Below are 61,923 nucleotides of genomic sequence, written 5' to 3'. Positions count from 1 at the left end.
GCTAGACTGGGGGCAGGGGGGGGGTTACTGGTAGTTGCTCTCCCTAATGGTCTTGAGCTAGAAGGAGCAAGTTTTGACAAATGGCCCGAACCATGGGTTTTTAGCTATTCATCAGAACTTGTTCCTTAGAATGAGGTGTGTGTGTGTGTGTGTGTGTGTGTGTGTGTGTGTGTGTGTGTGTGTTTCTGCTTTACTTGCTCTCACCAACCTGCCTCTCTCAGGTTCTCCCTCCCTCATCATTCCTTTTCTCTTGCTCTGCCTCTCGTACTGTTATTTGGTTACGGAAATCCCCATACTGCTTTGCTGGCTGCCTAATCAGTCCTACTGCTTGAACCAAAATGGTTACAGAAGGAAGTTGACAGTAATACAAGGAGAAAGATGGGCTAAAAGAAGCCAATGTGAGTTGGTCACCTCCTAGTGCAGTGTTTCTCAACCTTGGCAACTTGAAGATGTCCGGACTTCAACTTCCAGAATTCCCCAGCCAGTGAATGCTGGCTGGGGAATTCTGGGAGTTGAAGTCCGGACATCTTCAAGTTGCCAAGGTTGAGAAACACTGTCCTAGTGGGTCTAGACAACTTTCCCTGGTCAATTTGCCCTGGCCAACCTGCCTGGGACAACCTGCTGTGCCCAATTCACCACAGGACAACCTGCTGTGCCCAATTCACCACAGGACAACTCGCCGTGGGACAATTGAAGTGGGACAACTCAAAAGAGGGACAAGTGAATTACAGTGTGGGTCTTGTCTTGCTTTAGGTTTGAACCTTCTCAAGCTAGAAGATCTCAAGGCTGGGATGAGCTGCAATTCGACTTGTCCGTCTCTTGACTTATTCCACATTGAATTGTCCCGTGGCGAGTTGGCTGTGGCAAATTGTCCTGTGGTGAGTTAGTCATGGCAGGTGGGCTGTGCTGAGTTATCCCATTCCACCTCCCAGCCCTTGTTGTGTTAATACCACATTCTCTACTAAAGCATCACTAGTCACTTAGCTCATTTCCTCACTTCTAGCGCCTTCATAACATCACCTAGCTTGAAAGGATATGAAACCTGCCCTCATTAAGTTGGATGCCCTCATCCAATAGTTGGATGACTCTAAAAGGTGTTACACATTACTATGTGCAGGTAGTCCTCACATAGCAACCACAATTGGGACCAGTAACTCAGTTGCTAAGCAACATGGTCACTAGGCGGAAAATCATGTCACTCTGATTGGACTTACAGTGCATTCAGAAAGTATTCAGGCCCCTTTGTCAATTTTGTTATGCTGCAGGCTGATTCTACAGTTGTTGACATTCATTTTTTTTCCCCTCATTAATCCGCACCCCATAATGGCAAAGTGAAAATAGAATTTTAGAAATTTAGGTTGAATTCAACAACTGTAGAATCAGGCTGCAGCACAACAAAATTGACAAAAGTGAAGGTCGGTCTGGATACTTTCTGAATGCACCGTATAATCTTACTTCCCCTTTGGTTATTAAGTGAAGACATAGGGTCACTAAGCAAAAAAAATTGTGTGGGCATGACTTATAATTTTCCTTCCTCCTTCCATATTGTACAGTATTAATTCTGCTTGACTCAAGCGAAAAATACATGTCCGTTGCGAAAGTAAGCAAACGGCAATCATGTGACTGCAAGATGCTGCGAGGATTGTAAATGTGAGGATGGGTTGCAAAGTTATTTTTTCCGAAGCATCGTAACTTTGAACAGTTGCGGCAGTCAGTAAGCAGGGGTGGGTTTCAACCGGTTCGTGGCAGTCCCTGCGAACCGGTTGGTCGGCGAACCCGGAAGTAAGTAACTTCCGGGAACGGCAAAGGGCCCACCCACGCGCCCGCGCTCCTTACCCGGTTTTGACGAGTTCTGCGCTTCCACGCATGCGCAGGACGCATACAGCACCTGCACGATCCTCCAGGAGCAGCTGGAGCATCGCACAGATGCTAGTACGCATGCATGCGCTGTGCGCGTGCACGAGGATGCCGCCAGCCCCGTTCCAACCGAACCGGTTGGAACGGGGCGAGAAACCCACCCCTGACTTCTAGGCTAAACTGGCTCTCATCTTTCTCTCTGCTAAAGGTCAAAGTTTGTTCTAAAAGGCAGGGACAAGAATGAATAATGGATTGGAGAATTGTAGGGCTGTTAAAAAGAAAGGCCAGATCTACATTACCTGACACGCGTGCACGAGGACGCCGCCAGCCCCGTTCCAACCAAACCGGTTGGAACGGGGTGAGAAACCCACCCCTGTCAGTAAGTGAGGACTAACTGTACTGAAATGAATCTTATCACACTGTGTTGGGAAAAGTACAAGGCACCAGCTTAATGTGGTATCAGATAACTGACCCTGACTACGAATTGAAGATGCATAGAAGTATAGAAGGGTCCTTCAAGAATGATGCATTTTTGGCCGTTGTTAAGGGGGCTTACATGTAATTGCTTTGCCTGTGGCTCAGTGTGGTGGCTTAACGATTGGCTATATTGCGCACGTCTAAGCAATCGGGTTAATTCAGTAACATGGTTCAGTTAACCATGAATTCACATTTGGTATGAAGATAGTTGTTTGCTAGAGCAGATGGAGAAGAAATACATCTGTTCTACATCTTTATTTATACTGAAGTGCAGGAAATTCCTTTATAGACTATTATTATGTTTTCCTTTTAGGCGCAAATAGGTAACTACAAACCAGATGTGGGTTCCTACCAGTTCGCACCAGTTCGGTAGAACCAGTTCGTCAAATCTACCGAACCGGTTAGAAGAGGTTCCACCAGTGGACCCAGAAAGCAGACCACACCTACAGAAGGGGTTCCAAAATTTTTTGAAACCCACTACTGACACACACACACACACACACACACACACACTCACACAGAGGGGGAAAGAGAAAGAAAGGAAGAAATAAATAAAGGAAAAAGAAAAAAAGAAAGAAAAGAGAGATGAAAGAAAAAAAGGAAAAAGGGACAGAGAGACAAAAGGAAAGAGAGAGAGAGAGAGAGAGAGAGAGAGAGAGAGAGAGAAAGAAAGAGAAAGAGAAAGAGAAAGAGAAAGAGAAAGAAAGAAAACACATGGCCAACAAGCAACTCCCACAAAGGAGGCCACACCCATAGAGTAGGTTCGAAAATGTTTTGAAACCCACCACTGCAACAGACACATGTATCTAAAGACCAGTCCTTCTGCAATTATAGACTGTGGTACTCAGCAGCAAATCAGTATCTTACTATTCTAGACATAGAGAAACTTTCTCAATGTTTGGCCCTGAACCCGTCACCTTTCCCCTCTCAGATGTGCAGAGGTGTCCCATCATATGGCCCAGCAAGGAAGGCCTCTATGAAAGAGGTTGGGCTGCATTTATGACCCACAACTGAGTTGTTGCCTTTAGTAAGGCAGAGGAAAACTAATGAGAGAAACAGAGATGAGTGCTGCCCTCAAGAGTTTGATCCCAGCGGCACTTGAGTTTTCCTCTTCGTCTTTGCCTAGTCTTAACGCAAACAGGAGAATGCATAGAGATGTAATTGTATCATTCTCCTGGTAAATTTCATTTTTTTCTGGAGCCCAGTCAAAGGTTGAGGGGGAAAAAAAATTAAAAAATGCTTGCCCAACCCCATGTGTGTGGATGGTTCACTAGCCAACTTCATTCTTTCTCTACTTGGCCTGAGGCCTAGATGCTTTTCAGAGCCTTTCTGACGCTGCCATCGCTTAAACCAGCAACAAACTCTATTAGCTGCTACTGCAAATTGGATTTGTTCACCGCGATTGGATTTTGCTTTCGGCGTGTGTGGCTTAGGTGGCGGGGGCGGGGGGAGGGGGGGAGAGAGGAAGGGAGTGAGAATAATCACAAATAATAGTGAATGTTGCATTTCTCTCCAGAGTCCAAGCAGAACTGTCATCTGTTCCTACAGGGTGGCAGGAAACTAAAGATTTAAGGGAGCAGCAGGAGACAACACACGCCACTTTTTCACTGCAGACTTGTTAGATGGTGGGTCATCCACAACCCCCCCCCCTTTCTTGCTTTTAGAGCTAAGACAACAGCTATAGGAAATGTGACCTATCTTGGGAAAGAGGGCCATCAGTTGTAATAACTGTAAAATGGGAGTACAAAACACGCTTGCACTCTAATGTTACAGTTGTGTAGCTGATTATTTGCACTATATTTACATATACAGTTGAATCCCAGTCCTGCAAGACTGCCAGGTGGAAGACATGTCTTTTTCTATGGCAGTTTTAAAAAAAATGCTTATACAGCTATGGCAATTTCTTTATTCACTGGTCCTTCTTGTATATGTGGGTGCATTTGTGCACCTGTGTGCACATTGTTGACTCTGGGCAACTGATGAATTAGTCACTGCAGCTTTCCTGGCAAAATTTTGAAAATGGTTTGTCATTGTATGCTTCCCAGGATGGTGAGAAGTGAGTGGCCTAAGATCCCCCAGCTTTTTTTTTTTTTAATGTGGGACTAGAACTCATTGTCTCCCGGTCTCAACTTCTAGGCTAAACTGGCTCTCATCTTCCTCTCTGCTAAGGGTCAAAGTTTGTTCTAAAAGGCAGGGACAAGAATGAATAATGGATTGGAGAATTGTAGGGCTGTTAAAAAGAAAGGCCAGATCTACATTACCTGGCAGACGTCAGCATGAAAATAGCACACCAGGGCACTTGGCACATTACAGATGTGCAGAATGAAGAGATTATGGGAAGTTGTAATAAACTAAGTATATGGCTTAGACATCAGCCATGGCTTATTGTACTAACCGTGGTCAAACAAAACGCAGCTGTGCCTCAGGTCTGGATTCAGACCACTGCTTAGGTTGATTTGGGATGTCAGTCCTGAGCAGTGGTGAAATTCAATTATTTTTTTTACTACCGGTTCTGTGGGCGTGGCTTGGTGGGTATGGCAGGGGAAAGGATACTACAAAATCTCAATTCCCTCCCCACTCCTGAGGGAAGGATATTGCAAAATCTCCATTCCCACCCCACTCTGGGGCCTGCCAGAGGTGTTTTTTGCCAGTTCTCCGAACTACTCAAATTTTCCGCTACTGGTTCTCCAGAGCCTGTCAGAACCTGCTGAATTTCACACCTGGTCCTGAGTCTCAGTAGATTTAAATAATTTATTCTGTGTAGGAGCAGAGGTATCATTTCTTTTTCTCTGCGAGGAAATTATCTTGGTGTGAGGTACGACAGAAGGCATGTAAAGCTTAGGTGAAGCAGAGGATAAAACCAACTGCAGTTTTACCTTGCTGTACTGTAATTCCTAATCACTTCATGTCCTGTAATAGTATAAAATTAAGGGAAATCTGTGAAAGAGTTGAACTGAGGGCTGACAGGGTAGGAGAAAGCTAAAGACTCCTTCAGTGGAGCTCAGTTCATAGCATCTTCACAGATTTTCTTGGCCAGTATCATCTTTTAAGATATTTTGTCTTCTTAGAAAGATTTCCTGCTGGTCTCCTATCCAAGTACAAATCCAGTTTAACCCTGCTTAACTTTGGGAAAAGCAAAGTGCCACCAAATAACTGCAGGATGCCTGAATGCATCTTGATTACGGCCTAAAGTCAGTGAAAGAGATGATAGCTACCACGGGCTCCACAGACAGGGAGGCTTCCAGCCAGCCCTTCAGTCTTTAAAAAGCATGCCACAGAGGAACATAAGATATTGTCCTAGTGAGTTCCAACATATAGAAGCAGAGCCACAGGTGAAGAAGGCTATGGATAAGTGGGGCAACCTTTCCCTGCAACTGTCAGATGGGTGGTATTATCCATGCCACCTTCTTCTTCTTTCTTTCAGATTAAAAAGACCGCAGTCATCAGTAAGAGTGAGACAGAATACTCTTTGCTGCTGATTTTTGTAAGCCAGATCTGACAGCTTTCCTACTGATGCAACATGCTGGCATTATTGTGCCCCCAAACAGTGCCTGCTGGTTCTTTCATTGCTGTTGCTGTTTCCCCAAATTGCAGGTTAAATCCTCAAGCCCCAATGTAGATACTGCTGGTGCTTTAATTGAAGGTTAAAGTTGAAATTTTGGAGTGTATCTGAAAGATTTGTTTTGGGGCCACCGAGCTATGCTTATGATCCTAGACCTCAAAGTGGAGGAAGCTAAAGAATCCAGAGAGCTTAGAACCCTAAGTAAAATAGTATAGAAAGTTAGGGATGGAGTTCCTTGCTGCTAATTATTTGTTTTTATTTTAAAAGAGCCTCAACAAGGACGACATCCTCTAAAAGAATTTAACTGGCATTATTAATTCCAATATCTAGGTCAATGATGGCGAACCTATGACACAATGTCAAGAGTGACACACCACATTTTGGGTGACACACTGACATTCACCAACATCCGACAATATTCTTGAAAGCACACCCTGTTCTTGCACAAGTTTTGGAGGCTGTGTGAGAATGGGGTGTGTCCTCATGTGGCCTCCGGACCCTCCAGAAGTCATGTGAGAGGGCTGCCAACTTCTGAAGCCTCCAGAACCTCTGAAAACCATACAAGAATGGGACATGCTTTTGTGGTTTTCGGAGGCTGCAGAGGCCGTGGAAGAGCCTTCTCCCAAGCCGCTTCAAGAATGAAGGCCTCGGGTGACCCAGAACTGCCGCAGGGCCTGTCAACAGAAAGAGAACACTACCTGAGGGTAAGTGTGCAGCAGATTCTGGGAATCACACAAGATTGGACTGTATATATATATATTTTAAAAACAAAATGAATATGTAAAGAATTGTTTCTCTTTTGCTTGAAGGGGAGGGTGGTGAGTCAAATTAAGCATTTTTCAAATTTTGGACACACCAAGCCGAAAAGGTTCTCCATCACTGATCTAGGTGCTGGGACTGTCCTGTCTCTGTGGGAATGGTAAAACTGAGCGTGGGAGGCAGGAAATGCCACACATCAAGGTCAAGGATTTTTGTAGGAAGGGAAGGAAAATACTGAACCAAGAAGTTTGCACAAATGGGACCAAAAAGAACGTGCTTTGTGTCACTTTGTCTCTCCCTCTCTTCCCCCCATCCTCCTGATTTTTTTTTTAAATAAACAAGTTGTTTGTCAGCTCAATATTTAGGGGCATTTCCCAGTGGTAGAATGGGTCACTGCGCACTTTTGATTCTGTTGGATGGGCTGTAGATGTTGATTGGTGATCTTTGCGGTCGCCACCAGCAAACTGCAGAGGCAGAGGAGAACAGCTGCAAAGTTATCTTGGCTGAGGCAGAAGCTTCGTCGAGAACTCTCGAAAGGCTGACATGTTCTGCCTGGCAAGGGGGCAGAAGATGTGTCTATGCCAATGACAAGTCCAGCAACTTTCCTTCAACATGGCAGGAGTAGGGAACTGACACAGTGTGGCACTTTCAGCAGTCTGGACGATCCTTCTCCAGGTCTTTGGAGTCCACAGACATGGCAAATAACTAGGGAAGAAGGCATTATTGATGAACGCTTCCTTTTCTGAACCTTGATCAGATGAATGTGGTATGAGGCAATGAGTCCCCCTCCCCTTAAAATACACTCCCTAAATCAGTGTTTACACTCCTTAAATCAGTGTTCATCAACATCGGCAACTTGAAGTTCGCACAAATTCAAGTTGCAGGCTTGAAAAAAATACAGCCTTAAATCCTCACACTCACAGGTCTTCCTTTCTATATACCTGCCAAGGTTTTTCCAGGATTAATTGTTGGACTATTGTTGGGGTGCTCACTGGTAGTCCCGCACCTACCTTGTACTGGTCACTGGGACCCAGATTATTCCACGATTCTTGGTTTTTCTCCCAGCTGGAAAACAAACAAAATGAAATTATACATAATGAGTGTGTCATCTGGAATTTGCAATTGAGCTGCTTCTTGCTCTGTTGCTCGTAATGTGCACTAGGATAGCTTTTATCCCCAGCCTGTTTTGGGGAATTCTCTTGCAATGAAGATATCTTGATCAGAAAGACCATTAGGGGACCTGGACTCACCAACCCACCCACGTGTTATTGCTTGAATTCATGTTGGTACTTTAAGCATTAATAAAAAGGGACACTAGTGTGGACAAAATGGGTGTCATATAGCTACAAGCGGTGGACTGGGACCAAGGAGACAATTATAGTGCTCACTCAGTCACCATTTCTTACTGCAATCTACATCATAGTCTTGCGAGGATAAAACATTACTCTTTGTTTTGTGAGCTGCCCAAGGAGGGGGGGGAGTATAAATGTATTAATACATTATAAAAAAGGCTCATCACCATGATCTTCCACTCTTCCACTCTTAAAGGGAAATAATAGTTTAGATAAAACCCACAAATATTCTTCTGCCACTTTAAAATGAGCAAATTTGAAGTAGTCTAAATTTTACGGACAATGGTCTGCTTTATTAGTTTCATGGATTATTATCCTGAGATAAGAGATATACTATACTGCCCGTTCTTACAGAGACTGGGACATAAATTGGATTTTAGGGGGAAATAATGTTGTTTTTATTGTAAGGTTTTAAAAGCTTCCTGCTATTTTAATTCTGTTGGGTTGGGTTTTTTTTTCCAGGTTTTGAACTAATTGTTTTATAAAAAACAGTTTATATAAGCCATCCCAGAATGATAGACAACAGGGAATAATGAAATAAGTACATTTTTAAAACCTTGTACAATAATTAAGCCAAAACAATTATGAAAGTTACATCCGCTGCTGGCACTGTTCATTTTTATGCAAAATGGGTTGTCTAGTAACTCCAAGATTATTCCCTTTGTTTCTAAAGCTAGTAGTGGGCAAATATAAGAGGTAAGATAACAGCCATCAATGGAAAGATAAAATAGCCTTTTTTCTTTGACCCATCCTGGCTGAGCATCATGGGAGTAGAATCCAATGAATCAGGATGTTTGATAGGCTCCAAGAATAAACCTTAGGCCTACACAATTTTGCACACCTTAATTATTTTTTCCCTCCAGAATAGCCCTGAGAAACGGGATATAATAACTTAAACTGATAAACATTCTTTTTATCTCTGAACCTATACGAAGTTCACTTAACTACGCCTTATTCTAGCCACCCAATTTCAAATCATGGATTCTGAATCTAGCTGGCTGGCTTGAATAAAATGCAATTAAGATTAACTAGTGCCTCTAGGCAAGATGATAAACGGCGGTTAATTGAAAACAGACAGGGGAAGTTACGAGTCTCTCTGAATTGGTTTGTGGTAAAAAATATGACCTTGTTTCTGCAGAACATGGCTCTGTGTGTGTGTGTCTGTGTGTGAATGGAGAGTGTACACTGCATTATGTTGTATATGTACAGTATTTGCAGCCTTCTTCTCTAGTCAACTTGCCACATTAAGCACATGATCATAAAAAGTTGAGTTTGGACACATCCATGTAGTTTTCTCGGCAAGAATATATGAAATTGGTTTGTTGTTATCTCTTTGTAGGATGTTTGTAAGACTTTCCAGTCTAGATTACAGTCCTGGGATTGTGTGGTCATTTTCCATCAAGGACTCACCAGATCCAAGCCTACTTAGCTCTTTAAGATGGGCTAACGGTATTTAATTCAGCTATTTTGAGATAAAAAGGCATGAATTTGTCTGCATCCTCATTTGGCCTCATGAAAAACCTCTCAACGCCAGATTACAAAATGGCTACTGTCAAGGCGAGTTGCGCATATAAATGCTGCTTGTTGGACTCTGGGCTTGCCTACTACTCTGCTTGGTATAAGGCCACATTTAATTTAGGGTCCTGAGTAGATTTTGAGTCAGTTACTTCATTTCTAAGACCAAAAGGGCAGAACCTCAGTTCTACCTGAAATCCAGCTGTTTCCTGGAAGATCTTCCTTCCAGGGCAATCATGTTTCCAGATAGTCAGCAGTGAGGCAAAGGCACTTTGGTGGGATTCAAATAATTTAACAACCGGTTCTCTGCCCTAATGATTTCTTCCAACAACCAGTTCACCAAACTGCTCAGAAAGTTAACAACTAGTTCTCCCGAAGTGGAGAACTGGCTGAATCCCACCACTGCTTTATACCCATTAAGCAGTGTGATTTTCTCCTGGCAAACCTCACGATTGTATTCACATACCTCAGCATCTGTTTTTTTTTTTACATTTAGCTGCAGGTCAGACCATCTCCCAAGGGTCATTGTAGATGGCATAAGATCATCTCTGGGTTGGGCCCAAGCCCTGTTATCAGGGCCGGATTTTCCTATAGGCTAACTAGGCTTCAGCCTAGGGCCTCAAGATCAAGAGGGGCCTACATTCAAATTGTTAGCAAAATTAAAATTACACTATTCTAAAAACAGTGAACACTAAAACACTGAACCGAAAATAAAGAGAAATTCTACGCATATGACTAATAAACAAACATAAAAATGTATTGGTTAAGATCGTTCCAGCGCCACGGCAGTTGGGGAGTCCGCCCACGTTCCCGGCACCGGCGGTCGGGCGAGAGGCGCGGTCGCTCCCAGTAGCCGCCCTGTCGACGCAGAGCCCACCAGCGGCCAGGCAGGTGAGGGCGAGGGGGCCGAGCCGGGCAGCTGAGCGCAGCAGGGGAGGCGGCTGCCCTCGCTGCCTTTGCCACAGAACAGAGCTGCCCTCCATCGGGAGGCCAGCTATATAGCAATAGCAATAGCAGTAGACTTATATACCGCTTCATAGGCCTTTCAGGCCTCTCTAAGCGGTTTACAGAGAGTCAGCATATTGCCCCCAACAATCTGGGTCCTCATTTTACCCACCTCGGAAGGATGGAAGGCTGAGTCAACCCTGAGCCGGTGAGATTTGAACCGCTGACCTGCTGATCTAGCAGTAGCCTGCAGTGCTGCATTTAACCACTGCGCCACCTTGGCTCTATTGATATATATTGATATATATCACAGTAATGATGTATTTTATTGTCTCATGTAATTTACAAACTTAAAAATGGGAGGTGAAAGGACCTCATAAGTGGAATAGCCTAGGGCCTCTTTTCATCTAAATCTGGCCCTGCCTGTTACCCTCCAGTAGCAAACCTTCCTTCCTTTGCACCTCCTTTCTTGACAAGCACAGAAACATGAAGCACTTGCACTGGCTTCCTCCATGCCTTTCAGTGGATGACAAAGGATACACTGGGGACTTTGGTCGGGAGGCTTATAGTCACATTCTTCATCCCAGTTTGAAAGCACGATGCATAATAAGTCACTATAGATGATTGCAATGCTGGTCTGTGAGAGCCAAAAATCAGGAGCAGCGTGGTAGCACCTTCTCAGACTAGCAAATGTGATTAAAATGCATGAAGCTTGTACATTTTAATAAAGTTTGTTCGCCTGAAAAGGTCCTGCATAGGTTATAGCTGTGCAATAAGGTTGCCGTAGATTAGAGTGGCTTGCACATGAAATTGTGGGAATATTTTATTCCTCACCAAATTTGTTTCTGAGCTGGGATCAAGGAAACAGGCAATTGCATGAATTAAGTTCCTTATTTTTCACCCAAGAATGACAACAACAAGCTGTTAGATGGGCGGCTGCAAAGACCTTCTCCAGCCAGCACAGATATTACAATCTTCCACTCCTATAGCATACCACCCCTTACACACTCACTCATTTCCCTCTTCACATCATTCCATATAAGGAGCTTCCTTCCTTGCCCAGGCTTCTAGAGTTTCTAAGAACAATTATCTAAAGAGAATCCTTAAATTGTATACCTTAGAACAGTGGTTCCCAAACTTGGCAACTTTAAGACTTGTGGACTTCAACTCCCAGAATTCTCCAGCCAGCTCTGCTCTGCTGGCTGGAGAATTCTGGGAGTTGAAGTCCACAAGTCTTAAAGTTGCCAAGTTCGGGAACCACTGCCTTAGAACAGTGATGGTGAACCTTTTTGGCAACGAGAGCCAAAAATGGAGCGTGTGCATGCATGTGCGTGTGTCTGGGCCGAAACCCAGAAGAGGAGCTGCCCAGGGGGCATGTGCGTGCCGGAAAATGAACTTCTGGTTTTGGGTGCACACATGTGCACTGGCCAGCTAGTCTTCCAGTTATTGGTGCACATGCATGTTCAATGATCGGCCGGCCAGCATGCAGGGTCACGGAGGAAAATTCGAAGACCAGCTCTTCCAGTTTATGGCATTGCCGCACACACAAAGGCCAGCTGATTGTCATATATGCATACATGCCAGAAACCTGGAAGAGGAACGGGTGACGCCGCACATGCCAGGCCACATGGCTTTGTGTGCCACTTTGGGCATGCGTGCCATAGATTTGCCTTAGAATGTATACCTACTCTCATTTCTCTGAGTAAATGCCTTTCAAGATTTGTGAACAACGAAGTGCAAGACAATCTATAAATTTTAAAGCAAAAAGAAATGAGCCTTGGTAAAAGTATAGGCGCTCAAATAAATTATACAGATAGTCCTCGACTTACAACAGTTCCTTTAGCACTGAAAAAAGTGACTTATGACTATTTCCCACACTTGTGACTATTGCAGCATCCCCAGGGTCATGTGATCAAAATTCAGACAGTTGGCAACTGACTCACATTTATGACATTTGCATTGTCCTGGGGTCATGTGATCCTCTTTTGCAACCTTCTGACGAGCAAAGTCAATGGGGAAGCCAGATTCAATTTACAATCGTGTTATTTATCAACTGCAGTGATTTGCTTAACAAAGGAGGCAAGAATCATTGTAAAATGGGGCAAAACTCACTTAACGACAGAAATTTGGGGCTCAATTGTGGTCATAAGTCCAGGACTATCTGTATAATAAAAATGCAGTAATAGAAGAAGAAAAATAGAACAAAGCGAGGCCAGAACCAAGTTTACACTAGTGTACATCCTTTAACCTCTTCCCACAATTTGTTTTTCTTTTAACCAAGATGCATTGTTTCAAACAAAACACACAGGAGTAACTGAAAGGCACCCAAGGCTGTCTGTTCCCTGGGCCTATCTTGCTGTTTCTTTTAGACAATGGGTTTTGGTGAAGCTGTCCTGCCTCCCCTTCCCACTAGCAATCTCAGAGATGTCAGTGTGTGTTGCTGCTTTGCTGCTGACACAGGTTCCCTAGTAAGTAATGCAATGAGCTAACAAGATTATGGTTGTAAGCCACAAGCTGCCAAGTCTTGTTACAATCCTTTTCCGTCAACTATACTAACCGTATGAGCAGTGTAAGAGAGAGAGATTTTATTTTTTTATTTTATTTTTTTTGCCCCAAATTGCCTTTTGAAGTGTAAAAGTATTACAAGTGAACAAGAAAACAATTGGAAAATCCTTGTCTCAAGTCACAGAAAAAAAAAACCAAGTTGTTTTTGCACAGAAGTATTTGTAAAATGGTTCAAAAGACCCTGGCAATTAACGTAACTGAGTCCTACCGGATGTTTACTTAAATTGAGCTTACTGCATAGTAAGCATAAAGGGCAACTTTGCCAAAATATCCTTTTTTAAAATGCAAAATCAACTTGGATGCTCTTTATTGAACTCTAATTTTTTAAAACCATTTTTAGTAAATCCTGAGCTAGTAAGATCAACCAACCTGCTTCATTTTTTTGAAATAACATTTTAAAGCCTAACAGCATTCTTAACTGCAAATTTTATTTTTGAGTAATAGCCGTATTTAAATGTTGCAAGCAAAGATTGTGAAATAGATACTTGAAAAGGAAAATTTAGTTAAATAATATTTTTAATGTCTATATTTAAATTCTTAAGACTTGCCTTACAATGTTATGGGTACAATCCCTGTTACTTCTAAAATTCTCTTAAAGCAGAGATAATGAAAGTATTCTGCTTGATAGAGGGAATATTTCATTCAAATTTAAAATGGTTAAAACTTCAGAATTGAATGTAATTAATAGTCTTCTCATTTCTGCAAGGAACTCTTTGGTGAGAAAAAAAATGGGATATTGAATTTAATTTTATGTTTTGGATTGTCATAGGTTACATAGTATAAGGATGCTAGGCAAGAAAGCATTTGGGTGTGTGCTTTCCATATAGTAGTCTGGAAAGTAGGATTTGGAAAGAAACCTTTCTCCGTAAGCCTTTATAGGCCTTCTGTAAACTGTATTATTTGACAGTTCAGGTAGCCCTTGTTTAGCTACTAGTACCTCGGACAGTGACCTTTTGCAGTTACAACAGTAATGAAAAAGTAACTTTCCAATCAATGCTTTTATTTACCACCTTTGCCAGTCTGTAAAACAAAGGAAAGCCGAAGGAAGATCATAAGCCCAGCTGCAGTTTTACGTAGCAGCTGCTTCACTTAATGACTTAGTTGCTTTCCCAATTACGGTTGCTAAACAACGACTGTCAGTACTGCATTGAATCAGGTGAGGCAATGGATTATCTCGTCTTGAAGGCAGCTTTACATGATAGATCTCCCCAAGGGAAGCTCGGCATCTTAACTACTACATCACTGGCACCTTTATGGATTGTCTCTGTCCTAGGATGTAATCATATGCTACTGAGCTTTGTGATAAGATTCTGAAAAGATAAGGTTTTAGAACCCCCGAAAGAAACAGCCAATTGTGAGAGAGCAAGAGTGGGAGAGATTGTAGAGAAATGATTTGGTATTTGGTAAAATGATAGCAGAAATTCTGGGGAAACTAGATTGGTTGAGCCCATTGAGAATACTCTGTTGAAGAATGAATAACTGAGACAGGGAAAGTTAAGTGGAGCCCAGAAGGAGATTTCTACTATACTTGTGTGAAATTACCTACCGCACTGAAGAAACTAATGAAAAGCAAGAAACAGATTTATTTCTTGCCTGATACTGAAAGATGTAGCTTAGTTTCTGTTGGTAGTATAAGGTCACTCTTCTTTCCAATAAATTTCTACTCCTCTCTTGTGTGATCTCATTAACCTTGTGGGGGATCTGTGAATAATCTACCTAAGTGAATATCTTCCTAGATGCAGTAATTGTATATTAAGAATTTACGGAGATCAAACTGGATCCCAGTATGCAACTTATGAAATGGGTCCCAAATGTATGCATTAGGAAAAAATATTTGAAGTCACAAGAGAAGAGAGAATCTCACCTGAGTATTTACTATTTTAAAAAAATTGTATTACTGGCCTTGGTATATTATGGCAACTATTAAATGGGTTAGTAAGGTTTTCCTTTGAAATAAGGATAGGGGGGACATTGCTTTGAGATCTAAACAACAAATGCCTTCTTTGATCCTTTACAATTTAAATGTTTTTGCTCTTATTAACTTTGCTGTACATGAGATATCATAAAATTCAACTCTCCAAGCCTCTCTTTTCATCCTATGGCAGTGCTGGCGAACCTTTTCAGCACTGAGTGCCAAAATGGGAGCACATGTGCGCATGCTGTCAACCGAAAGAGCAGCCGCCCTCTATATACACATGCACTGGGAAAATGATATTTTGGTTTCTGGCATGTACATGCACATCGGCCAGCTGGTCTTTGCATGCGTATGTGCACCAGAAACCAGAAGACAAGGTGGCTGGTGTGTATGTGCATGCCAAAACTGGAAAATCATCTTCCCGGCATGCGCATGTGCACTGGGGTGGGTGGGTGGGCTATGCTTCCGGTTTCCAGTGGAAATCACTAAATGTCCATAATTGATAATAAGTGACTTCTCATTTGTGATTTCTTTCTTTGTAAGATTTATATCCCACTTTTATTATATAAGCTCAAAGCGCTTGCACTTCCCACCTTCCATTTCTCCCCACAACAACAACAACATTGTGAGCTAAGTCGGGCTGGGAGAGAACGTCTGGTTCAGAGTTGTTCAGTGTAATGGTATGATCAAAGCCTGAGAAGGATTCTCTTTCTGGACATCTGGACATTCCTATTCTATTAGTCAAAAGAATGGTCTTTCTGACAATTCATAAGTAGGTTGCGGTTAAGATGCTGGAAAGAATCCCGCCTTAGCAGGATAAGGGAGAAAAGTGGCTTTTGAAAGTTAAAATCTTCTAAGGGCTGAGGTTGCTGTAACCTTTCAGCAAATCTGATCAGGAACCCCTTGCAAGCATTTTGCAGTCAGGAGGCAGACACCAAGTAAGCTCCTGTGACTGAGAATGGATTTGAAACTACTGTAGGTCTCTCAGTGACAATCTAACCCCTTAACTACTATACCATGCTACCCATCAATATATTTCCATTCTTGCAAATGCCAGATCATATATTACTAACTCTTTACACTTCCAAATTCTCTATTCATGTTCATCAATTTTGTCTGAATATGTTTTTAATTGCCCTGCACCTCTGATTCATGTTATGAAATCAGCTCTATATTGTTCCGTGATCTCCTTCCTTTTCACAAAAGTTGATGAACTTTATAAGAAACCAACATATGGTTTATGTGTTTATTTTTGCTTTCTTTTAGCTTTTTTGATTTCAGAGACAGAAAACATAAAATGGAACATTTTTAACTCTGAGATATAATTTACTAGGATTTTCTGTTATTGATTTCTGTTGGCTAGCTTCTCCTGAATCAGATTTGCCTCTGCCCCATAATGCCTTCCTTGATGGTAGTTGTGTGTTTCCTTGAATTCCAGAATTCCTTGTATTCTGCCTTGAATTTTCTCACTTTTTTTCAAGCATGAGACCATCTCAGGTTGTGTATGGGCAAGGGTGCATGAGGGAAACCTGAGAAAACATCTGGCCTGCCCATTTTTGAATTACAATGAAAATAGAGTCTATGCCCATCCATGAAATCAATTCAGTGGTTAGTGGGGATCATAATTAAGTAGGACTCAAAGTAGCAGTCAATTTGGTGTAGTGATTAAGACATCAGGCTAGAAAACAGGAAACTGTGCAATGTTCCCTCTAATTTTTTTTCAGTGGTGCTGAAAAGTATAGTGTTTGAGCGGCACATTTTTATGCCTGAGCACCTGAATTTTTTTCACAGATGTTTCACAGAGCAATTGATTTATAGCATCTGAATTGGAATGGAGAAAAATGGTTTTGTGTGTGTTTATGTGTGTGTATGTGTTGTTGAGTGAGCGAGGGATCTGGTAAGGGAACTGTGCCTATTTAGAAAAGGTAAATTATTGCAAACATGATCAGTCAAAGATAAGTATGGGGACAGGTTGGGCGGTAGAGAGAAAGTGATAAAAGAGTGGGAGAGAGGAAGAGAGGAAGAAAAAAGAGGGAAGAGAGGAAGAAAAAAGAGGGAAGAGAGACAGAAAGAGACAGAGAAGGAGAAAGTGGCAGAAGAGTGGGAAAGAAGGAGAGAGAAAGAGAGACAAAGAGAAAGAGGGTAAGAGAGACAGAAAGAGACAAAGAGGAGAGAGAAGATGTTGCAGCAGATCTGCATCAAAGAGAGAAGGAGAGAGAAGGTGAAGGAAGAATGGAAAAGAAGGAGAAAGAGAAGAGAGACAAAGAGAAAGAGGATGAGAGAGACAGAGAAAGAAGAGAGTAAGAGTAAGAGTAAGAGAGAACATCTCATTTCAACACTGAGGTGCAAATATTCTCTTTGAATGGTAATTTTATTTGTCCATTTACTATCCAATACTCTCATTTTTCCTTAAGTTCATCAAGAATTCCCTTCTTTTTATTGACTTTATCACAATACCTTGAGAACAACTTTTTCAGCATAACTTTACAGCTATTTAAAATATATAGTAATTTAGGTCAGGTTTTCAGAACATTAGTCTATTTATAAGTCACTAAGTGCAAAGAAACGGAATTCAGAAAGTTGGCTTCCCTTTTTGTAATTGCCTATTGTCTGCTTAATTTTCTACCGACATTTTTGATAACTGATATTCACTGTTGACCCAAGAAGTCCATCGTAGAAAGAAATCCTCCCTATGAACTTTGTTGGGTTTCCATGGAATGAAGTTTGATCTTTTTCTCAACCATACAGTAGCATATTCGTTCTAAGGAGGATATAATCAAGATAGTCCATAATTGCCTATCAATCTAACAGTATGGTGATTGACAATCTCTTTATATTTCAACTCTCTTTCAGTCTTAAAGGTTTGGTGAAGAGAATCCAAAAATTCTTTTAAAGAGGAAAAAAAATGCTTGCACAATTGCATCCATGGAGACATGTATATACACAACACATAGAGAAACAAACTTAATGAAGTGCTAAGTCTGCCCACTAACACTCACTCACTCACTCACTCACTCACTCACTCACTCACTCACTCACTCACTCACTCACGCTCTCTCTCTCTCTCTCTCTCCTAGAGAGCGTGTATCCCTCCTTCCTTCAGCCCAACACTCTCGCTGGCATTCCGGCCAGACGAGAGGTACTATAGAGGGTCTCCATGAGTCTAGGGCAGCGAGTCATTCGATGAGAAACTTGCCTCTTGGAAGGAATGACCTGTATTAGCTCCCGCTTTCAATCTGCTGCCCAATGACTGAACGGAGAAGCAAAGAGGCAGGAGAGACGAGGCAGGAGATACGAGGCAGGAGCCAAGTTGGGACATTCCTTCCAAAAGGCAACTTTCCTATCGAATGACTTGCTGTCCTAGACTCGAGGAGACCCTCTGCAGTCCCTCTCGTCTGGCCAGGATGCCAGTGAGAGTGTTGGGCTGAAAGAAGGAGGGATACACACGCTTGTGCTCTCCCTCTCCCCCTCCCTCCCTCCCTCCCTCCCTCCCTCCCTCCCTCCCTCCCTCCCTCTCTCTCTCTCTCTCTCTCTCTCTCTCTCTCTCTAATGCCAAATCCAAGCAGCCACTGCTGGGAGCCCGTCCCATGCCTTCTTCCAACCCCCACACCCCTTCTCTCAGCTACTTTCTGCCTTGTGGACCTAGAACTGATTGCTGTCTCCAGGCTGGCTCTCCTCTCCTATTATCATGGATGGCGTCTCACAAAAACCACTGCGCGGCAATTGGAAACTGGTGCGTGGTGTTTTGTTGCCATGTGTGCGGCCACGCACCCGTGGCAGCTTAGAGGGAACATTGACTGTGAGTTCTAGTCTGCTTTAGGCACAAAGCTAGCTGGGTGACCTTGGGCCAGTCATTCTCTCTCAGTCCTGGAAGGAAAGCAAGGGCAAACCACTTCCAAAATCCTATCAAGAAAACTGCAGGGACTAGTCCAGGCAGTTGCAAGGTGTCAAAAATTGACAATAACAATAATAATAATAATACTTCACACTTGATAATTAACAATAAGAAAGACAAAAAAAGTCTGGATAGTGCACTTTGTGATACCTGAAGACAGCAGAAAGATAAGAGAAACAACTAGAAAAAAATTGTAAAATGTAAAGAAAAACCTGCATATAGAATAACTGTGGCAAAAGAAAGCAAAGATAATACCAATAGAAATAGTACTAATCCCAAAACAACTGGAGCATCACTTGGATACCAATGGCATTGACAAATCAACATCATGTCAGGGTTCCAAGTAACAGACCCAACCAGAGGTGGGTTCCTACCAGTTCGCACCTATTCAGTAGAACCGGTTCGTCAAATCTACCGAACCGGTTAGAAGAGGTTCCACCAGTGGACCCAGAAAGCAGGCCACACCTACAGAAAAGGTTCCAAAATTTTTTGAAACCCACCACTGACTATCATGCTCATATTTATAAAACTCAGTGCCTCTGTGAAAGGTAAGGATGACTACTGCGTTTGTGGTGCAATCAGAACATTGCGTGTGTTGAAGTTGTTTTAACGCAAACCAAAGATGCCTTTTAAAAAACAAGTTTACATCATATTCTTATGCATGCCAGTGCTGTGTGTGAGGTAATTTAAGGTGGTTCTGACAAGTGTTGTCGGCATCTTCATATCCGGTCACATGGGTGGCAAGCCAATCCCATCCAGTCACATGGGTGGCAAGCCACTCCTATAAAGGAGGCCACACCCACAGAGTAGGTTCGAACAATTTTTGAAACCCACCACTGGAATCAAAACTCTGAGGTTAGGTGCTCTTCAAAGTCCAAAATTATTAGGCATGTCATATTGGCACATCTGGTGAAAACCCGCCTCTGAAAGTCCTGCGGTTTTCCCCACCCAAATTAAAATTCAAAGTTCTTTCCCCCAGTCCATGTCTGTTACATGGTCCAATCCAGTCACCATCATCCAAACTCCAGTTGGTTTCAGTCCACGCCTCCCAAGCACCGGATGAGAACATCCTTAGTTCCCAGGAGAAAGAATTTATTTTTGCTACAATTCCCCAGTATCTCTATCTCTGTCCTCCTGTTCCCAAAGCTCTAGCTAGCCCTACTGTGGCAGCCCTGAAGATGCTCCAAAATGGCTTCAGGGTTGACACATCAGTTGATTGCAAAAGACAGCTTTACTTAGGACAGCTTACACACTGCAATCAAACAACATCATCTACCTATCCCAGGTTCTTGGGAAGGACTCAATAGCTGGATAAAAAATGCCAAGCCAAGTCGAAACAGCTGATTGTGCAACCAACCAGAATCATAATAGAGGTTTGTAGAGACCAAATGTATCAGTGAAATAGACCTGTTCTTTCCTTCACCATATATGAATGTTGGTACGGTACTTATTTGGTGATAATAAACACAAGGGGATGAAAAGATAGGATAAAAGAATATGATCCTGCTTCTTGTTCCATATCTGTACTACACTTGTGAGAATTTCATAATCCTTTAAAATATAATCTTTTCAAGCACTATAAATCTGACCGTTTTCCTTTTCCGTATCTTCTCAAATACAATGTTAAACACAACGGCTGCGATGAACACATGTATTCTGTGAACAAAGGCAGTGCATGGAGATAAGGAATTGACTATATGTGTATATATGCTTAGGAATAAATGTGCAAAAATATATTAAAGGATGCTCAGTTCTTTTGGTTACGGGCTGTTTAAGCCAAGTAAAGTATAGACTTGACAAATGCATTTTAATGCATATTTATCTGTCAGGCAATAATCAGAGATGGTGGTAAGGTGCCCAGAGGGAAATAACCTGCATCTTTCCATTTAAATTAATATCCAGGACATTGGCAGACATGATACCAAGGCCTGACAAGGGATGGAAATCTCGCTGTCAGATGCAGCCCTCTTTTCTTCAAATGAGGCTGAATTAACTTCTCAGTTCGGGACTGAAACTACTCCACCTTTCCAAATGTAATACAATTGTAAAGAAGAACAATGGGGAAAATTGAAGCTATTGGGTGTGAAGAAGCAACTGAATTTCCTCTAGAATTTAGACTCAGAAGTCCTGAGCCATGATGATAAAGATGGCAGCTGTTTCTATCCACTTGTTACTCACGTATTATTAGCAGGCATCTCTCTCTCTTTTCCCCCTAAGGAGCATGCAGAGATTAAAAGGTAAGAATATCTCTGCTCAAGGGAAAAAAGAAATGGGAATGGATTCCCCCTCCCCCTTGAATAATCATTGCATCAGTGAGGCATGATCAGAGTGAGAATATAGGCACATAGAGGTTTATCAAGTGAGTTTCTTGTAAGAGCAGGGGCCCATTCACCAAACTATCCACTCATCTGATTTAAGTCTCATTATTCATGTCAGGCAGAGGTGGGTTTCTGCCAGTTCACCCCAGATCGGGTGAACTGGTAGTGGCGGTGGCGGGAGGCTCTGCCCCCCCCCCTAGATGCTTCTGTGCATGCTCCTGTACATGCACAGAAGTGTCATGTGCACACGTGCACACAAATGAACTGGTAGTAAAATAAATTGAAACCCACCATTGATGTCAGGTAAAGCACTGACCAGCCGCTATGATGATGTAATACTGAAAATGAGTCAACAAGGTATTTGGACTGATATCACTTTAAGAGCCAGTAATAAGAAGAGGCCCTGTTGGGGCATATCTATCTCTCCATTTGTGCTTCTGTGCTGCATTGCTGATTGCTGTTTATTTGAGGTCTGACTAAAGTAGGTGTATATATTATTTGTAGATAAAACCACTATTTAAATACATACCTCATTTTACTATATTTGCTCCTGGATTGTCTCGTGTAGTCACCCTGTGTGCACGCTGACAATTCATTTAGGAGTTCAAGACACCCCTTTAAGGCTATTTTGATGGCATAGCCCATCATTCTTTCATTCATGATGCTGCTATCTCTTATTTTCCCCCACAACAATCTTAAAGGTTATGTTAAGAGTGACTGACTGGTCTAGAATCAGCCAGTAACCTTGTTTGGCAGAGGACCAAATGAGTTTCTATTTACTGAGCATTTTTTTTACAAGTCAACCTGCATTTCTTTTCCTGTCTTTAAATTTTGCTTCTTCTTTAGGATTACCTAAAAATGAGTATTGGAACAATTGTCTCTACAGTTCAGTCCTTACAAAGTGGCATCCAAGTGGCCATTTTTACTGCTGTTCACTTCAGAAACCTGAGAAGAGGTGGAAGCCATCATGAACCAATGACTGCTTTCTCCAGCCAACCATGAGGAGAATGCAAAGCTGCTGGGTTCAGGAATGGCTTCTTAAGGAAGCTGTGTGTGAAGTTAATATAGCCTGACAAGTGGCATCCTTCTGTGTTCATTTTGAGTCAGAAACCACCTGGCTCTCTTGCCTAAGAATGATGATAGGGGCATATGATTTAAAACGGTTCAGGCAAGTCGGTATACGTATGAAATTTTACTTGAGAATTTTGGGCATCTAGTTTTTTGGCATTTCTTGCCTGCTTTACTTTTGGCAGGTGTCAGAAATGAAACCTCATCTAACTCAGCTGTCAAATGGTAAAACTGTGGCATATCTTCTGTCAAACACTGACAAAATACCTAGAATATGTCAATGATAATCACTTATAAATAGCATTGTATTGTTTTTTTTAAATCCTGGCCTTCCCATAACAAGCTCAGGGTGGTTGAGATGATCCTCTCTTTTCTTTACAGGAGCACTAGCAGAAGAGCTTACAAAAATATACACATCTGGTAGGAAAAATGGGATGAAGTGCTATACATCGCACCAAGCTCCAGAAAGAAAGATGGGATATAAAACTAACTAATCAATCTGGGAGTGTGTGAAGTGAGTCCCCCCACTTCCCCTTGCTATTCTCTAGGTTGCTTGGAAAATTGGCATTAGCCCCAGATTTTAGAGCAATGATTCTCAAGCTTATAAGCTTTATGATGAGTGGACTTCAACTTTCAGAATTCCTCAGCCAACCTGGCTGGCTGGGGAATTTTGGGAGTTGACATCCATTCATCTTAAAAGTTGCTGAGGTTGAGAAACATTGTTTAAGAATCTTCTATTCAGCTGAGAACTTTGTGGGCCAAACTTGGTTTGTGACAGAGTGCTTATCCTTTTTTTAGACATAGATGTTAGCGGAGTGACTCTTGATAATTGGCTGAGAGATTCTATTGTACCAGTCCCAGCTTCCTCCTTCTATGAAGGACAGGATTTATGCCAAAAGAAATTCTCAGCATTATGGTCACAAAGACTGCTGGAGAACAAATATATTTATATGTGTAAAGCTGAAAAGATGGAATTAAGATTTCAAAAGCAACACTAAAAACTAACAAGAAAGACTTGTGAATCCAGTAGCTGTGACAATAATCCGCTGGGGAGACCATCAGAGACCATGCCACAGAGAGCTTCAATTGTTTGGAAGGTAGCTTCAAGGAGAGAAAATAAACCATGTTTATACAATCCCTTGGAGAAGTAGCCACATCTGCCCTTAGCCATGTATGCATATGCCCTCTATTCAAGATTATTTGATCCCATGCAGATATATGTATCTGCCTGTCAGATATATTTTATTCTCCCATCTCGGTGTTCCAGGCTGTTAAAAAAAATCTCTTTAGTCCCTGCAGTGCGCTAGGCTACTAATCTTATAGGTCAGCATTGTCCTAGCATCAAAACAAATATAAAATTAGCCAGCTAAAAGTTGCTCTCAGAGCTCTGAATTCCTCTGGGATTATCTTTCGTGCTCAAGTTCAGAAGTTTTTTTTTTTAAAGCTGCTTACATCAGCTACATCAGGCAACTATTTGTCCACATATACAGAGTACACCTAAAGTCAAGCCATATAGATAATTTATCATATAAATTACATCAAATGTTGAAATGGATCGCTATTTATTTTTTATATTCTGCTTTATTTTTATAAATAACTCAAGGTGGTGAACACACTGAATAGTCCTCTTCTTCCCATTTTCCCCACAACAACGTCCCTGTAAAGTGAATCTGTCTGAGAGACAGTAGCTGACCCAAAGTCACCCAGCCAGCTTTCATGCGTAAAGTGGAACTTGAACTCACAGTCTCTTCTAGTCTGGAGTCTTAACCACTTTTTCTGCTCAATAGTACCTTATTCATTTGACATATGACTTTCAAACATTTCTAAGTATAGTAACTTTTTATCAGGGGGGAAAACACTCTAATAAAACATATGATTATTGGGGCCTGATTTTTGGTCCATTCTGTATATGCTATGAACTATGAACAAGTGTCTCTTTAATTTCTCTTCAATTGTCAATAATCTCATCCATATGCTTTAAATTCTCACGATGCATGTCATTAGACTCTAATTAAAGAATGTATGCCGTTAGCATTTAATTTACCAGGTGCCAAGGTCTCTTATTTATACAGGTAGTCCTTAGGGACAAGAATTTCCATTGCTAAGATGGTTGTAAAGCACAATGTCACAAGTCCATGCCAATTTGCGAGGACAGTTCAGCCGCTTCAAGTTTCCATTGTTAAGCAAATCCTAATGAAACATCATGTGGTCACCATTTCTGACCTCCTGCTGGCTTCCCCAGTGACTTTGCTTGTAGGAAACGAGTGAGAAAATTGGAAATGGTGTTCACGTTACAGTATGATAAACTAATTAATCAATTAGAATTAATTAAGATACTATCAATATTAATTTTAATGTCAGCCCTCGGGCTGCCATTCAGGGGGGAGCCCATCCATCGCCATGCCTGCTCGGCCATGCTTACACACCACCAACGCTGCCACGTTGATGTTGACTCTCTGATGTTGGCGGAGCCTGTAGCTGCCTGTAGCTCTGTAAGGCTTCCCTCACCACTCTGCAGAGTAACTTGGGTGCAACTGCCTCCTCAGAAGTAACTCTTCTACTCGGGTGCAACTGCCTACTCTGACATAACTCTTCTGCTTGGATGCGGCTAACCAGGAAAGAGGTTATGATGACACTGAGTGGGGGTGTGGCTGAGGGTGTGGCTCATGGTGATTGGTGATGGTGGTTGGATGTCATCTGGGTGGAGTTATGGGTGGAGCTGGGTGGGGTAATGGTATATATATATTAGTGATGGTGTTAACTTGGTTAGAACTGACTTGGATTTGCTTACCTTTGTATCATTGTCATTTAGTGCTGGTTATCACGTAATATTAGATAGAGATAAAGTTTTTCACCAAACAAACTGACTCTCTGTTTGCATTCAACATGAATGCCGGAACATGACATTTAAGTATCCAAGTATTTTATGGACAGGTCATTGGCTAAAATAATGATTCTATTCTATTCCACAAAGGTTTTCACAATTCATTGTGTGGTTGTTTGGATCCCAGTCAGAATCTTTCCACTTCTAATAAGGACAATTAGTCCCATATAATAAAGTCTATAGAAATCTATGGAAATGTTTAGGGTTTATTAGGGTTGGATTTCCTTTAACTATTTCAGAATAATTACTTCAAAGGGAAACAAAATCTAAATATTGAAAATGTAAATATTACAAATTTATATTATTTCAAATTAGCGTTGATATAAACTGAGGGTTAAAAATCAGAAAGAGTTTATGGGAAAGACAATTTTTGTGAAATTGAAAAAGACTGATATATGTAATTAGATTCCTATGTTAATAGCTTTAACGTATTTTAAGGAGGTTGATAAATAATTAAGAACATTCTTATGGGATGTATAAACAAACTAAATTACAATTCACATACGATAACAGGGCTTTTAACTTTATTTTTATTACCGGTCATATATTTCAAATTCTATTTCTCAAAGGAATTCAAGTGATCAAATTGAGAAAACATTATATGCACAATTAAGTGATAATATGTTCTTTCTGATATCTTGGCAAGGGCTTGATTCCTTCTTTAGTCAGTTGCATTTCCAGTTTTAAAGACTAAAATATATTTGAATAATGTTGGGCTGCAGCTACTCTTATTATCACCATAAATTTACACTGGGAGAATAATCCCAGTTTGAAAATAGCATGTGCATTTTCTTTTTCTTTTTGGGAGTTGAGGGTCTAGCAGGGGTTATTAATGTGCACCTGCTTATTACCTGTAAATTTTAAAAACATTCATTCAAGGTATTATTAGGGGAATAAGGATTGTCCAAAACTGTGGAATCGTTAGGTGTTCAATTAAATGTCTTTTTGAGGATTCAAAATCTGTTGTATTTTTATAGTCATTAAAGAGTATTACTAAGGCAGGTTAATATCTGGCAAGACATCTCTGAAGGCCTTGGAAAAGATATTCAAATATGATGCGTCTATAGTTACAAGAATCAGAATTGCACAGTTTTATATTCCTGTGACACTGTGGAAGTGAAAGTTGGACTTCAAAGTAGCAAGATTAGGCCTTTGAACTTTGGTGTTGCAGAAGTCTCCTGATAATAATGCGGACAGACAAGACACAAGCAGATGGATCCTCAAACAAATCAACCTAGAATTCTCACTCAAGTGACTAGGTTGAAATTATCCTCCTCAGACACCTTATGCAAAAACCCAGCTTTCCGGAAATGGCTCTAATGCTGGGGAAAAGTGGAAGGAAAGAGAAGAAGACAACGACTAGCAGCAAGATGGGTAGAGTCAATTATTGTGGCGATCAGTGCACTGTTGGGACACTTGAAAGAACTGATTAGGATAGGGCCGTGATGGTGAACCTATGGCACACGTGCCAGAAGTGGCACACAGAGCCCTCTCTGTGGGTATGAGCGCCATCACCAGTTGCTCTTCTGGGTTCTGTCGAGTGCATGGACATCAGCCAGCTGCTCTCTTCTGCTCTCTTCCAGGTTCTGGTGTGCATGCATGCGCACAAGCACATGTACACTCCGGTTTGGCACTTGGCGCCGAAAAGGTTAGCCATCACTGGGATAGGGGGTCATGGAGAATATCTATATGGTCACTAGAAGTTGAAAATGACTGGATGGTACATAATCCACCCACCCATCCCTCTTTCTATCCATCAACCACTAAGCTCAGTGTTTCTCAACCTTGGCAACTTGAAGATGTCTGGACTTCAACTCCCAGAATTCCCCAGCCGGTATTCACTGGCTAGGGAATTCTGGGAGTTGAAGTCCAGACATCTTCAAGTTGCCAAGGTTGAGAAACACTGACTAAGATGGATATCAGTTATTTACATGCAAGATCAGTTATTTACATGCAAGATCAGTTATTTACATGAAACAGTGCACTGATTATTGCCACAATAATTGACTCTACCTACCGTACTGCTAGTTGTTGTCTTCTTCTTATTAATAAATCAATGGTTAAGAGTCTTAAAGAATTTGTCTTCAGCTTCATTCTGAATGTATAATATGACACGTATAAACTATAGGCTTGCCCCATAATTGTTCAGTTTGGTTTAATATCCATATGCTTGTTCATATAACTTTGGGAAGATGGATTAAAATATATTAGGGTGGATTATGATTTTGAATTATTTGGTGAATGTGGAATTTGTCAGTATATGACAATATACTCTGGATTTAATGAGAATGGAGTATAGCAGATAGAATGGTTACGATATGAAGAAAAGGCAGTGTCATATTGGGCTTACAACCTTGGATTTTTTTTATATATGTCTTTGCGCTCTGCTTATGAATTTGTTTTCTACTGATCTAATGAAATATTACTGTGTGCCAAGATTTAATGCTGTAAAAATACTTTTTTCTCATTGTCTGATAATATTTTTGGTTTTATGTTTTCTCTTTTTATTATTTTTCCTTATATCTCTTTCTGTATATTAAAGCAAATAAAAATCTTAGGAGAAAAAGGGACAACATTATCAACTTTAATATTGGTTGTCTGGACTGCCACTTATGCTACTTCTGCTGAGATGGGAATACTGAGCTCTCCAATTATTCTAGAAGCTATTCACAAGTCTGTGTACCTGTTTTTACCACTGTTGGAGTTTACTTATAGTTTGTGTGTGGTGGAACTAGTCCATTCTAAGCCATGGTTTATATAAGGATGTCCAAATACTGTCTCATGTTCATGCGGCAATGCAGAAATGCAAGTTGTAAGAAGAGTTCTGTTGACTTAAAGCTGACAACTAAATGCCCCAAATGGAAGCTAAGCCAGCTACAACCATGTTTAGAGAATTACTTATTGTCTTGAGTTGTGAGTACTTAAATGTAAAACCAATATGCTCAAGTGGAGGTTCTTATCAGATGACAACATGCTGTGTGAATGTGGAGAGACACAGAGTCTGACCCATCTGCTGATATGTCAGCTACTACCAGAAACATGCACTGATGGTGATTTATTTTGGGCCAACGGCACAGCCATAAAGGTGGCTTCATTCTGGCACTTTAAAGTTTGATCTAGACATGAAAGAAGACGTTTTGATGAACCCTTTTATCTTCTATTGAAGGGCTAGTTTGTTATCATCTTTTGTGGTCTGGAATACTGCATATTCCAGATATATCCCAACCTATTCCATGCATATTTTCCTGAGAGTGGGTGGGGCTGTACTCTAAACAGTACAATTATTTTATTCCATGTAACCAAATTTATTTCTGCCAATATAGCAAAGAGTGCATAGTCTGAAGTTGTTTGTTGCCATTTTTTTTTAACGGTCATGCTGCGTTTATTGACTCAGGCACAAGCATCTCTTGCTATCACCCATCCAAGATCAAACCTTTGAGCTGTAGATGAAGTTTTCATTATTAATGGACTTTGTGCTTCTTTTATTTCCTGTGAAATAGAAAGGCTTCAAGATATAGACATCATAATCCAAAGGTAACTAACTGTGGACTTCACTTTCATTATTTAGTGACGAATCTCACCCAAACTAGTTGCAATCTTATGCATTCTATGAGAGTAGATACTTTCAACTACTACTGTCTCTTATTGTTGTTTCTGTCGCTTCCACAGAGGTGTTCAATGTGTTTAGAACATCCTACTCATGCAGTGGTGGGATTCAAAAATTTTGGCGTGGCTTGGTGGGCATGGCAGGGGAAGGATACTGTAAAATCTCCTTTCCCACCCCACTCCAGGGGAAGGATACTGTAAATTCTCCTTTCCCACCCCACTCCAGGGGAAGGATACTGAAAAATGGCCATTCCCTCCCGATCAGCTGGGACTCAGGAGGCAGAGAATAGATGGGCGTGGGGCCAGTCAGAGGTGGTATTTACCGCTTCTCCAAACTACTCAAAATTTCCACTACCGGTTCTCCAAAACTGGTCAGAACCTGCTGAATACCACCTCTGCGCTCATGGATATCAAATAAGACAAAGAATTATATTCTTCTGGTTTCATCCTAATGTAGTGCATGCAAGAGTTCTGACCAGTTCATTTCTGTGTCTCTTCTTTATGCAGGCCATTCATTGGAGCAAGTGTGGTTTAGTGATGTAGAAGACTGGCAAGGACAGTCATTTTTCCTCTGTATGTAGCTGTCTTTATTGTTTTGTGTGCTGGTTTCATCCTAATGCAGTGCATGCAATTGAACAGTTCATTTCTGTGTCTCTTCTTTGTGCAGGCCATTCATTGGAATCAGTGATACTGAAGACTGGCAAGGACAGTCATTTTCCTTCTGTAAGTAACTCTTTTATTGTTTTGTGTACTTATTTTAATCTTATTTAAGTAGTAAGTGCACAAAATAATAAATTTCCTTTTATATATCTTCTTTTGTAGATCATCCATTGGGGCAAAGAATTCAGTGACATTATCTTGGCCAATCCCACCTGGTAACATGACTGCCAAGCCACTCCCACCCAGTCACAAGGCTGGCAAGCCACTCCTACTTGGTCACATGGCTGGCAAGCCACTCCCACCTGGTCACATGGCCAGCAAGCCACTCCCACAAAGCAGGCCACACATACAGAGGAGATTCCAAAAAAATTTGAAATCCACCACTGGGTGCAGAAGTGTAGAGACAAAGGATGACCTTGGATTCTAGAAAGGAATTTTATTTTGGCAACATCACATTCTATTCCTTACTATTCCCCCTCCCAAAAGGAACCGGTTGCAGGCCTGACAGCTCTACTTCCTCAACATATCAGACTACTTCTTGTATTATATTCTTACTAGTAGATTTTTAAACCAGAACTCCTATTTCGGCTTTCACCATAATTTGTTGTAAGATGCAGAAGAATCTGGATTTGATTTCTTACTGCCACAATTACCATATTTGATAATTGTTTTGTAATCATTAAAGAGATCTATAAGGATGGAAGGAAAACGAAGCATTTTCTTATGTCACTATCTGCATTCTTCTGCAGGTTTTCCTCTGTCCCCCCCCCCAGTACTTCCTTAGAAAATAGGGTTGATTATCAAAGAATCTTATCTGTCCATAATGCTTATCTTTCTGTTCGATTTAGGGTTGACAAAATATATAGATATAGTTAATAAAATAATAAATTGAATTATAATAAAACTATAAAGATACAGATAACGTCATGCAGAAATTTGTGAGCATTTATATTATCATACCCTTTGTAGTTATCATCACAAATATAAAACTTCGATCTTTTCTTGTCTTGACTAGGTCATGGATAAACTTTAAAAGGAATCAGTAGAGACAACATATTCTTTGTTTTTGTATTTTGAACCTTGTGTAACCTTTTTTCATGAAGTCCATGAAATGGTTTAAAAAAAAAATTACAGAGTTTACTCCAAAAACTGTTTCCAGGTAACAGAGATATGAAAACATAGGTCAATCTTGTACATCATCAAGTTTTCTTACTTCATAATAGGAATAGAACTTAGACTTACAGTATTATACCACTTCACAGTGCTTTACAGCCCTCTCTAAGCGATTTTACAGAGTCTGCATATTTGCCCCAAACAATCTGGATCCTCATTTTACTGACTTCAGAAGGATGGAAGGCTGAGTCAACCTTGAGCCGGTCAGGATAATATCTTTCTTAAAGTTCTTAGAAAAACTATTTTCTATGTATGTTCTATATTTTCTGGGCTGCTATTAACATTTCCTCAATTTTTTTCAAGCTATTTTTATTTATTGTTTAGGGTGATTTATAGTCAGTGATCTAATCACTGAATATAATGCTAAAAAGGCACATTCCCCACCTTTTTGGTGAACTAGTCCAATTCCTCATTTGCACTAGTATTTAAGTGCTTGACTACATTTTTAAATGTGAACCTCCAGGCTCTATTGTTCTTGGGATGGTCATTAAATTCAGTGAGGCATGTGCCAACAAGCTCATGGCTAATTAGATATTTTGCTAGATGTGATGTAACTGAAGCCGGGGTATCCTAGAAGGCTTGTAAAATGCTTAGGAAGTGTTGAGTTTTACAACAGAGAGCCATCTTTGCAGTTTTGGATAACATAAAAGATTGAAACCAGTCTTTGGGTTTCAAATGTGCATGTGCTGAAGGCACCCTTAAAATCACATTTCACTCTGGATTTAGACGCACTAGGAATGGTGAATTGTCTGAATATGAATCCTGTAGTAGGCTGTGGTGACAGCTCCTGCAGAAAATCATGAGTCATTTTGTTTTTCATCAGGCTTGATGGATTCTTGGTGAAGAGATCACATTTGTTTAGTACACAATCCATCTTCACTTCACAATAAAGAAACTGGATTGTGGGGCAGTATATTCTAGGTGCACTGAAGAGCATTCTGGATAACTACTAATGTCACACTCCATGCTCTCTCGCACTACAGTTGCTTCCAAGATGTTGGTACAAGCTAACTTCTTTATGTCCTATAGCATATTGAGAAAGCCAGTCTGGGCTAGTGATTAAAGACACTTGATTATACATCGGGAGAATATGAGTTCTTGTTCTGCCTTCAGCATGGAGGCCAATTGGGTGGCTTTGAGAAAGTCACTCTCACTCAGTCTAGGGAAGAAGGCAATGGTAATTTACTTCCCAAAAAATTATCAAGAAAGCGGCATGGAATATCTGCTGTAGGAATCATGGGAAGCAAGATCATGTTAAAGCAGAACTACCGTGGACTAGGAGAGAAATTCCAAGAGTGCATGAATCAAAATGGATAAGCATGTGGCATTTTCAATCAGACAAATTCATAATTTTCTACCCTAGAAATGAAACTCAAAGGAAAAACAGTGTAACAATTATCTTTCCAAAACAAATCACTGCATCTGTAATGAGATACAACTCCATCAGCGACAGAATAATTTTCATCAAGATTCAGGGCAACTGCCTACCAACAATGGATGCTGAAGAAGTAGTTGATGAATTCTATGGAAATTACAAGTAATAGATCCAACACCAAGGAAGTATGTGCTAATAATTATTGGCAACTTTAATGCAAACTTTGGAGAAGAACCTTCATTAAAAACAGTTGAAATATTTCAACTAGGAACCAAATATAGTGATGTAAGAGGCTGATAAGCTTCTGCATAATAAATGGTGTTTGTCTCACCAGTTATTTTTTCATCAGTTTCCACATCCTGATGTCTCCAGGAAGATGGTTCTACTCCCTGGTTTCTCCAAACACGCAACACTATAGTTAAATAGATTGCATCTTATGTAACAATGGATGGAAAAGCTCTATGCTGAATTTCAAAATGCTGTTGGTACTGTCTGTGGCTACTGATTAATCAACTACTTGTTAGAGAAATACACATCAGACTCACAAAGATCAGAAAAGATCCTATCCCTACGAGATACAACCTAGAATCCATTGTAGAAGAGCATAAGGTTACAAATAAGTTTAAGAAATCCAGAGAAACCACAGCAACATCCAACCTTGTATCAATGTCATAAGATAGTATTTCTCGACCTTGGCAGCTTTCAAGATATGTGGACTTTGACTCCCAGCTGGTTGGGTGTCTGGTGACGGGGGAGGGGAAGAGGTGTTGGAGCTCACATATCTTAAAGTTGCTAACGTTTGAGAAACATTGCCATAAGGATCAAACATGAAAGGAGTTAATGATGGAGCATAACATGAAAAAAAGAGGAAGGAATACATGGAAAAACTATTCAAGAAGATCAATTCAGATGAAATCATATTCAAGAGAGAAAAGTATGAGAAGGAACCTGTGATGCTCTCAGGCTGGAAGCCATCTTTTGCATTGGGCCTTCAGGCCTGCCACATTTAATGCTGTGGGAAATTGGGAGGGGGATTGTATAGAGTGTGAGAGATCTTGTCAAAATAACATCCCTTTCTCAGAGAGTCAAGGACGTCTTGCCCTGCACCTGCAGTGGTGTGACTAGGAGGCATCTACAGTTGTGATGGTGCCTGATTGGACCATGTGACAGACATGTGGGTACTGGGCAGGGATTTGGCCTTTCGTTTGGGTGGGGAAAACCTGGAAGCTTTCAGATTTGGGTTTCCCCAGATGTGCCAATATGACATTTCTAATAAAATGGAACTTTGAGGAAGCTCATACCTCAGAATCTTCTTTTGTTAGGGGCGTTACTTGGAAGCTTGACAGATGCTCGAGGGGAGAGTCAGATAGGCTTAGCAATTGGAAAAAGGGAAAACCCAGGGTGGAGGAATAAAATCCCTGTGGAGCTTTTAAAAGAGGCTGATATGGAAAGAAAAAAGGTCATGGTAGTCCTCTCTCAACAAATGTAGAAAAAAATACGGCTAGCAAAATTAAATCCCCAAATCCTTCAAAAGAAAGATTTAAAATGTTCTAATTGCAGGCCACTAGCCCCCAATATCATATGCCATCAAGATACTGTTCAAAATTCTGCAGAAGTGGTCCGAGTTCTACATACAGATAAAAGTAGCAATTGAAACAAGAAGGCTTTGGAAAGAACAGAGGAACGTGAGACCAAACAGCTAATATTAAGTAGATGAAGGAAACAACAAGAGAATATTTTTTTTAAAAAGAGCTCTACATCTGCTTTATAGCTACTCCAAAGCTTTTGAGAGCACTGATCATTCGAGACTGGAATGCAAAAGGCAGGGGTGAAATGCTATTGGTTTGGGTGGGGTCACTTGAACTGGTAGTAAAAAATGCTACTGGTTTGCCTGAACCGGTAGGAAAAAAAATGCTTTAAAAACTTCAACAATCGCAAAGCATAGCTGATTGTCGCACAGCTGATCCCCTTTTTTACTTTTTTAAAGCAATTTTTTAACTAGGTAGTAAAAAATGCTTTAAAAAGTAAAAAAAAAGGTTCCAACATCAGCTGTGACAATCAGCTATGCTGCGCAATTATAGGAACCTTTTCTTCGCATGAAGTCCAGCTGCTTTTATATTGTGTGTGAGTCAGTTGTGTAGTTTTTGTGTTATCTTTGTGTAAAGTGTGATAGTTTGTTTTTGAGCTCTCTGTGACTGTGAGGTTCTTGCTTGTTGCAGGGGCCATTTTGTGTGAAGACCAGCTGTTTTTGCACTGTGTGTGAATCAGTTGTGTTGCTTTTGTGTTATTTTTGTGTAAAGTGTGATAGTTTGTTTTTTTAGCTCTCTGTGACTCTATGAAGTTCCTGCTTGTTGCCCACCACATGACCACCAAGCCATGCCCACAAAACTGTTAGGGAACATTTTTGAATTTCACCACTGGCAATAGGTATAGCCTGGCATCTAATTCAGATGGTAAGAAATATCTGCAACAGCCAAAAAGTCACAATCAGAACTCTGAATGGTTTACCATGGAAAAGGAGATAAAAAGGGCTGTACTCTGTCTTCATACCTGTTCAAGCTATACTAATGAATACATCATATGGACTGCAGATTTCTCAAGGTTGGAGTCAAACTAGGAATAAGGAATTTCAGCATGCTGAAGTATGGAGACCACACATTTGCAAGTACTGCATAATGTGGTGAGAGATAGGACAGCTTGAAGAGCTTTTATCCACAGAGTGGCCAGGAATCAGCTGTGACTGGTCTTTATTAGGGGACCACATAACAGCAGTTTTCTGCAGGTTTCAGTACTGGGAGATGACAGTATCAGTTATCTTAGAACTGCAAATCACATTTGGAAATTGCCTATTAACCATCTTAAAGCTATTAGAGATCTTTGCAACAACAAGCTTGAAAGATAAGTTTAGCCTCAACTCTGAACAAATGAAAAATTGTGTACAAACTTAAGAAACGAACATCATAAAAAGCTAAATGAGATTTTTTTAATCTAATAAAGTTACAAATAGATTAAGGGTCAAGTTAAATTAGAATGTTGGTTTTTACTATAAGGTTTTAAAATTAAGTATAAAAAATAAATAGCTTCTCATGGGAACCAGAATTATTTTGGCTATCTATTACAAAAACAAGTCACTATGACATTAGAAACAGACACTAAAGGGGACTAATGACTGTAAATGGGAAAAAAGACAAGTCTGGCTTTTGTGTTTATTAACTGAGATGTACAAAATATTACAGAAGGTCATAACACTGGAGATAGAAAAAGAGAACTTTAAAGAATGGAGTCATAAATTTCTAGTTACAATATCAGTATATGATGCTAATTCTATATATAATCTCAAAAAGATGTTCATCAAGGAATGACTAATGTAGAGCAAATTTTGTCTGACAAGACAGAGAAAGTAGTGAAAGTGGAACTATAAATGAACACCCAAGAGAATGATTTGGAAAAGGGCACTTCATTGATTATACAAAAGAAATTGGGTGAAGTTTTAAAAATTAAAGGGGAAATATACCTGATGAACCAAAAGAATGACCTGGAAAATATTTTCTCATTGGATCTACCTAAGAGGTTTGCTGAAACCTTGAAGAAATCTGTGTGAGGGGATAAAGAGGAATTGAAGAAAAATCAAATGCTACTACAATTTTTAAATGAATTAAATATTAAGACTGTTAGAAGGGAGGAATATTAAGTTGGTTTATTTGATCAAGGTGAAAATAATACTTTTTCTGTTTTGCAAAATTCTGACAATCCTTTTTGCTGACATGAAAATTTGAAAAGTTGATATTTCATAAATTTATTATAAATTAGGGATGATATATTAAACTCTTCAACATCTTTATAAATGATTTAGATGAGGGGATAGAAGAGGAAATTTGCAGACAAAACCAAGCTGGGGGAAATAGCCAACTTTTTAGAAGATAGGCTCAAGATAGAGAAGGATCTTGACAGACTTCAACACTGAACCCTATCCAATAAAACATAATTCAATTGTAGAAAAGTAAGGTTTTACACTTAGGCAAGAAAAACCAAATGTACCAGTATACATTAGGTGGCACCTGGCTTGACAGCAGTAACTATGAGAGGGATATAGGAGTCCTTGTGGACAACCACTTAAGCATGTGTAAGTAGTGTGCTATAGATACTAAAAAAGCAATCCTATGCTATATCAACAGAGGTATAGTATCAAGGTCACATGAAGTCTGGAAAGACTACATTTGGAATCCTGCATCCAGTTTTGGTCACCATGATACAAAAAAGACGTTGAAAGTCTAGAGAGAGTACAGAGAAGAGCAACAAAAATGATTAGGGCTTGGAAGATAAAACATACAACAAACCGTTGCAAAAATTGGGTATGTCTAGGCTTATGAAGAGAAGGACTAAGGGTAACTTGATAGTAATCTTCCAATATTTGAAGGGTTTCCACAGAGAGGAGGTCTACTTATTCTCCAAAGTACCTGAGAGCAGGACAATTTCCTGTTACTGAGAACAATTAACCAGTGGAACAACTTCCCTCCAGAAGTTGTGGGTGCTCCAACACTGGAGGTTTTTAAGAAGAAATTGACAGCAATTTGTCTGGGATCTTATAGGGTCTCCTAGTTGAGTAGTGGGTTGGAGTAGAAGACTTTTAATGTACCTTCCAACTTTGTTATTCTGACATTCTGTTATTATTCTGTTAAATATTTTCTGAAAGAGTTTGGATTTTTTCCCCCCACACTCACATGCTAGGTCACATGATGATAATGAATACAGCGCTATTATATCTGCTGGGTTTATAAGGTGATCAAGTGTCATTGCACCCACAAAAATCATTGTAATTGCAAGGGGAAATAGTTTTGAAAAGACTTGTGTAGTTTTGTGCTTATAGCAAGCCTGCATGACACAAGTGTGTGGCTGCACCTGTAAAGGAAGGGGAAGGTCATCAGCCAGTTCAGATTCTCTCTAAATAAAACAAATAAAAAGTCAGGGTGTTTAGCACAACTTTAAAATGTTCTGGTTAATCTTAGGTGTGCAGTTGTATTAGTGTTGAAAATCAGCTCCCTCCGTGTTTATTTATTTGGCAGCCTGTGGCAAATACTTCTTCTTTGATTCCATCCTTTAGTAAAACCAGTGGGGAGTGGAATTAAGTCCACAAGCTCTATAGGGGGAAGCAATTCTAGTTGGTGTCATCCTGATGTAAAGCTATAATAAAATTGTATTTTATTATGGCATTAGTTAGTATTTTATTAGTATTGGTAATAAAATATCGTAACACTGTATTTTAGGTATGTTAATGGGAAAGAAAGCCATGGAGGTGCAGATTGAAATTCAGAAGGCAATTGGACTGTAATGGGAAGGGTTTGGTAGCCAACACCTGGGGTTTTCTCATTTTGAAGCTGAGTTTTCCAGGAGCAGGATGGCTGGAGAAAATATCTACCAAATCTCTTGCTTTTGCTGTTGGAACATCAAGTATTTCTAAACTCTTGCTCTCTGTTTGGTTTTGTTTTCTTTAATCCTTTTCTTCCCCTTCGAGGTGTCTGTGGGGAAACAATCTGGGATCGGGCAAGGAGCAGGAGAGGGCGAAGTTGAGCCAGAAAAACAATCCTGGAGTCAAAGCGGGGAAAGTTCCCACGAGAAACTCCTTCTCACACACACATGCACTCTTTCCTGCTCCTCTAACACTTTGGCCCCGGACAGGAAGCAAACTTTCCATTTGGGAATCAGATCCTGATAAAAGAAGAGATTGGTTGTTGCCTAGGCAGAAAAAGAGATTTGGAATGTCCTTATTCCACTCTAGCTCCGGATTTTACTCCACTACTCTGACTAGCAGTAACTGTTGCCAAATCGTGAATTTTCTGAGACTCCTAGATGGATCTCATCTGAGAGCTGTGTGTCCCCTGAGTTTGCTAGTACTGCTGGGCTTAGTTGGTCCCTTTGAAACAGATTTCAAAAACAGGCACATAGTCTGCAGTCCAAGACCACATCTGGCCCATTAGGAAGTCACGTTCCCCACTCTGTTGCTCTCCACATCATCGCTCTGCTTCCCCTTGTCCCATCACTTTTTTTTTTGTAGATGAGATTTGTGTCTGTTTGTGTGTATGGGAAACAAAGAGAAGAATAAGAGTTTGTTTGTTTGGGAAGTGGTGTTTTTGGTCTCACACTTTATCAAGTTCAGACGTGGAATTCAACAGATGCATGTCCTAACTTTGTGCATGTCCTAAAACTGGGTGGTTTTATAATTAATTTTAAACAATAGCAGCAATATTTAATTCATTTAATTTGTAGTGCTGTGCCTGTTCAAATGCTTTCATGACCAAAGAAAAGTTATGCACCCCCAATCTAGGAGACGGAAGTAACAGACTCAGGGGGAATAACCTTTCCCCTTAATTTCTGATGTTCTCTGACTGTGAATACTCCAGGGAGAAGAGAAAGAACTTGGATGGAAGAGTTCTAGGAGATCAGCCTCTTCCCCCAAAGCCTGGAGCTAATTGTGCCTGTATCTCTTGAGAGGCTGATGATGATCTGTCTATTCCACTTTTATCTGCAATTCAATCAAAGACAAAGGAAATCTACAACTGATAATTTTTGTGCTAAGAGCCTTGGGCAGCTGGTGCCAAATTGAATCAGTGATCACTTTAGCAAGTAAACAGATATTATTATAAAAGCATTAGACATCTTCAAAGGGTGACTCACAGTACACTTGCCAGAGGCCCAAAGCATGATGCTTATCAGGCAGGTATCACTGATCAAGAGTTCAATAGTTATCCATCTTTTTTCCTTTTCTTACTTCTTCCATGTTTTTATGGAACTTCTACATTTTGGAGGAGGTATTGACATACCTGAGTTTGTAGATGTCACTAAAGGTTTTTCCCCCTTCCTGGAAAAATATTGCTCAGACATTCTAAAAGGTAAAGGTAAAGGTTCCCCTCGCACATATGTGCTTATTGTTCCTGACTCTAGGGGGCAGTGCTCACCTCTGTTTCAAAGCCAAAAAGCCAGCGCTGTCCGAAGACATCTCGGTGGTCATGTGGCCTGTATGACTAAATGCCAAAGGTGTACTGAACACTGTTACCTTCCCACCAAAGGTGTTCCTATTTTTCTACTTGCATTTTTACATGCTTTCGAACTGCTAGTTTGGCAGAAACTGGAATAAGTAATGGGAGCTCACTCCGTTAAGCAGCACTAGGGATTCAAACCGCTGAACTGCCAACCTATCTGATTATCAAGCTCATCGCATCCCTCTCAAGACATTCTACACATCTCTTATGGGAACAGATAGCCAAGAATGAAAACATCATTATTTTGGCATCATCTCCACTAGGCTAAGATTGGTCATAGTGAAAATGTAAGAAACATTGAGATTTTATTCCAATTAAAAATGAGGCAAAAATACGCTTGAGCATGTATGGAGTGACTTTTAAAATTAAAGAGCAAATCTTTTGCCAAGGAGGCTGTATGAAGAAATGTATATATCAAAGTAATCCTGGCAGAGTTTATGGACTGTTAAAACCTTCCTTGACAAAGCCATTGAATTAATTGTAAACTTTAGAACTTACAGATTTATTCCAATACCGTTATTATATTTTATGTTTAATGCTTCCACCTCTGCAATAGATATCATCAACAATTTTTATGTTGTACTTTTAGAGTTCTTCCCTGATTCAGCAGCAATTTTTAAAACAATTATTGGCTTCCAATATTTGAAAGTACCAATCATCTTATGATTACCAGGAATGACAGTAAGATATTTCATCAAAATTTGTATTTCCCCCCCTAAAAAATGTTAGCTGTTTTCTTCATTAATCTTAGAGTTTAACCATTTTAGAATTATTGGGTGAACAACTGTGGCACATGAGTACTATCGTCGGGAAGGGAAATATCACCATGAATAGTTTTAACTTTAACTGGCAGTTCTCAATTGATATTGTAAATAATTACATACTGCATGGGGTTTTTTGTTGTTGTTGTTCATATGGACACTGAATGTGTGGGGATTGGGGCCAGTGTCATCTTAAATTCAGATTTCCTTCTTTGGGTAATACAAATACAGTGCCACAAAGAATGAAATTCAAATCTCAAAAGCATGTTCTATCAGTGCTGAAATTCAAATTTTTTACTACCGTTCCTGTGGATGTGGCTTGGTGGGCAGGGTGTGGCTTGGTGGGCGTGGCTTGGTGGGCGTGGCAGGGGAAGGATACTGCAAAATCTCCATTCCCACCCCACTCTGGGCCCAGCCAGAGGTGGTATTTGCTGGTTTTGCAAACTAATCAAAATTTCTGCTACCGGTTCTCCAGAACCTGCTGGATTTCACCCCTGTGTTCTATTCAAAACTGTACTAAACCTATGACTTTGTCAGACAAGGAGTTTATGATCCATTCACTAGTATGAGCAGAAGAGTTGTCATTAACATCTTGAAGTAAGATGTTCTAAGCCTACATCTGAAAATACCCACATGCACTAAGGTTTTACATTGATCTCTGATTCTTAGAAACAAGAGCAAGGATAAGTCACTTTGTGAGTGAGATGGGTGGTCTCTAAATTTGAAAAATAGGTAGGTGTTCAAGTTCTATCCCTATAAAGAGCAGCAATCAGTTTTTCATTCTTCACTTTTCTTTCTCCTCTCCAGGCTAACATAAATCCTAGGATAATCTGGGCCAGGGAGCATTTTTCTCCAATAACATTGTACTGCAAACTAGGGCATGCAAAACTTTTGTGAGACCAATTCTTGAACACAGCTCGTCTGCCTGGAATCCACACTGTATATCGGACCTTAATACAATTGAGGGAGTCCAGAGGAATTTCATGAGAAGAGTACTCCACTCTTCTACTCACAATAAAAACCCTACGCCACCAGGCTCGAAATTTAGGGCTTGGACAACCTGGAACTACGCCACCTATGGTCTGACCTAAGCATAATACACAAAATTGTCTGCTACAATGTCCTACCTGTCAACGACTACTTCAGCTCCAACGTCAATAATACACAGGAAAACAATAAATACAAACTCAAGGTGAACCACTCCAAACTTGATTGCAGAAAATACGACTTCAGCAACAGAATGGTCAATACCTGGAATGCTCTACCTGACTCCATTGTTACATCCTCAAACCCCCACAGCTTCAACCTTAAACTGTCTGCCGTGAACTTCACCCCATTCCTAAGAGGACCATAAAGGGGGACATGCATAAATGTACCAGCGTGCCTACCATCCCTGTCCTAAAGTCCCATTTATTTTTACTCCTTTCCTTTGTTTATATCTATGTTTATACTTATACCTGTTATCTTGTTCAAGTTTGACAAACTAAATCAATCAGTCAGTCAAATCTGACCTGACAGGTTGGCCTGACAACTAGTTTATTGCTCTTAAGCAATATTGCTCTTCCCAGGTCATTTAATAGATTTAATAACTTAACAGAGTTGGAAAGGACCTTGTAGGTCATCTAATCCAACCCACACTCGCCCAAGCATTTACATCAATGATTCTCAACCTTGGCGACTTTAAGTCTTGTGGACTTCAACTCCCAGAATTCCCCAGCCAGCTGTGCTGGCTGGGGGATTCTGGAAGTTGAAGTCCACAGGACTTAAAGTTGCCAAGGTTGAGAAACACTGATTTACATGGTCCTTAACATTCAACTTGACCGCCTTTGCCAATCCTGCTGATACTCTTGTACTAATGCTGGCAGGATTCGGTTTGCTTCAACTGTGTGAAGAAGAATGGCAAACCAGATCACGAGGATTCTACAATGCTAGCTTAGATCAAATAATGGATCCCTTATAAATATTGCAGAGACTCTTGGCCCAATGTAAATGTAATTGCTGACCAGAAACATACCTCACTTCAGGAACAAAGAAGGTCTTCCTGGCCAGGATATAAAGACCACCTGCAACTCCAAATCCAGTGATGAGAATTAAGGAGAGCTAAAGAAAGAGAGAGAGAGAGATGAAAAAGATAAAATGAATATTTATCAGGGGGATTGGGGAATGAAAGGGAGCTCTTGACACATCAGGAGATTTACAGCGAAAATATGGCACAGCAATCGTGTAGCCCAGTTCTTGTACATAGTGTAGCTGTCAGTTTGAGTGACTGGATTAAAAGAGGGGAGGGGAAATAGCCATGTCTTGGTGAGAGAAATTGCTCTGTGCTGGTGGTATCTTGAAGGAGAGAAGGGAGAAGGACTTTTCAGCCAGGGGGACTAAAGAGAAAAGTCTATGGATGGTCAAATAGTTCCTCTGTCTGCTGAAAATTGTTACTGGGATATTTTATTTAATCATGGACGATGCCATTTACTTTATCAGCGAGGATGTAATCTCAGACTGATTTTCACTATCTACTAACCTGCCCTTGACTCCGCTTGTTCAATTTCCAATCTCTTCTACCTCTTTAACCTTTCCAAGCCTCTCACTTATCGTCCCCTGAGTATCCTTTCTTTCTAAACAGCTTTCACCCAAATTGTTCTTCCCAAATCAATGGAACACAGTGCCGATTCAATGGATGTACCGTATGTGACTAAAACAGGAATGTCTATAGAGATATCTCTTGCCTTAAAATCTCACCCATTGTCAAGTTACTTCTACATCTACAAAGCACACAAGGTAGACCTGACCCAGAAGGTAGACCAGAGCAGAAATCAACTCCACAGGAAGACCAAAACCGCTTTCATTGAGTCTGCAATAATAGGATCTGCCAGGTCTGATTCTGCTCTACAACTTCCTCTTCTTATAGCTAATAAACTGGGGAGTCCTTCACCCAACCCACTTCCAAATGTTATCTTATTCTAGCCTTTAAAAAATGCTTCAACCCCTAGACAATGACTTCTGCGTACATTCATCAAGGCAATCTTCTTTACTCCCTACCCTATCTAAGTTTGATTTTTCAGAAGTGTAAAAAAAAAAGTTCTTTTGTACAGCTCCCAATGTATGAAATTCCTTGAGAATTCTGTCCATTCTCCTAGCGATCTCTGTGTTGGATCTGTCTGCATTGATTGGTGATTTTGAAAGTTCTAGTCCAATGGTGGGATTCAAATTTTTTTACTACCTGTTCTGTGGATGTGGCATGGCTTGGTAGGCGTGGCTTGGTGGGCATGGCAAGGGAAGGACACTGTAAAAATCCCCATTCCCTCCCAATCAGCTGGGACTCAGGAGGCAGAGAATAGAGGGGGGTGGGGCCAGTCAGAAGTGCTATTTACTGGTTCTCCAAACTACTCAAAATTTCCGCTACCTCCAGAACTGCTCAGAACTTGCTGAATACAACCTCTGTTCTAATCCCAATACTTTCAAAACACCAAGGTTAAGGAGATGATTTAAACTGAAATTCTGCTTGTTCTTGAAACTATTAATCAACTATTGCTGCTTCTTAGTATTTAAATTGTTTTATTTAGGGATTCCCTTTTTTAAAAAAAATTAAGTCAATTTGTAGGATATCCTCTGCAATGAAAAATAAGAGAAAATTTCACCATTTATAATAATAAAATATTCTAAAACTTATACTGGATACTAGTAGTCCTCAACTTACAACAGTTTGTTTAGTAACCATTCAAAGTTACTGGGGAAAAAGTGACTTATGACTGTTTTTCGCAGTTATGACCGTTGCAGATTATGTGATCAAAATTCAGATGCTTGGCAACTGATTCATATTTATGACCAAGTGTCCCAAGAACCTGTGATGATCTTTTGTGACCTTCTGATGAGTAAAGTCAATGGGGAAGCCAGATTCACTTAATCACTGGGTTACTTATTAATCAGCTGCAGTGATTCACCTAACAGCAGTGGTAAGAAAGGTCATATAATGGGACAAAACTCACTCAACAAGTGCCTTACTGAACAACATATATTTTGGGCACCGTTGTGCTTACAAATTGGGGACTACCTGTATTATAAACAAGGAACCAAATACTGTAGAATGAAGGGTTAAATAGTAACAAATCTGAAATTTTGCGCACAAGAAATCCCTCTTGGTAGCCTTTGTTAAGGTGTTATATGCTCTGAGAGTGTTTCGAGTTACAGAATTTTATAGAATGACAATTCATTTTTCTGATTATTTCTAGTGTCAAAAGTTTATGCGTGCAAAGGCTGGCTAGAAGGAAAATTGGTAACGCGCGGTCAAATCTTAGCTCTCCCGACATGGAGGCGGTGGTTGAGATAGTTAAGAAGAATAGATGGGATCAGCAGACAGAGACACAGAGTTCCTTGTGTTCCACATGCTGTTAGCGTGTGAAATAAAGTATTTCTACTTGGTCCTGAATTTGCTATCAATCTATTCGTAGGTTTAGCTCGCTTTCTAATATTATGAGAGAAACAGACAATCTATATCCACTTTGCACATCAGGATTGTAAGCATATGTGGAGTATGGATTTTTGCTAGGCATATTCTCAAATAATGCGAAAGAGTGCTCTAAAGCTACTTTTCCCTTAACATCTCCTCCCCCTTTTCATAGCTTAGCTTTTTGTAGGGTTGATGGAAGGGACTAATATTCTGGATGAGGCATGGGCCTGATGGGCACTTGCCCGTGGCACCCACAAGCATAGAGGCCCCATACAAATCTGTGTTTGTTAACCAGTGGTGGGTTGCTAATCCCGTTCCAACCGGTTCGGTTGGAATGGGGCCGGCAGCATCCTCATGCACGCGCACAGTTCACGCATGCATCTTAGCACCTGCGCGATGCTCCAGCTGCTTGCGGAGAATCGCGCAGGCGCTGTATGTGCCATCCAGCTGCTCACGTAGAATCGTGCAGGCGCTGTATGTGCCATGCGCCTGCATGGAAGTGCAGAAGCCTTCAAAGACCGGTAAAGAGCGCGGGCGGGTGGGCCCTTCGCTGTTCCCGGAAGTTACCGTATATACTCGAGTATAGGCCGACCCGAATATAAGCCGAGGCACCTAATTTTACCACAAAAAACTGGAAAAGTTATTGACTCGAGTATAAGCCTAGGGTGGGAAATGCAGCAGCTACCGGTAAATTTAAAAAATAAAAATAGATACCAATAATGTTTTTGAATATTTATTTCAAAGAAAAACAGTAAACTAGCGGTGTATTCAATGAAATACTTCACTCACCTCATGATGCTGATGTCCCGCTGTGATGATGATGTCCCGTGCAGCCGCGGGAGCGATGTCCCGCCTCCTATGACACACAGCACAGTGATTCCTATCATTGGATCACTGTACCAGAGGAGGTGGGACATTGCTATGTGGCTGCTTGCCATAACAAGGAGGAGGTGGGACATCGTTGTGGCAGGAGGGGGAGGAAGGGGAGCGGCAGGAGGGGGAGGAAGGGGAATCGTAAGACAGCCCTGCATTACATTAGAACGTGAGGAGGGGGGATGGTGCGGTGCGCGCTGCGCGGCAAACTGACACAGAGGGAGGGGAAACTCACAGGGGCACCGGGCCATTCACGAGTGTCACCCAGCGGCATGGCCCCGCCCCTTTTTCTCCTCCATTTCGGGCAAATTTTTCACTGACTCGAGTATAAGCCGAGGCGGCTTTTTTCAGCCCAAAAAGTGGGCTGAAAAACTAGGCTTATACTTGAGTATATACAGTACTTACTTCCGGGTTCGCCGACCAACCGGTTCGCGGGGATCACCGCGAACCGGTTGAAACCCACCCCTGATGTTAGCCCTTCAATGCACCTTGTATCATATCAATACAGCAACCTATTTATTACATTTTACTGCATTTTTTAAATTAATACTAGCATGCAAAATATATGTTTAATTTTATCAACCATTTACATTTTTATTCCTCTGAGTAGTTATCGTAGGGGCCCCAGTACCCCACTTTGCCTGGGGCCCGTATTGCTGTTAAGATGGCCCTGAAGGTTAGAGCACCCAGGTGTAAGCAAACTCCCCCCCCCCCCCGGGGATGGTTTATCTCTTTCCTTTAAAAGGAAAATGGCTCCTGGGGGCTGCAGGAAGCATAGCTGATGATGCAGTGAGTTAGATGAAGTGGCAAGGCTGAACTTTTCACCTTTTTTTTTTTTTGGTCTGGGGAATGAAATTTGGGGTATCCATCTCAACTGGACAGATTATAGTTTAATGCATCTATTCTCATTCTTCTCACTGTATGGCAAAAGATGCTGAAATTGGTGTTTAGTTGCTACGATTCAACACTGTAATATTAGAGGGGTGCCAGAGGTTGCAAAAATGGAGCTGGGGACTGACATGGAGTTGTGAGCTGCATATCCAGCCGTGTATTCTCAGCCTTATAGTCAGTGCCGTTGTTTTGCTTCAAAGAATACAGTCACAATTTCCAGAGAAATGTTTTAAAGTCTGCATCCGGCCTTGGTCATCAGAATGGCCTGTGGCAGACCATCTACTATTTATTAAGATTTATATCAATTCTTGATCACAGTCTTCTTCTTTATTCCAGCCTCAGGAACTTATTCTAGGCCTCAGTCTATTTCTTTTTTTTTTTCTTGATCTCTCCAGCGCTTTAAAGTAAGTGGCGAGATCCATTCCTTTCCAGAAAGGCAGAGGGACGTTCCCTGTGGCACTATTCAATGGTCCAAACAAGCAGTCTAGCTTCATCCATTCCATTTAGGTCTGCCCGAAGGTAGAACTTTTGATCTGCAGTACAGAATGCTGTACGACTACTACTAGGGTGCGCTAAAGAAAGGATCAGTTCCTGGTATATAGCTCATTCCTCTTTTATTTTTGATGCCTAGGTTTTGCTGGTTTGGGTAGTATTTCCAAAACTTAGACAGTGTGATCTGAATAGAAATACTAGTGAAACTGAAAAGCGCCTGACAAAGTTTTCCCAGAGAATCAATCTGTGTGGGAATCTTCTCTTTCAGAATTCCTAGACAGCACTGGTTGCAATGCTGTGTATTGAGATCAGTGGTGGGATTCAGTATTTTTTACTACTGGTTCTGTGGGTGTGGTGTGGTTTGGTGGGTGTGACTTGGTGGGCGTGGCAGGCGTGGCAGGGGAAGGTTACTGCAAAATCCCCATTTCCTCCCGATCCGCTGGGACTCGGGAGTCAAAGAATAGATGGGAGCGGGGCCAGTCAGAGGTGCTGTTTACCGGTTCTCCGAACTACTAAAAATTTGCGCTCCTGGTTCTCCAGAACTGGTCAGAACCTGCTGAATACCACCTCTGGTTGAGATGCCAACATAGCGATAGCATTAGCACTTAGACCTATACAGGTAGTCCTTGAGTTACGATGACAATTGAGCCCAAAATTATGTTGCTAAGTGAAACATTTGTTAAGTGAGTTTTCCCCATCTTAACAACTTTTCTTGCCACCGTTGTTAAGTGAATCATTCCATTTGTTAAGTTAGTAACACGGTTGTTAAGTGAATCCGGATTCCCCGTTGACTTTGCCTGTCAGAAGATCGCAAATGCTGATCACGTGACACTCCAAGGACACTCCAACCATCATAAATACAAACCATTTGCCAAGCGGCTGAATTTTGATCACATGAGCATGGGGATGTTGCCATGGTCGTAAGTGTGAAAAAACGATCATAAGTCACTTTTTCCAGTGCCGTTGTAAGTTTGAATGGTCACAATAGCAATAGCAGTAGACTTATATACCGCTTCATAGGGCTTTCAGCCCTCTCTAAGCGGTTTACAGAGAGTCAGCATATTGCCCCCAACAATCTGGGTCCATAAAACTGTTGTAAGTCGAGGACTACCTGTATACTGCTTCACAGTGCTTCACAGCCCTCTCTAAGTGGTTTACAGTCAGCCTATTGCCCCCAGCAGTCTAGTTCTTCATTTTACCACCCTCGGAAGGATGGAAGACTGAGTCAACCTTGAGCCAGTAAGAATCGAACCACTGGCAGTCGGCAGTCAGCAGAAGTAGCCTGCAGTACTGCATTCTAACCGCTGTACCACCACGGCTCTTAACCCTACACACCTGGAGGATGGCAAGTGCTCTGTCTTGAAAAATGTGGTTTCTTTTCCAACCATATAACAACCCTCTTGCTGTACTGTATGGACTCTACTTCTCCGTTGGCCAACAGAGTTGTTTCCTGCATCTCTTTTCTCCCACTTTCTGCAATCGATGCATACAGCTCAAAAAGAGCCCCATCCCCCAAGACCTACCGGAATGCTAATATTTGCTTGACTCTTGGTCCCCGGCTCCGTCCCTGTTTAACGAAGTAACCCTGAATGCCAAAAGCTTTTTGTATCCAATTCCAAGGTCATTTCCTACCCAGCCTACTCTATGAATCCTCAAGAGGACGGCAGTGGAAAGCCTCAATTCGAACAGATACAGCAGCTACTTGACCTTTACTAAATTGCACTGGCCCTTCCTGGCCAAGTAGGTGTTTGGAGTATAATGAACTTTCTGGCACCACCCCTGCCCTCTAGCCAGATGTATATAATCCTAACAGTTGCCATAAGAACAAAGCAAATCGTTGCCTAGCCCAGAAAATCAGGATGGACCCCCGAATAAGGCAACGAGAGGAGAAATTAATGGGCTTCCTTATTGGGGAAGATGATTATAGACTGCTTGCAAGCAGGACAGAGACTGAAAACTCTCTTGGGGTCCTTAGGGCGAAAGAAATTGAACGGTTTGAATAGTTCCTGGAAACAATTAAGAGGTGCCCCATAAAGAAAAGGAGGGAAACAAAATAAACACCTTCAAGGCATAGCTGCTTATTTAGAACTCAAATAATCTGCAGATTACCAAAGCTCACTCTGCAAATACTGTAAACAGCGGTAGACGGGTGCCCATCATTGGATCACAGATGTCTGTGTGATGGCACCCAGAATTATTTCTCATTCGCAGAAAGAACACATCATTTGGTAGCCACTTTTAGCCCTTCCTTGGAGGAGATGTGGATTTTTTAAAATCTTTGGTTGCAGAAATTGGTGCAGAATATGGTACAGAGTGGGCTTTTGTTACAAAATGGTTTCTCCCTCTCCCACCCTCTCTTTCTCTCCTCCTCCCGCCCTCTTTCTCCCTCCCTCTCGCCTTCTTTTTCTCTCTCCTCCTCCCTCACTTTCTCTTTCTCTCTCCCCCTTCTTCCTTCCCTCCCACTCTCCCTCTCTCCTCCTCTCTCCCTCTTTCTCCCTCTCCATCCCTCTCTTCCCCCTCCCTCTTCCTCCCTCTTCTCTTTCCCTCCCTTTTTCTTTCTTTCTCCACCTTTCCTCCCTCTCTCTCTCCCCTGCTTCTATCTTTCTCCCTCCCCCACTTTATCTCCCTCCCTCCATCTCACCTGCTTTTTCTCTCTCCCCTCACATTCTCTTTCTCTCTCCCCTCCTCTTCCCTCCCACTCCCCCTCCCTCTCTTTCTCTTTCCTCTTTCCCTCTTTCTTTCTCCCCCTCCCTCCCTCTCTTCCCCCTCCCTCCCTCTTTCTCTCCTCCCTCCCTTTCTCTCCCTCACTCCCACTCTCCCTCCCTCTCTCTTTCTCTCTCTCGTCCTCCCTCTTTCTCTTTCTTTCTCCCCTTCCCTACTTCCCTCCCACTCTCCCTCCCTCTTTCTCTCTCCTCCTCTCTCCCTCTTTCTCCCCCTCCCTCTCTCTCCCTCTCCCTCCATCTTTCTCTCTCTCCACTCTCCCTCACTTTCTCTCCGTCTCCCTCCTCTCTCTTTCTTGCTCTCCTTCTCCCTCCCTCTTTCTCTCTCTCTCTTTCTCCCCTTCCCACCCTCCCTCTCTCTCTCTCCACCCCCATGTGTTTTTAAAAATATGCCATGCAATCCATTACATGAACCAAAATACTTAACCAGTAGTCACTGAAAACATGTGTTAAGAAAGTGGCAAACCTCACAAATTAATCAATGATCGGTTGGCAGCTATTTACCCAAAAAGAAATTGAGCTTGTATTTAATCCCCTTCAAAAAGGTATAAACAGAAAAAAAGTGGAAAACACAGTGGGGAAAAAGTATGCAATGTCCAGCTTCCCAACTTGTGGGCTTAGATTAAAACCCATCCTAGAAACTTTCCCCTTTGCAATAAATATGCAAAAGTATGCAGTCTCTAAAAGCCACATTACAGAGAAGAACAAAACAGCTCCCTCTCCATCCAATTACATGAATTATGATTAAAATTAGTTGGCTGCACATTGTTACAGTTTATATAATTGAGTCCACACCTGAATATACTAACCATTTTTCTTTTCTTATACCAAACATACAAGCCTACGTGCAGGTGCACAAACATACATACACCCGTCTCCTTCCAACAAGAATTACAAGCAGATGTGGAAACATATAGAATGAGGCTATGGCTACTTGCCCTGAATATTTTGCTCAGAAAAATGGAGGGGACTGTAATTTTACAAAAATGCAAAGATTGTTTTCTTCTCGGTTTCCCACTCAGAGGATCTTCATAGACATAGAATTCCCACATTTTGTAAAATGAGAGCAAATACTGTCAGGTTTCAAACATGAATAAGGTGGACAATGTCATTGTATTAACCTCAAGTTCTCATCTCAAGCCACAAGTTCTCTTCCCTTTGTGTGTGTGTGTGTGTGTGTGTGTGTGTGTGTGTGCGCGCGTATGTATGTGTATACACACACACACACACACACAGAGTATATATGCACTTCAGTTCTTCAGAAGCTTCTTGGATGAGAAGCAAAATATATGTGTTTGTGTGTGTGTGTGTGTAATCATACTGTATATATACTGTATATATACTGTTTGTGTGTGTGTGTATGTATGTATGTATGTATAGTACATACATATATATATATATATATATATATATATATATATATATATATATATATATATATATATATATATATATATATATATATATATATATAGCAATTGTATGTGTGTTATGTATATATTATATATACACTTTTGAGAGCAGGCAACAGAATTTCATTTTTAAGGTATGCTAGTGTGCCCAGTAAAAATCACAATAAAGGTTATCTATATCTATTTAACATCTGTCCGTCCGTCCATATCTATCTATCTATCTGTCTGTCTGTCTGTCTGTCTGTCTGTCTATCTATCTATCTATCATCTATCTATCATCTATCTATCATCTATCTATCTATCTATCATCTATCATCTATCTATCATCTATCTATCTATCTATCTATCTATCTATCTATCTATCTATCTATCTATCTATCTATCTATCTATCTATCTATCACCTACCTACATCTACCTACCTACCTACCTACCTACCTACCTACCTACCTACCTACCTACCTACCTACCTATTATCTATCTATCTATCTATCTATCTATCTATCTATCTATCTATCTATCATCTATCTATCTATCTATCTATCTATCTATCTATCTATCTATCATCTATCTATCTATCAATCATCTATCTATCTATCTATCTATCTATCTATCTATCTATCTATCATCTATCATCTATCTATCTATCACCTACCTACATCTACCTACCTACCTACCTACCTACCTATTATCTATCTATCTATCTATCTATCTATCTATCATCTATCTATCTATCTATCTATCTATCTATCTATCTATCTATCATCTATCTATCTATCTATCTATCTATCTATCTATCTATCTATCTATCTATCATCTATCATCTATAGTGAAAGTGATATAGTTAAAAATACAATAAAAAACGTGGACCTCATTTTTCTACAGGGGAAGAGTGAAGTAGAAAATCCAGAATAAGCAGTCTACCCTTGAAGAACCAATGGGTTTTTTAGTGTACAGCCTCCCATCCATTTCTGGTTCTTTTTAAACACTTACATGCTCGCTTTCGGGCACCATCTTCCTGAATTAACGTAGTTTGGCATACCCTAGTTTCGGCAGATGTTGAGTGTATTCAGAAGGTTAAAGTTATTGGGAGATGCTCATTTTTCTTCTTTGCACTGTGCGTCGGCCCTGTGCCAGGTAGACCTGGCAGTGGCCGCTAGCCACAATACACCGGATAATCAAGAATGACGCCACAGTCCCAGGAACTGCTGGCACCTCTGTGGAGCATCAGGGTTTACAGACGTATTTCACCATCTGCTGCTGGCATCTTCTGGGTTATTAATACTGGGGAAACATCTGAGGATGGTTGAGTCGCTGGGAATAAACATATGAATTAACTAACTAAAGCTGTTACCTGGAAGGAGGCTCTCGTGGCTTTATGGCAGCAGCGGTGGAAACCATACAGAGCAAAGAAGGAGCTTTTGTTTTGCTTTGCTTTTGGCCTCTCTCCCACAACATTTGCTTGTTCCCTAGGACGGAGGCGAATGGATATCCCCTCCCCCTTCATCACAATTCCCTTGAACTGCAGATCTGGAAAGCATCTTGAAACCAAAGAGCGTAAGCTAGTGAAACATGAAGGCTGCTTAATTAATACTGTAAATTACATAAATATAAATTATATTCATTATAAATTAATAGACTGATTTGCTGCCCTAAAGGAACCTAAAAGTTTGCTTCTAGGACACTAAAGGGAACCAACCACCAATTGGCCATTTATAGGAAACATTATTATTTAGGACATGGTGTGGGATGATATCAGAGGTGGGTTCCTACCAGTTCGCACCTATTTGGTAGAACCGGTTCGTCAAATCTACCAAACCGGTTAGAAGAGGTTCCACCAGTGGACCCGGAAAGCAGGCCACACCTACAGAAGAGGTTCCAAATTTTTTTGAAACCCACCACTGGTCCTTGGATATGATTATTCTACACTATCATGCTCATATTTATAAAACTCAGTGCCTCTGTGAAAGGTAAGGATGACTACTGCGTTTGTGGTGAAATCAGAACATTGCGTGTGTTGAAGTTGTTTTAATGCAAACCAAAGATGCCTTTAAAAAAACAAGTTTACATCATATTCTTATGCATGCCAGTGCTGTGTGTGAGGTAATTTAAGGTGGTTCTGACAAGTGTCGTTGGCATCTTCATATCCGGTCACATGGGCGGCAAGCCACTCCCACAAAGGAGGCCACACCCACATAGTAGGTTCGAACAATTTTTGAAACTCACCATTGGATGATATCTTAGACAATGTCATCAATGGAGTCCTAGGTGCTCTCTGAGTTCGCCCCCTCAGATGTTTCATAACCCAACTAGGTAACATCATCAATACTAGAAGGGAGTGGGGTTTGCTTTGGTTTAGATACAAGTGGCTTGCCCCGTCAGTGTTGGTGGGAGTGTTCTTGGTGGTTCCTTGATTAGGCTGCTGTTTACTGCTAGCTTGTTTGTCTGGGTTAGTAGTTCGTGAATTGGGGAATTGTCATCAGGTTGGGCGGTAGTGGTGGGAGCAGCAGTGCAGGGCATTACCATCGCTGATAATGGAGAAAACCGTGCCATTGTATTGAATCAGAATCAGAATTGAGTTTGAAGGGACCTTGGAGGTCTTCTAGTCCAGCCCCCTGCTCAGGTAGGAAACCCTATATATGTGATGGCGAACCTATGGCACGCGTGCCACAGGTGGCATGCAGAGCCATTTGTCAGGGCACGTGAGGCATTGCCCTGTCAAATAGCCAGTGCGTATGTGCGTGCTGGACAGCTGACTTCAGCCTTGTTTTGAGACCATTTTCCATTCCCGGGAGGCTTCCTTGAAGCCTCTGGAATGCGAAAAACCGGCCCTATGGGCAAACCGGAAATTCAGGAACGTATTTCTGGTTTGCTCGTAGGGCCGATTTTAGCCTTCCGGAGTCTTCAAGGAAGCTGAGATTTTTCCTAACCCTTCCCACTTCTATTATTATATGTGCCAGAAGTTACAATGGCAGCCATTAGGATGATGATCAAAGACAAATCATGGATGAGAAAAAGAAACTGTGTCTGTAACTAGCCACAGTCACTAGTTATCAGCACACACACACACCCTCAACCCTGGAGTAGGTGGATACTGGTGTAGCTTGGAGTAAGGCAGTTACTCTTATCCTATTAAGAGAATGGGGACAACGTTGTGAAACAATCCAAGCAATGATGGATACAAAGGATGGAAGGTAAACTATAACTCTGACTTCCATCTTGGTGAGTCTAGATGGTGAGACTTTTCTCTCCCTTGCTAGATACAATGTTGGAAGCCCTCAAAATCAACAGCCACCAAATTATATAGCAGCCCCTCTTTTCTAGCTTCATTTTATCGAGATGGCTATTTTCTACTCTATTTCTTTTCTGCCAGCAGAATTCTGAGCTTGTAATTTGGTGGGATTTTAAATATATTTGGGGACTTGGCTTGGTAGGGATTTGATGTGGAGTTGGCATTAATCGCAGGCTGAGGCAGTTGGGCACCCTAGGAAGTGCGACCACACAACAGCAGGAGAAGCTGTTGCAAGGTGAAAATGCTGATTTGCACGGATGGTGCAAAAACAGCTGATGATAGATAATGGATGGTGTGTCAGGAATCTCTTCAGCAGCCTACATTGCCCCATTTGCCTCAGTTAAAAAAGAAAGAAAGAAAGATGCTTTCAATTAACCATTTGTGTGATTTCCAAGCACCCCTCTTTTTCAGGACGAATCCCCTTATTTTCTGGCACCTTTTTCAGGTAAACATGACCCTTCCCAATTTTTTAGTTTCTTGGGGGGTGGGTAGGAATTCAAGAATGCCTTTTTAAAACTTTGCTAGTGCTGTGCAGAATGGCAGAACTCACTAGCTTCTCTTCCGCAGTATTGCCAAAATTGACTGCATGTTAAACAGATGTTCTGTAATTAAACCATGGAATTTAAAAGATCTCAAGTGAGAACGTTTGGCATAAAATTACGTGGAAATTTGGGGTACCTTGGAGATAGGGATGGGCCTATCTGATGAAGTGAAATGTGTATGGATCATTTTTGGCTGTGAAAGAAATAGTAGTCATTTCTCTCTCTCCCCCCCCCCCATTAGCCTCTTTTCCATTTTTTGTTCTTGACCTGTCCTCAGATACCAGTACCTGCTACTCATTCCAAAATGCTGCATGCAAAATTTTGCTCTAGGATATTCTAGAGACAACATTTGGGCATAACTTAGTAATATAAAGCACCATCCCCTGAATTTTCTGAAGCTCTTTTGCTTACTGAATCCAGAATGGTGCAAACAATGTCCCAAATGACAAATAAAAGCATTCTGAGTTTCATTCAATCTTGTTGGACTAAATGGTTGAAGAGATAGGGGGTTATGTTTGTTTGTTTTTTACAATTAATACAATAGGCTCAGGAATCAATGCAAAATTGGTTACTAGTTGCTGTGTGTGGATTTTCAATGGCTATTTCATAAAGAGTACATTGCAATTACTTATTTTTAAAGCTATATGAATAATCAAATTTCTCAAATATCTGTTATCTGGAATCCAAACTCAGCTTGTCTTCCTATGAATCTTCTAGAGTAGGGGGTCCCTGACCTCTGGGGCATGGACCAGTACCACTCCATGACCTGTTAGGAATTGGGCCCCATAATTGACAAGTGAGTCCCTTGTATGGCCCAGCAAAGCTTTACCTGGCTATGCACAAGATGTACGTAGGTTGTGCATGAAACCATCCACTCCCAATCCTTGGAAGACAATTTTTCTTCCAACACTAGTGCTTGGTGCCAAAAAGGTTGGGGACTGTTGTTCTAAAGCACATTGCTTCTATCCCAACCCTTCTGCCATGCTGTTGAAATATGTCTGCGTTTTGAACAACAGATCAAAGCTCTGGTAGCCCCTGAAAGGCTCTGAATCAATTTAGCCAAGATGTCCCTAGGCAACAGAGCAGCTGGTATACAAACAGAACTTCTGCCTTTATCCTAACCTTTCAGAAAAAGCTCTATGCCCTTAAAGGCAAAATCCTGAAGAGGATGCTGAAAAAAAGCCACGAAACCCTTGGAAACAAGGATGGCTACCCCTTCTAGATCATTTGGTCTGCCTTACTAACACCTATTTGGCTAACATTAGATAGGACCACAAGGTTCCTTGTCTCATCTTGCCTAGTCTTCACGATGTATTAACCTTTGAACCAGAAGATAATACATTGGCTTAAACAAGCAAGCAAAAAGACCCAGCTGGTATTCAGAAGGAGCAGTATCAAAGCTTGCCATTACTTAAACCATTTCCTTGAATTATATCTGTCAGGTGGGATGCCACATTATTTAAACATAAACATCATTAGAAGAGACTGGACAGTTTCCTAGGCTGTAGCCATACTCTAGTGAACTCCAGAAAAGAAAACAGTAAGGCTATGGATCCTAGAGCAAGAGGTGCAAATGATTAAATGGGAGAGGAATGTCACTGGGGAAAGAGGAAGGATAGGGCACTGAGAGGGGCAAACTCTATCCAAGGTCCTGAAAATAATATAAAGTTGCAACCAAAGCAAATGTTTTAGTACACGTCTACCCTCCATTCAAAACCCCAATTTATTGTAATTGGCCCCTCCCTCCCTCTCTCCCTCCCTCCCTCCCTCTCTCCCTTCCTGCCATTCCAAGGAACTCCTACATCACATTATTTTTCCTCTGTTATGCTAATGTTGGGCCAAATTAAAGAGGGAAAGCTATAGGGCCTTATTATTGTTGGGAAGTGTAACCAAGGATTGCCTTTATCAGCTTCCTACATCCTGTATGAGAGCCTTGGTGGCACAGTGGTTAGAGTGTAGTATTGAAGGATACCTCTGCTGATTGCTGGCTGCCTGCAATTTGGCTCAAGGTTGACTCAGCCTTCCATTCTTCCGAGGTCGGTAAAATGAGGACCCAGATTATTGGGGGCAATTCGCTGACTCTGAAAACTGCTTACAGAACTGTAAAGCACTGTGAAGTGGTATATAAGTGTAAATGCTATTGCTATACTTCCTATTACTTCCATTCCCGCTGCTTTAAGCCCTGACAGTTGGCTAAGTCTTGAACAGGATGCCCAATGGTAGGGTGTCAGAACCTCTTGCTTTTCTTCTGTTGATGTAGCAGATGACAAAACCGTGCCTCTTTGAAATTGTGCTCAGGGTGTTTTACACAAACACACAGAGACATTTTCTTAGTTACACACACAACTGCTTCTCATAAAGGGAAGAAGTCCTTCTTCAACAGAGAAAATTAATGTATCAGCGAGAACTTAAATTCTTCTCTCAACATGTTGGTCCTCTATATGCACAGGGTATTGAGAATAAAATAGGCTGTTCTCTGCAGCAGTGACAGAATGGTCTTCCCAGTGCTGAATTCTGATATTGTAATTTAATTGCAATTTAATTTGTGGAAAAGGATAGTCTGTTTTGGAGGCAGGGGTTTCAAAGTCAAGGACCAATGTTTGAACAAAGATTTCTCCTCAGATAGGCTGAAGTAAAAAAAAATCTATGATGGGAATGGGTGGGAAAGGACCCTTGAAGAAAAATCCGTTATTCGTGTATTCAATATCCACTTTGCAGGGAATGAAAAAAAAGCTGTTTGCGTTATGTGTTTGTGCATATTTGCATGTATTAAATAGGGCCATTTTCATTCTTTTTTCTTTAGCCCATGAGAAGAGAAATTGTATTTATATCAAGGCCTCAGAGGCATATATAATTTATTAGGGTTTATTCATTTTTATAAACAAAATCCCTGTCATGAATTTTTGATGGAAAAGGAGACAATCGTTTTGAGGGATGGAAAAATGGGGGGAGTGGATTGTTCGTTTTCCATTCTGTCACTGAAATCCTGAAAATGAGATAGGGCTGTGGATCAGTTAGATGACAAAACATTGGGAACATATTAAAAAAAAATCCTTAAAACCTTAAGCTGGTTTTTAAAGTGGAAAGGCTGGTGTGTGTGAGCGGGAGGCTAAAAACCTGCTGTGTGTTGATTTATTTCTGGAGTGTAGTAAAACCCCTTAGAGGCATCAGATATAACAAGGTAAATAACACATCAAATCTCCCCTCTTGCCAATTGTGTGTGCACGCCAGCTGCAGATGTCTAGGGTTAGGGAACAAAGTACACAGCATTAAATATACACAAGCTTTCCATCCAGGTGGAGGCAGGCAGCAAAGAGTTCTAAGATTTGGGCTATCAAATAAGAAAATAATTAAATAGTCTTTGGAAAGACACAGAGAAAATTAGCAGCTGTTCTGAATCCTTCTAAGTTATACTTAAGGGACAGGATGAATAGTACTGTCCTTTGAATCAACATGAAATCCAGTAACAAAAGGTGGTTAAAGATAAAGGTTCCCCTCACACATATGTGCTAGTCGTTCCTGACTCTAGAGGGCGGTGCTCATCTCCATTTCAAAGCCGAAGAGCCAGCACTGTCCGAAGATGTCTCCATGGTCATGTGGCCGGCATGACTAAATGCCGAAGGTGCACAAAATGCTGTTACCTTCCCATCAAACATGGTTCCTATTTTTCTACTTGCATTTTTTACATGCTTTCGAATTGCTAGGTTGGTCGAAGCTGGGACAAGTAACAGGAGCTCACTCTGTTACGTGGCGCTAGGGATTTGAACCCCTGAACTGCTGACCTTTCTGATAGACAAGTTCAGTGTCTTAACTACTGAGCCACTGCATCCCTTAAAGGAGGTTCTTTCTCACAAAATCCTAGAAAGGTGTCCAGTGGAAGGTTTTGGATACAGAAACTAGGGATGCCAATGTTCTCACCCTTCTCTGTCTTTTTGCAGATCTGCCACTTGAAAAGTCAGGAAAGGAAAAAGAGCCAAATGTTACTTGCTACCTTTTTTCCTTCCTGGTAGCACCTCTTGGAGCAATACATAGGCTATTATCCCAGGGAGGTTGGTTAGACTGGGAAGTCAATTTCAGAAGATGACAAAGGCAGGCCACTTCCTCTTTATATTTATATTTTTATTTACATGGACCTGGACCAAGATTCGAGCAAAGAGTAGGAAGTTTGAGCAGGGAGAATTAGAATTTATGGCAAACTGCATGATGTTTGAGGCCAGAGGGCCATGGAGTCCTAAGCATTGGTTGCAGATCCCAAAGATCCTTAAAATAGCTTTGCAGCTTTGAACGTGTCTGAAGAGGAACAGTAGATACATACCCAATAATCAATTTACTAAATACTTAATTGGCTTGGTTTAAGTTAGTTTTTGGCCTAAGGTAGTTAACTTTCTGAGCACTCCCCTCCAAATCATTGAATTAGCTACAATAGCTGGTTTCATATACTATACTATTACTGTGAAAAAGGAAACACACTGTGTTATGGCTCTAACAGCACAAAGGACATTAAATGAGAAAGACCATCATATTCAGCCTGCAAGTTCCCATTACACTAAATACATTTTCAGTCATCTGAGATTATTGGAGTTGTAGTCCAACAACATCTGGAGAACCTTAAGTTCCCCACCTCTGACCTTCTGCAAAGGAATTAGAAAATGTACAGTGTATTAGAAAAATATGTCAGAGGTCTAGATTTGGTTAAGGTGTTTCTATATGGCCAGCTTGCCTTTGTATAATTACTCCACAGAACTCATGTACTTTATTTCATGCCACCTCTCTGATTCTATACACTTTGTTCCACACAATTACCCACATCTATACTTTAGACACATGTGACACAAGCACATATTCTTTCTGTTTACCGTCTTTTTGAGAATGTTGATTTCAGATTCCTTGTGTGTCTAATTACACTTGGCCAATAAAGAGAATTCTATTCCATTCCATTCCTTATTATTAAATATATTTTGAAGGAAAAACGTGACTATTAATTTTCTCAGAATAATTTCTTGTTGCATTATCTTGAATTTAAGGAAAGTCAAGAAGGTCACATTTTAGCCTTAAGAGTTCTTTCATGTTGCTTCTTTTGCACCAGTCACTCACACTCACATTCAATCTGCTACTATTCATCACCCATTCATTTTTGGTCCCATTTCCCCTTGTTGCTAACACATGCAAGTCTTAAATATCTCATTCCCACTAGATTCAACTTCTGTGCTTTACCTGACACACCAAGCTTTCACTTCTATATAATAAAATGGGCAGAACTGCATTCATATGCATGCTAATTTTAACATCCACGACAAAAACATTATGTTGTCATAAGGTTTGTGATCTGGCAAACAAACAAACAATAAATAAAAAAATAATGGCTGTTATTTATATGTTCTCTATCGTAATACCATTTATATGTATAGTCTAATTGTCAAAATCATGTGTGAGAATATCTCTGTAATGTTCCCACCAAGAAAAATTTGGATAGGCAAGAAATGGAACTATCCTGCCTTCGGATTCTTTTTAAGGATGAAAATATTAATTACAATATTAAAAAAGATAAAGGTTCCCTCGCACATATGTGCTAGTCGTTCTCGACTCTAGGGGGCAGTACTCATCACCACTTCAAAGCTGAAGAGCCAGCGCTGTTCGAAGACGTTTCCATGGTCCTGTGGCCAACATGACTAAATGCTGAAGGTGTACGGAACACTGTTACCTTCCACCAAAGGTGGTTCCTATTTTTCTAACTTGCACTTTTATATGCTTTCGAACTGGCAGAAGCTGGGACAAATAACAGGAACTCACACCGTTATGCAGCACTAGGGATTTGAACCGCCAAACTGCTGACCCTTCTGATCAACAAGCTCAGTGTCTTAGCCACTGAGCCCCCGCGTCCCTTATTACAATATTATAAAGCAATAATAAAAAGCCATGTCATTTCCTAACATGATTCAGTGCTCCCAGAAAAAGTGATTAATTGTGCTCCTGATTGTAAGACATTGTGGAACAATTCCACTTTTGCCTCATTATGAACTTTTTTTTAAAAAGAGAGCAAGCAAAGACAAAACACATCAAAAACGACAGAAAAAAAATAGAAGAGAATGTTTTTATATACGGTTATTTAAAAGTAATAACTAGGGAAGGAATATTATACTGGGGATGTATTATTTAGCTTTATAATTCCATTTTTGCTCCTATTACATGGGGGGAAAGTATCAGAGTTTTTAAGACTCTTTAACTTTCCTATGAACGGGGCTCCTTCCTTTGAAAAGAGAAGCAGTGAAGCCGATGAAGCACACCCAGGATCGAGATACTGAACCAAAGAATTTGACAGCTCACCTGAACTTGTGTGAATTGAGGAGGATGGAAATGTGGGTGGGAGTTCCAGACATCTGCTTGTTAAGATGGGTGAAATTTCACCGCTTTTCTTCCTCTTGGGGCATTTATACATCCTTCTCCTCAACTGGGTCCTTTCCCTCCCCTCTCCCATTCTCCCAGAAGAAAGAACCACCTGTTAAACTTCATGCCTGCAACAAGTCACTGGAAGGGAGAAGGAAGGGAAGGCTTTGATGGGGCAGGAGAAAAGGATTAAGAATCTAGGGATTAGGAACGAAGAATGGGATTCAGGGACTCTTCTAGTTACAGGACGAAGGACTCCAGGGCCGCACAAGGGAGATAAGAGAGAGAAAGGAAGGACTCACTGTTGGAAACCGCGTGAGTTGCCTCATTCGAAAGGTCATGTTCCTCAACGTTGCGCCCTTCCTTCTTAGGGCCGCGCTGCGAGGCTTTGGGGAGTCCCCTCGGCTCGACGGCTTTGGCTTTTGAGGCTGCCACAGTTGGTCCCGCCGGCCCAGCGCATCCCAGACGCGCCTGCCCCCGCCTCCAGGACGGGGAGGAGGGGTGGGTCCCCCTGTAACTCCTCCGCCTTTTTTAGGGTGGTGGTGGAGGAAGGGAGATTGGTGGGACGCGAACGAGCGAAAGAGACGGGGGAGTCGTAGGGTCGGGGCTCGCGTCCCGAGTAAACGCGAAGAGAAGTTTTTAAAAGTCACACGGACTAGTCAGAGAGAGAAGTAGTCGCGGATTTGAGCTTGTGCGCGGGAATAGGGGTCCCGGGTCTATTTGGGGTGGGGTGGGGTCTTTGTAGGATTCCAGGAGAGGGGAGGCGAGTGGGGGGTGGGGGGTTCCCGTTATTTTGAGCCAAAGCCAAGGTTTGAATCCTTCAGTCGAGCGTTTGGGGACGAATTATAGAGCTCATCCCTTGGACTTCATTGATCGTAGCCCGCTTCCCCACCTCTCCCTTCCTGCTCTATGATCTGCAGAAGCCAAAACTGGGACCGTGGCTTGCTTGGCTGCCGATGGTTCAGATGTGCCGAGGAAGGTCAGGACGGGGCTGGGAATCTCCTTGTTTTCAAGGGAAAGGAGGGCATATTATTGTCCCTGAAGAGGAAGGCCAGTTAAGAAGGAAGGAGGATAATGCTATGTGAGACTCGAGGCTCTCAGATGCTTCTTTGGGGGTCAGTGTTTTTGCCCCGTTGACCCTGAAGAGAGGA

The 61,923-nt window shown here is 41.2% G+C and overlaps 1 protein-coding gene across 1 annotated transcript; it reads right to left on the bottom strand.

Moving 5' to 3' along the window:
• Positions 1–3,893: 3,893 nt before the first annotated feature.
• Positions 3,894–61,175, bottom strand: COXFA4L2 (cytochrome c oxidase hypoxia associated subunit FA4L2). The gene is made up of 4 exons (XM_014061737.2): positions 61,075–61,175; positions 41,739–41,824; positions 7,666–7,720; positions 3,894–7,360 (listed from the first exon to the last, which is right to left on the bottom strand). The coding sequence occupies exons 1-4, from the start codon at positions 61,111–61,113 to the stop codon at positions 7,304–7,306; spliced, it is 237 nt and encodes a 78-aa protein (XP_013917212.2). The 5' UTR covers positions 61,114–61,175; the 3' UTR covers positions 3,894–7,303.
• Positions 61,176–61,923: the final 748 nt, after the last annotated feature.

The sequence above is a fragment of the Thamnophis sirtalis genome, unplaced genomic scaffold (genome assembly GCF_051295495.1).
Source record: "Thamnophis sirtalis isolate CommonGarterSnake01/CBP01778 unplaced genomic scaffold, rThaSir2_p1.2 scaffold_3, whole genome shotgun sequence".
NCBI lineage: Eukaryota > Metazoa > Chordata > Lepidosauria > Squamata > Natricidae > Thamnophis > Thamnophis sirtalis.
The sequence above is the reverse complement of the archived record's forward strand: the minus strand, read 5'-3'. Positions and strand labels throughout refer to the sequence as shown.

Coding starts and splice junctions, on each gene's coding strand:
- COXFA4L2 (XM_014061737.2), bottom strand. CDS start 61,113: ATGACCTTTCGAATGAGGCAACTCACGCGGTTTCCAACA. Junction 41,825..61,074: donor AACTCACGCGGTTTCCAACA/GTGAGTCCTTCC, acceptor CTCTTTCTTTAG/CTCTCCTTAATTCTCATCAC. Junction 7,361..7,665: donor GTCCCAGTGACCAGTACAAG/GTAGGTGCGGGA, acceptor CTTCTTCCCTAG/TTATTTGCCATGTCTGTGGA.